General features: G+C 44.6%; 2 protein-coding genes and 1 long non-coding RNA gene across 3 annotated transcripts; all 3 read left to right on the top strand.

Moving 5' to 3' along the window:
- The first annotated feature begins 20,239 nt into the window (after nt 1-20,239).
- Nucleotides 20,240-21,255, top strand: LOC135981946 (uncharacterized). The gene is made up of 2 exons (XR_010599165.1): nt 20,240-20,354; nt 20,968-21,255. It is a non-coding gene; the product is annotated as an uncharacterized LOC135981946 (long non-coding RNA).
- A 5,728-nt stretch (nt 21,256-26,983) lies between these two features.
- Nucleotides 26,984-30,173, top strand: LOC135981945 (C-C chemokine receptor type 8-like). Its single transcript, XM_065587097.1, has 2 exons — nt 26,984-27,121; nt 29,001-30,173. Exon 2 carries the CDS (start codon nt 29,010-29,012, stop codon nt 30,054-30,056), a length of 1,047 nt encoding a protein of 348 aa, XP_065443169.1. The 5' UTR covers nt 26,984-27,121; nt 29,001-29,009; the 3' UTR covers nt 30,057-30,173.
- A 14,468-nt stretch (nt 30,174-44,641) lies between these two features.
- Nucleotides 44,642-47,657, top strand: LOC101938581 (C-C chemokine receptor type 5-like). The gene is made up of 2 exons (XM_065582449.1): nt 44,642-44,661; nt 46,844-47,657. Exons 1-2 carry the CDS (start codon nt 44,642-44,644, stop codon nt 47,655-47,657), a joined length of 834 nt encoding a protein of 277 aa, XP_065438521.1.
- The last annotated feature ends 24,432 nt before the right edge of the window (nt 47,658-72,089 follow it).

A 72,089-nucleotide genomic window follows, 5' to 3' on the forward strand; every position in this document is an offset into this window, starting at 1 on the left:
TTATAGAATCATAGATATGTAGGATTGCAAGGGACCTCAAGAGCTTTTAGTGCAGCCCCCTGCATTGAGGCAGGACCAAGTATATGTAGACCATCCCTAACAGGTGTTTGTCTAATCCATTCTTAAAAACTGTTGATGATGGGGATTCCACAACCTCTCTTGGAAGCCTGCTCCAGTGATTAAATTGGAAAGTTTTTCCTAATGTCTAATCTAAACATCTCTTGCTGCAGATTAAGTTGGTTCTTCTTGTCCTACCTTCAGTGGACATGGAGAAGAATTGATCGCTATCCTCTTTGTAAAAGACATTAATATATTTGAAGACTGTTGTCAGGTCCCCCTCAATCTTCTTTTCTCAACATTAAACATGCCCAGTTTTTTTTAACCTTTCCTCATAGGTCAGATTTTCTAAAGTTTTCATTATTTTTGCTGCTCTCCACTGGACTCTCTCCCATTTATCCACATTTCCTAAAGTGTGTCACATGAAACTGGACATAGTACTGCAGCAGAAGACTCAACAGTGCTGAGCAGAGTGGGACAATTACCTCCTGCGTCTGAGGCTGTGTGTACACTGACAGAGTTTTTTCACCGAGAGTTTCATCGCTGATGAGAAAGCACTGAAAGAAAACCACTGTTGTGCGCTTTCCATCCCAGCATTCCTTGTGCTTTCGCCTGCAGTTCACACCATTTTCAATGTCCCTTGTTTTTTACTCGCTCCGCCATATCTATCTGCAGGAATGGATCCCGTACTGCTCTCCACTGCTCTGCTGGCTCTCACTAACTCTTCACAAGTGGCAGTAGAGTTATTCCTGAAATTACAAAGGCTACGGCGGGCACAGTTGCCTGACTTCAGGTCTGCCATGGCAAGCAGCTACAACAAGAGATTGCTTGTGGTATTCATGGAGCTGCTGACCACAGTCGCTTACGGGCTGAGGAAACAAGCACTGAGTGGTAGGATTGGATCGTTATGCAGGTCTGGGATGATGAGCAGTGGCTGCAGAACTTTCGGATGCGGATAGCCACTTTCATGGAACTGTGTGCTGAACTCGCCCCAGCCCTGCAGCACAAGGACACCCGAATGAGAGCTGCCCTCTCAGTGGAGATTGCAGTGTGGAAGCTGGTGACTCCAGACTGCTACAATTGGTCGCGAACCAGTTTGGAGTGGGAAAGTCTACCATTGGGGCTACGTTAATGCAAGTGTGCTGGGTCATTAATTGCATCCTGCTGCAAAAGACCATGACTTTTGGCAACGTGCATGAGATTGTGGATGGCTTTGCAGAAATGGGTTTCCCTAACTGTGAAGGGGCAACAGATGGCAAACATATTTCAATTCTGGCACCAGACCACCTTGTGACTGAGTACATTAATCGGAAGAGGTACTTCTCCATGGTTCTGCAGGCACTTGTGGATCACTGTGGGTGTTTCATGGCCATTAACGCATGCTGGTCTGGAAAGGTGCATGATGCATGCATCTTTAGGAACACCGGCCTGTACAGGAAGCTGCAAGCAGGGATTTTCTTTCCAAACCAGAAGATCACCATAGGGGAAGTCGAAATGCCCATACTGATCCTGGGAGACCCTGCATACCCATTAATGCGGTGGTTCATGAAGCTGTACACGGGGAACCTGGACAGTAGTAAGGAATGGTTCAACAACAGACTGAGTAGATGCAGAATGACTGTTGAATGTGCCTTTGGCTGATTGAAGGCGTGCTGGCGATGTCTGGCTAGACCTGAATGATGAAAATATTCCCATGGTTATAGCTGCGTGCTGTACGCTACATAATGTTTGTGAAGGGAAGGGCAAAAAGTTCACTCAGGGTTGGACCACTGAGGCAGAAAGCCTGTCTGCTGAATTTGAGCATCCAGACACCAGGGCTATTAGAAGGGCGACGCGTGGTGCCATAAGAATCAGGGATGCCTTGAGGCAACACTTCAAAGATGAAAACCAGTAATGTTTGTTGCTATGCTTGGGACTGCAATGTTTAATAGTGTCTGCTATGCTAGGAAGCAGTTGTAATGGTTAAGGTCTGTGATTCAATGTAATGATGTAATAAAACTTCCTGTTGACTTGTTGAAGCCATAAGGCATCATTGCTTTCAAAGAAACAAATAAAGATTGCTTACAAATAAAAGAAATGCCTTTATTTAATGACAGCAACACACACACACACACACACACACACACAGATAGTGAGGTACAAGGGAGGGGCTGGGTAATGGTCATAGGTTTGTATAAGTCCAGCTTTCATTTGAAAAACTCTCATCGGGGTGGAGTGTAGAGGATAGTGAGATGTGCCAGCAAGCTCATAGGAATGTGTAGGAGGAGTTTGGGGAGGGCATGGGAACGAGTTGTGAATTTGCTGAAGGGGAGGGCAGGCACGCATATGCTCAGTCTGGAGAGTGATGAGGGACTGCAGCATGTCCATTTGGTGTTCAGGACAGTTATCAGCTGCTCCGTCACTTCCTTATGGAACGCCTCGTTCTCTTTTCTGTCCCACTTCTCACTGTCCCTCCACTCCTTCAGGTCCATCTTTTCTGCTGCCGAGTGCAGCATCACATCCTGGAGCAGATCCTCCCTGCTCCACCTCGGCCGCTTTCTAATCCTACGGAGATGCTCTGCCGGGGTGGGAGGCTGGCTTCCCAAGGTCATTTCTGTGAAGCCCCAAAGCAGCAATTAACAGAAGCGCTATTGTTAGCTAAACATAGAGCAGTGATACACTGCATTAAAAAACACCACGGGTAACACATTTATCACTTTCTTGGTGACCCTAGGCAAGCACACATGAGCCAGAAGACCCCAAGAATGGTAACTGAATGCAGGGGCAGGGGCCTTGTTTATTACAGAAAAGCAATGTGAACAGGCCACATGGCTCTTAGGGGGAGCCAACACTATTGGTGGGGCGGCCAACACTCAATAACTTTCCCAACATTTTCCACAGGTGGTGGTCACTTTGGAAGATATGTTGCTGCTGAGGGTAAGCAGGGAAGCAAGGGTGCACCTGCTACACGCTTGCGGCTTTCATCATGGTCCCTATGCTGCCCGCCTGGGTGCAGTGATGGTCCTTGCCCAAGTAATTGCAGAGTGGCATGGGAAAGTGTCTCTTAATGGGGCAAGGAACAAAGCAGCTCTGCCCAGGAACCTGTGGCAGAGGATTGCTGAGTACCTTCAGAAAAGTTTCCTAGATATCTCTGTGGAGGATTCCCTTGACAGAGTTCATCAACTCGCTGTTCCACCATACTGCCTAGCTGTGTGGGGAAATGCGCAGCACACAGAAACAAGCCAGCCTTCTACAATTCTCTACCCACAACCCACTTCAGCACTACACAAAAGCAAAGCCACTTACCAGGGGTCTCCTCTCCTGCTTCTGGCTCACCAGACAGTGACTGCTGTGACTGGCTCGACACCTCTGGAGTGGAGAAGAGCTCCTGGCTGGATGCATCATGGGGCTCCGAATCTTCTTCAGCCTCCACCTCTTCATGGATGACTTCCTCCTTGTGGCAGGTCCACTTTCCACTGGCTCCAGACCCACTGAAGTATCACGGTGGTCTTAGCAGTGGATGTGGGGTCGCCACCAAAAACAGTGTCCAAATCCTTGTAAAAACGGCAGGTCTGGGGCGCAGCACCAGAGCAACGGTTTGCCTCCCACACCTTGTGGTAGGCGTTCCTCAACTCCTTGACCTTTGCCCTGCACTGCAGCGTGTCCCGGTCATATCCCTTTTGGCACAAGCTGTGCGCAGTCTGGCCATAGGTATCGTAATTCCTATGGCTAGAGTGCAGCTGGGACTGGACAGCCTCCTCTTCCCAAATGCCGATGAGATCCAGCAGCTCAGCGTTGCTCCAAGTGGGAGATCATTTTGTACATGGAGCCACCATGGGCACCTGGGAAAATGTGATGAGACCTCTCCACGTGTCGCTAAGCAAACTGGAAGGGGAATTTTAAAATTCCTGGGGCTTTAAAGGGCTGGGCGGATAGCAGGGGTGCTGGAACAATGTGTATAGTGGAGGTGCTGAGAGCCATTGAACTGAACTGTAAACCCTGTATGTAATGGAAATCACTTCAAGCCAGGGAATGCAGCAGCACCCCCTAGTTCCAGCACCTATCGCGGACGGTTGGTCACCTGGGGGCAGGGCAGCAGAGATGGAACCGCTGACCAGAGTGGTCAGGATGGGCACTGTGGGACACCTGCCGGAGGCCAATAACAGCGCTGAAATCAACCGGAGTATCTAAACTGGCATTGCGGTGCTGAAGCCTCGGTACAAAAAAATTGTATGCCTCTCATCGGGGTGGTTTTTTTGCAGCACTGCAACTGAGGAGTTTTGGTGCAAAAAGTGGCTTTGCAGTATGTATACCTCTGTGGTTTCAGCGCAAAAACTTTTCGGTGCAAAAACTTGCCAGTGTAGACAAAGCCTTACATATGACACTTCAGTTAATACACTCCAGAATGATATCAACTTTTTACACAACTGCATCACATTGCTGAATCATGCAATTTGTGAGCCACTATAACCCCCTGATCCTTTTTCTATAGTACTGCTGACTACCCAGTTATTCCCTATTTTGTAGTTGTACATTCGATTTTGCCTTCCTAAGTGTAGTATTTTGCACGTGTCTTTATTAAATATTATTTTGTTGATTTCAGACCAATTCTCTAATTTTTCAAGGTCATTTTGTATTCTAATCCTGTCCTCCAAAGTGCTTGCAACTAGGGCTGTCAAGTGATTAAAAAAATTAATCGTGATTAACAATAATAGAATGCCATTTAAATAGTTTTGGATGTTTTCTACATTTTCAAATATATTGATTTCAATTACAACACAGAATACAAAGTGTACAGTGCTCACTTTATATTTATTTTTAATACAAATATTTGCACTGTAAAAAACAAAAGAAATAGTATTTTTCAATTCACCTAGCACAAGCACTGTAGTGCAATCTCTTTATCATGAAAGTTGAACTTACAAATGTAGAATTATGTACAAAAAACCCTGCATTCAAAAACAAAAACATGTAAAAATTTAGAGCCTACAAATCCAATCAGTCCTACTTCTTGTTCAGCCAATCGCTCAAACAAGTTTGTTTACATTTGCAGAAGATAATGCTGCCTGCTTCTTGTTTACAATCTCTCCTAAAAGTGAGAACAGATGTTCGCATGGCACTGTTGTAGCCGGTGTTGCAAGATATTTACATGCCAGATGCACTAAAGATTCATTTGTCCCTTGATGCTTCAACCACCAATCCAGAGGACATGCATCCATGCTGATGATGGGTTCTCCTCAATAACAATCCAAAGCAGTGCAGACCAACGTAAGTTCATTTTAATCATCTGAGTCAGATGCCACCAGCAGAAGGTTGATTTTCTTTTTTGGCAGTTTGCATTCTGTAGTTTCCACTCCAGAGTGTTGCTCTTTTAAGACTTCTGAAAGCATGCTGCACACGTCCCAATCAGATTTCGGAAGGCACTTCAGATTTTTAAATCTTGGGTCAAGTTCTGTAGCTATTTTTAGAAATCTCACATTGGTACCTTCTTTGCGTTTTGTCAAATCTGCAGTGAAGGTGTTCTTAAAATGAACAACATGTGCTGGGTCATCATCCAAAACTGCTATAACAATGAAATATATGGCAGAATACAGGTAAAACAGAACAGGAGACACACAATTCTCCCCCAAGGAGTTCAGTCACAAATTTAATTAACGCATTATTTTTTTAATGAGCGTCATCAGCATGGAAGTATGTCCTCTGGAACAATGGCTGAAACATGAAGAGGCATATGAATTTTTAACACATCTGGCACATAAATATCTTGTGATGCCAGCTACAACAGTGCCATGCGAACACCTGTTCTCACTTTCAGGTGACACTGTAATTAAGAAGTGGGCAGCATTAGCTCCCGTAAATGTAAACAAACTTGTTTCTCTTAGCGATTGGCTGAACAAGAAGAAGGACTGAGTGGACATGTAAGCACTAAAGTTTTACATTTTGGTTTTGAGTGCAGTTATGTAACAACAAAAAAATCTACATTTGTAAGCTGCACTTTCATGATAAAGAGATTACAGTCCAGTACTTGTATGAAGAAAAAGAAAGAAAAAAGAAAAATACTATTTCTTTTGGTTATGCTTTTTACAGTGCAAATATTTGTAATAAAAAATAACAAAGTAAGCACTATACACTTTGTATTCTGTGTTGTAATTGAAACTGACATTTGAAAATGTAGAAAAACATCCAAAAATATTTAATAAATTTCAATTGGTATTCTATTGTTTAACAATGCGATTAATCATGATCAATTTTTTAAATTGTGATTAATTTTTTTAAGTTAATCGCGTTCGTTAACTGCAATTAATTGACAGCCCTACTTGCAACCCCTCCCAGCTTGATGTCATAAGCATGCTCTCCACTCTGTTATCGAAGTCATTAATGAAAATATTGAGTCGTATCTGACCTCTGTGGGACCCCACTAGTTACATCATGTAATATGAAGAAAGGATTTCAGATGTTATTATGAATAACTAGGCTAGAAGTTTTGCAATGTACTAGTTTCTGGTAAAATTTGCATGTGGTTCTGTGACACTAAGATAATGGGTAAAGCCACTGATGTCAATGCATGTAGGATCCCTGTGTTGTTTGTTTTCTGCAGTGAATAGCTATATGTGAAGCAACATCAGGGGATCCAAACATTAACAGCCCTACCAGCTGCTTGTTTTGAATGTTCTCAACAATGTGCATTTGAGGAATACATGGGGTCCAATCATTTTCGGTGCAGTGAGCTGCTGCTCACTGGGGTAGTAGCAGTAGTGCTTAAGGGCTTGTCTAAACACCAAAGTTGTACCGCTTTAATTATATTGGTGTTGTTAAAGTGGTACAGCCCCCTTAGCATGGATGCAGTTATAGAGGTATAACTTATTCTGGTCAAAGAAAGGGAATAAAGCATCTTTATACTGATAGAACTTCATCCACACTAGGAGTTGCACTGATGTATCTATTTCTGTAGAAAAATCACAGCCCTAATTGAAATAGTTAAATAGGTACAAACACTGTGTCTAGATCTTGGCAGCTGAGAGAGCTCATCCATTGCCCTGTTAGCCATAGATAGGCAATTGGTCTTCCTCACCCAGCAATCTACAGACCACATCACCTCCCACTTCACCACATCTAGTTTAAACTTCTTGTCTTCACTTTCCACACCCTCCATAGCCAAACTTGTCTTTTATCATGGCACCCCGGCTCCTCAGCTCCAACCTCAATCCCTGTTTGTCCATCTCTCTCACAGGCATCTGCTTGTCTTCTTTCACACTGCTGCCCACACCTGGAATGTCCTCCCATTTCTGGTCCACCAAACCACTCCCCTCTTCTCATACAAATCAGCATCTCAGACCCATTTTTTTGGCAATGCTCACAAGCAGTGAGTCAATAATAATGGCTATTATTCTTTTAATTTACGTATTAACTGAACCATCAAGATGAGCACATCACTGCGCAGCAGAAACACGTATACTTACTGCTATAACTCTAGTCTTTCCTCACCTCATTCCCACTTTATGGTTTCTCATCTCAACTTCTCAAACCTCTTCTAAGATTAGAGTGTAAATTCTCAGGGACCATTTGAACTGTAAAGCACCTGGCACAGCTCTGGGTACTGTAAGAGTGAAAGTGCCTCACTTTGAGTAACCAGCTGTCATAAATACAATGCCTAGTAATGGCAGAGGTTGATTTTGTTCTTGGGTGAGACTGGCATGGCTCAATTGGAATAGCAGTCTTTGGAAACCAATGGAAGCCAAGCAACAGATCAAAGCAAACATTTCTGCTGTTATCTAGTTGATTGCTACAGTGGCAAGCTGATTCGGGGTATATTTAGCCACTTACTGGTAAACCTCATATAAAGAAAGTTGTCTAATTTTATTTTTTGTTTTAATCTCTCCCCAGTTGCTGCCAAGAAAGAGCCCGGGGATGTTCTATGGTATCCAAGTGAGAGGTGCCTTAGAAATACTATTGCTAGACAGCGTAGCTAAGAGTTTATAAGGTAATTGTCCTTGAGGTCAGAGACATACTTGAAAATATCTGCTGTCACAACCACAATTTCCTTTTTGTGAAAAAACAAATCGTCTCTAGATCACTGTATAAGAAGAAGAGGTTTAAGAGTCTTTCTGCAAAGACCATACCTTTTTGCAGCAACTGTTCTCATTTTGTGGTCAGCACTGGAGTTCAGTTACTCTAGGTGGGTGCCATTACAATTCTAGGGCCAGAATCTCAGCACATGGCTAGATCCTCAACTTGTGTAAATGGATGTAGCTCCATTAATTACAATGAGCTAAACTGACTTACAGCAGCTGAGTATCTGACCTCTAATGTTTACCTCCCTGAAAAATTGACTTTGGAATACTTTAGCCTTTGCAGTATTCCTTATAATTACAGTGGGAGTACACCAACTACCATGGTATTCTCAGCTACTGCTTGTTCTTCCCATCTCTACTTACTGGCTTGTGGATTAACACATTTTTGTCCGCTCTTGGCCTCATTAGAAACAGCATGATCAATGGGCGGCAGCATCCCTTTCTCCTGTTCTCCCATGATATTCTCTTCCTGGTGACTTCCATCTGCTCCCACAGTTTTAATTACCACCTTTATGCCAATGATTCCCAAATCTACCTCTCTACTGGAGCAGAATAACTGATTGTTTTGATTCATTGGCAATTTTGTAAAAGAAAATGAAAAGAAAATCATTTTGGGTTGAATGAAACATTTCATCCAATCTGAAACGAAATGTTTCTTGCATTTAAGGTGCTGGGGTTTGGGTTTTTTTTAAAGAAAATTGTAGGAAATTTCAAAACAAAAAGTTGTTTCAGATCAGAAAAATCAAAATGTTGTGTTTCAAAAGTGTCTAAGAAAAGTTTTGTTTTAAACCATGAACTATGGTAAAACCAAGATGAATTCACGAAACTTTTTGATGTCACCAAGCCTGCATTTTTTGCCTAAAACTGTTTCAGTCAAAAAATGTCACCCTGCTCTAGTCTCTACCCTAACCTCTAGCTCTGTCCAGTCTCACAGCTCCACTTGACTCTCTGCTATCATAAACTCTACCCTTCCAAAGCTGAATTGCTTGTTTTTCTTCCTAATCCTTCTCCTCTCCTCTTGATAACTTCACTCTCCTAGTTCCCAATGTCACATACTGTCACCTTTAATTCCTCTCTCCCTATACACAGAGGGCTAGTTTTTAAAAACACCTAAGTCCTATTTTCAAAAGGGACTTAAGACTTAGACTCCTAAGTCTTACTGAAAGCCCGTGGGACTTAGGCTTTTACATGCCAAAGCCACTTTTAAAAATGGAACTAGGATCCTAAGTCCCCAAGGCATTTTAGAAAATTGTTCCTCAGACTCTTTACATCCTGTTCCTTCCTGTGCTCTGTAACAAAACCCTATCTCTTCCTCCATATAACTAAAATTCTTATCCATGTGTGATGGGGTGTTCACCCCACACCGGAAAGGAAGGGGTTAAAAGCGGCCTAGGGAGGCTGTTCAGGGAGCAGCCAGTCGGAGAGGGGCTGCACAGACCAATCTATCAGGGCCCAGTGGGCTTACATAAAAGGAGTTGCAGGGCCAGAGACAGTCAGTTGCTGCAGGGAGCCCAAGGAGAAGGAACTGTGTTCCTAGCAAGCTGCAGGAAGGTAGCACCTTGGACAGAGCAGTTGTTGGCAGGATCTGGGGGAGCAAGAGGGAACTCCTGGGTGGTTGCTGGGATTTGCAGGCTGGAGGACCTGAGAAGAGGATGAAGAAGGTGCTAAGGCCGCAGGGATATGGTCCAGGGAATTGAAGCAGCAGTATTGGTGGAGAAGTTACGGCTATCTACAGGGTCCCTGGGCTGAACTATAGAACCGGGAGATACTTCTCCTCCCCAACCTGGAAGGGAGAAAAACATGGAAGGTGCCATGGCCAGAGGATGCTGCAGTTCCTGGGCTTAGATGGGTCTGCAGGCAGAGAAGGCAGCAGAAGAAGCACCATCGGAGAGGGCATGCTGGCTGAGAGAGCTAATCCCTGAGATGCCCAGCAGGAGGTGCTGGTCTGGTGAGTGAACTCCATCACACCATGCCTTAAACATTTTTAGATTTCTTACTGTAACTTTCTCCTCCCTGATCTCTTCACATCTCATCGCTCGACAACCCCAGTCTATCCAAAATGCAGCTGCTAGAGTCATCTTCCTCCCCGGCACTCTGCAACTATTTGAGTAGCATCCTCTCTTTTAACACAGCAGGTTCATGCTGTTATAACTATAAAGGGAAGGGTAACAGCCCTCCTGTGTACAATACTATAAAATCCCTCCTGGTCAGAGACTCCAAAATCCTTTTACCTGTAAAGGGTTAAGAACCTCAGGTAACCTGGCTGACACCTGACCCAAAGGACCAATAAGGGGACAAGATACTTTCAAATCTTGGTGGTGGGGGAAGGCTTTTGTTTGTGCTCTTTGTTTTTGGGGTTGTTCGCTCTTGGGACTAAGAGGAACCAGATATCAATCCATGCTCTCCAAATCTTTCTGAACAAGTCTCTCATATTTCAAACTTGTAAGTACAGCCAGGCAAGGTGTGTTACTTTTATCTTTGTTTTCTCAACTTGTAAATGTACCTTTTACTAGGGTGTTTACCTCTGTTTGCTGTAACTTTGAACCTAAGTTCTAGAGGGGGTTCCTCTGGGCTCTTTAAGTTTGATTACCCTGTAAAGTTATTTTCCATCCTGATTTTACAGAGAGAATTTTTACCTTTTTCTTTAATTAAAAGCCTTCTTTTTAAGAACCTGATTGATTTTTCCTTGTTCTAAAATCCAAGGGGATTGATCTGGACTCACCAGGAATTGGTGGGGGGAAAGGGAAGGGGGGGAATGATTAATTCCTCCTTGTTTTAAGATCCAAGGCGTTTTGGATCAGTGCTCACCAGGGAGTTGGTGGAAGAGTCTCTCAAGGCTACCCAGGGAAGGGAGTTAGCCCATTGGGAGTGGTGGCAGCAGACCAGATCTAAGCTGGTAGTTAAGCTTAGAAGTTTTCATGCAGGCCCCCACATCTGTACCCTAAAGTTCAGAGTGGGGAAGGAGCCTTGACATGGTGGCAGAGCCGTGGGATCATTTTAAACCAAAAGCCAGTAAGATTTTTTTTCTCCTTTCTAGCTGCTTTCTAGCAGAGCTGAAGGTAGATGCATATCTTATCTCATCCTTGCATGAAGGCAGAGGTGTTAAGTTTTTTTTAAGAAGGGTCTTTGTTAAGCGAAGGGTTCACGCAGTGAGCAAGCAGCTGGCAAAAAGAATTTACAAGCTGACTTTTTTTTTTCTTTCTACCTCTTGGGTATAGCTAGTTAAAAAGTCTCTGTTAACTAAGCCAGCCCTGAGCTGAGTGCATCCCAGTTTCAGTGAACTGCAGAGGGGTGTGGCCCAGTACAAGAAAGCAGGAAAATGACTACCAGTGAAGCAGCAAACTAGAACTGGCTAGACTGGAAGCAACAGAAAAAGAAAACGAACATAAAAGACGGCTGGAACTAAAACAATTAGAAATTAAGGCAGAGGAGGCTGCCCACAAGAGAGCTATGGAGGAGAGGGAAAGAGAGAGGAAGCATGAACTGGAATTAGCAAGGGCTAGGCAGGATACACCAGCCAACCCTAACAACCCCTCTCCAGGTACCGCTTCCCGTCCCAGAAAATTCCCCACCTACAAGGCAGGCGATGATACTGAGGCCTTCTTAGAAAATTTTGAAAGGGCCTGCCTTGGGTACAGCATCTCTACAGACCAGTACATGGTAGAGCTGAGGCCACAGCTCAGTGGACCCTTAGCAGAGGTGGCGGCTGAAATACCTAAGGAACACATGAACAGTTATGAACTTTTTAAAAACAAGGCCAGAATCAGAATGGGGCTAACACCTGAGCATGCCCTTTGGCGGTTCAGAGCCCTAAGGTGGAAACCAGACGTGTCATTTACCCAACATGCCTACCACATTGGGAAAAATTGGGATGCCTGGATATCAGGAGCAAGTGTTAAATCTACAAGAGAGTTGCCCTTCCTAATGCAAATGGAGCAGTTTTTAGAGGGTGTTCCTAAGGAAATAGAAAGGTACATCCTAGATGGGAAGCCCAAAACTGTAACCGAGGTGGGGGAGATTGGAGCCAAATGGGTGGAGGTGGCAGAAAAGAAAAAAACTAGTAGCAGTTGGAGCGAATATCAGAAGGGGCAACCCGAAACAAAACCTTACCACTGGGGACAACCCAAGGCCCCACCTACATCCCAAGAGAAACCCCAGATGTCACCAACCAACATCGCCCCGGTGATACCTTAGCAGGGCGATGTTTTAAATGTAATGAACTGGGACATATAAAGGCCCACTGCCCCAAGAACCCCAACCAATTACAGTTCATTACACCACAATCACACCAAAGATCCCTAGGCCCAGATGCCTCTCAAATACCCTCGGAGTGAAGGGAAACCTTGAGAGTGGGCGGAAAGAAGGTTATCGCGTGGAGGGACACTGGGGCACAAATGTCGACTATCCACCAATCCCTAGTGGACCCCAAACTCATCAACCCGGAGGCTCCGGTGACAATTCAACCCTTCATGTCTCACTCTGTAACCTTGCCTACAGCCAAGTTACATGTCTAGTACAAGGGCTGGTCAGGAATGTGGACTTTTGCAGTATATGACAATTATCCCATCCCCATGCTGCTGGGGGAAGACTTGGCCAACCATGTGAAGCTAGCCAAGAGGGTGGGAATGGTCACCCGCAGCCAGGCTAAGCAAGCTTTCACACCCATCCCTGTTCCTGAGCCATCCACAAGGGCCCTGTTTGTGTTACCAGAGACCCAGACAGACGCTGGTTAGGCCTCAATTGGAGTATTGTGTCCAGTTCTGGGCACCGCATTTCAAGAAAGATGTGGAGAAATTGGAGAGGGTCCAGAGAAGAGCAACAAGAATGATTAAAGGTCTTGAGAAAATGACCTATGAAGGAAGGCTGAAAGAATTGGGTTTGTTTAGTTTGGAAAAGAGAAGACTGAGAGGGGACATGATAGCGGTTTTCAGGTATCTAAAAGGGTGTCATAAGGAAGAGGGAGAAAACTTGTTCACCTTAGCCTCTAAGGATAGAACAAGAAGCAATGGGCTTAAACTGCAGCAAGGGAAGTCTACGTTGGACATTAGGAAAAAGTTCCTAACTGTCAGGGTGGTTAAACACTGGAATAAATTGCCTAGGGAGGTTGTGGAATCTCCATCTCTGGAGATATTTAAGAGTAGGTTAGATAAATGTCTATCAGGGATGGTCTAGACAGTATTTGGTCCTGCCATGAGGGCAGGGGACTGGACTTGATGACCTCTCGAGGTCCCTTCCAGTCCTAGAATTTATGAATCTATGAATCTAGGTGGTGGAACCGGATCCCCTGCCAACGACTGCAACAGCCATAGTGGATCCAATCCCAGAGACCCAGCCAAAGCCAGTCCCAGAACCAGAACTGGCAACACAACCAGCACCAGAACCATTGCCAGCACTGAGTACAGCGTTTGCAAACCCGTCTACAACTCCAATGCCAGAGGGCACCAGCGAACCTGAACTGGCAGAAACAGTAGATAACCCTACCCAAGAGGCTCAGCCAGAGCCTGAAATACCACATAGTGCACCAGTGGACAGTGGTTCACAGTCAACAGAAACAGCCCCAGTACCTGCATCGCTTCCAGAGGGACCAAGCCCAAGTCCACAGTCCAAGGAGGAACTGATGTCTCCAGCATCAAGAGAACAGTTCCAGGCTGAGCAGGAAGCAGATGACAGCCTTCAGAAAGCTTGGGCGGCAGCACGGAGCACCCCATCGCCTCTCAGCTCTTCTAACAGATCCCGGTTTGTTGTAGAACAAGGACTTTTATCAAGGAGACTCTTTCTGGTGGGCACCAGGAAGACTGGCATCCTCAAAGACAGTTGGTAGTTCCCACTAAGTATCGGGTAAAGCCCACAATCATCCCAGTGACCATTCTGGGGTGAACAGAACCAAAGACTGGTTGGGGAAGTCCTTCCACTGGGAGGGAATGGGCAAGGACGTTGCTAATTATGTCCAGTCTTGTGAGGTGTGCCAACGAGTGGGAAAGCCCCAAGACCAGGTCAAAGCCCCTCTCCAGCCACTACCAATAATTGAGGTCCCATTTCAGCGAGTAGCTGTGGATATTCTGGGTCCTTTCCCAAAGACGACACCCAGGGGAAAGCAGTACATACTGACTTTCATGGATTTTGCTACCCGATGGCCAGAAGCAGTACCCTTAAGCAACACCAGGTCTAAAAGTGTGTGCCAGGCATTAGCAGACATTTTTGCCAGGGTAGGTTGGCCCTCCGACATCCTTACAGATTTGGGAACTAATTTTCTGGCAGGGACCATGAAAAACCTGTGGGAAGCTCATGGTAGGTGAATCACTTGGTTGCCACCCCTTACCACCATCAAACCAATGGCCTGGTGGAGAGGTTTAATGGAACTTTGGGGGCCATGATACGTAAATTCGTAAATGAACACTCCAATGATTGGGACCTAGTGTTACAGCAGTTGCTTTTTGCCTACAGGGCTGTACCACATCCCAGTTTAGGGTTTTCACCATTTGTACTTGTGTATGGCCGCGAGGTTAAGGGGCCATTACAGTTGGTGAAGCAGCAATGGGAGGGGTTTACGCCTTCTCCAGGAACTAACATTCTAGACTTTGTAAGCAACCTACAAAGCACCCTCTGACACTCTTTAGCCCTTGCTAAAGAAAACCTAAAGGATGCTCAGGAAGAGCAAAAGGCCTGGTATGATAAGCATTCCAGAGAATGGTCCTTCAAAGTAGGAGACCAAGTCATGGTCTTAAAGGCGCTCCAGGTCCATAAAATGGAAGCATCATGGGAAGGACCATTCACAGTCCAGGAGCGCCTAGGAGCTGTTAACTATCTCATAGCATCCCCCACCTCCAACATAAAGCCTAAAGTATACCATGTTAATTCTCTTAAGCCCTTTTATTCCAGAGAATTAAAGGTTTCCCAGTTTACAGCCCAGAGAACAGATGACACGGAGTGGCCTGAAGGTATCTACTATGAAGGAAAAAGTAATGGTGGCGTGGAAGATGTGAACCTCTCCGCGACCCTTGGACGTCTGCAGCTACAGCAGATCAAGGAGCTGTGCACTAGCTTTGCGCCAATGTTCTCAGCCACTACAAGACGGACCGAACGGGCATACCACTCCATTAACACAGGTAATGCTCACCCAATCAGAACCCCACCTTACCGGGAGTCACCTCATGTCCAAACTGCTATAAAAAGGGAGATCCAGGGCATGCTACAGATGGGTATAATCCGCCCCTCTAACAGTGCATGGGCATCTCCAGTGGTTCTAGTTCCCAAACCAGATGGGGAAATACGCTTTTGCATGGACTACCGTAAGCTAAATGCTGTAACTCATCCTGACAACTATCCAATGCCACGCACAGATGAGCTATTGGAGAAATTGGGACATGCCCAATTCATCTCTACCTTAGACTTAACCAAGGGGTACTGGCAAGTACCACTAGATGAACCCGCCAAGGAAAGGTCAGCCTTCGTCACCCAGGCAGGGGTGTATGAATTCAATGTACTCCCTTTCGGGCTGTGAAATGCACCCGCCACCTTCCAAAGACTTACAGATGGTTTCCTAGCAGGATTGGGAGAATCTGCAGTTGCCTACCTCGATGATGTGGCTATTTTTTCTGATTCATGGGCAGAACACCTGGAGCACCTGGAAAAAGTCTTCGAGCACATCAGGCAGGCAGGACTAACTGTTAAGGCTAAAAAGTGTCAAACAGGCCAAAACAGAGTGACTTACCTGGGGCACCACACTACAGCCAAATCGTGCCCCACTGACAGACCTAACCAGACAGAAACAGCCAAATGCAGTTCAGTGGACTGATGAGTGTCAAAAGGCCTTTAACCAGCTTAAGGTGACACTCATGTCTGACCTTGTGCTAAGGGCCCCAGACTTTGACAAACCATTCCTAGTAACCACAGATGCGTCCGAGTGGGGTGTGGGAGCAGTTTTAATGCAGGAAGGACCGGATCAAGAATTCCATCCTGTTGTGTTTCTCAGCAAGAAACTGTCTGAGAGGGAAAGCCACTGGTCAATCAGCGAAAGGGAATGCTACGCCATTGTGTACGCGCTGGAAAAGCTACGCCCATATGTTTGGGGATGGCATTTCCAACTACAAACAGACCATGCTGCGCTACTGTGGAAGCAGAGAAAGAACTGACAGGAAGGGGATGCAATGCATAACAGTTCGTTAGCAAGAGTTAGGCTAACTGTAACCCTAATAATGCGAGATTTGTAGAAGCGAGGAACGTGTGAGGCAAGTGGGAAAGAACTGTGTGAGAAGTTGTTGCGACCTTGTGTAGATAATGTGTAGTTAATATGGAATGTAGACTAAGAGTCTACATTAGTGAGCAAAACAAGATATCAGAATGACCTATGTATAAACAAAATGCAGCTGTTGCTCATTATTGTCTGTAACAAAAGGTATAAATGCTTGCTGTAATTGTTTACCTGTTGAGAGACCTGCTTAGCTCTCTCCCTCTATGCAATTGATAGAGAGAAAATAAAGCATCTGATTTGCTGTACCCAAACAAAAAGTGAGAACTCTGTTATTCTCCGACAATTTGGGGGCTCGTCCGGGATGGCAACGCCCGCAGAGGTACCGGCAGCTGCTACGGATCGTTCCCCTTCGAACCCCATGGCACCACAATAGAGGTAGGAAACCTTTTGAAATCTCTATTGGGGTGTCGGAGGAGGACTGTCCGTGGGGCCATCTGTCCCTGTTGGGCTCACACCATCCGAACTTATTAACTGTGCAGCAAGGTCAGATGCTGAGCGGCGTAGGGGAATTGTTTGCCGCCCCCTGTATGCATATGCGAGGTGCATAGGTATGCACCGGTGTTGAGGGGTTGTTACCGCCTCAAGTGATGCATCAAGGTACTTGGGAATAGTACCTGGAATAAGGCCTTGGTGTGTGTGTGTGTGTGTGTGCGCGCACACCACTGTGAATTGAGTGTTACCGGAAGACGCCCAGAGTACTCTGCGAAGTCTTTTGGCTCGTGACCAGAACTACTCTAACGCAAGCCCGGTAACTAGAGGATCTTTTAGGAGATCCGACCCACGGTGGGCTAACTCGGCCTGGCATCGTCCGGCGAGGAGGCTACTTGGGTCTAGGAGTGTGTGAACCCATCTTCCCTCCCCTTTTCCTCTCCGTGTGAGCCACTGACAGTCTGATCATCTCACTAGATGCAACAGAGTAAGCGGCGCCGTCTCTCTGAAACTAGCCGACGCTCTTTGCTGAAGGGAGGTGTAGGAGGGTCGTGGCTATCCTCGTTAGTCTCTCCTGTGTGAATACCCTGTAGGGAGAGATCCTTAGTTTATGTGCCGCTAGCGCGGACAGGGCATCCTCCTCCCTGTGTGTGTGATTGGAAAATGGGTGGGGGACAGTCTAAGCATTCCCTCTCACCCCCTAAGGGTACCCCAGCTTATTTCATGTACGTACATTATGGTCCGACAACCTGCAGGTATTTAGAGAATTAGAATCATTACACGCTTGAAAATTCATCTAAACAATGCCCACTAGAAGGTACCTTCAATCTAGATAAGATCATACATCTCAGGGGAGCTTTTAATCACCAAAAAGCCTCCGAGACACAATGGGAGCAATTTGTCTATTGAGGAAAGGAACGGGTTAATTTGACATTCAGCTTGGTCCAGAGATAAAGAGAAAGTTAATCTGCATTCAAGGTCAAGAATCAATGTAGACCAGGTTAAGTACAAAGAAAAACTGCTTTTGGCCCCAGCTGGCTGTGAAAAAATATAGACATAGTCAAACCAAAGGCAATACAAGTTACAGTGCTGAGATTACATTTGCAAAGCTTAACTGTCCAGTGAGATCCAACAGTCTGCCTTTGCGACCCTGGAGCCGGCCTGGTTTGGGGACGCTGAAGAAGCAACAGGCAGCCGGCCTGGACTGGAATCACTGAAAAGACGCCCCAGGAGACCTCAGGGTGTAAAAGAACTGCCCTCCCAAGAGAGGAAGCAAGTTGGAGATTGTACAGCACCTTCTCTGAATGTTATACACAGTTGTGGCCAGTCTGGACGTACGTATGTGAGTATGAAAGTGTGCCTACTCTCAGCCGCAGTAAGTCTGAGACCGGAGAGGGGTTTAGCATTCCTCTCTCCACCCTGGTTGACTGGGAAGGGTGTCAGGTGGATCTACCCCAGTCGTAGCAAGACTGGGCAACAGAGAAGTTGGAGAAAAGGGAAGAGTTGTATACTTGATAACTAGAATTGAGCAATTAAGAGCATAGATCATGAACCAGACAGCAGCTCAACCCTATGCCCAGGGCAAGTTGCAAGCCTTGAGACAGGACTTCCAGGCAGAAAAGGAAGCACTGGCTAAGCAAGTACCGGTCCTTCAGGGACTTGTCAGAATTTAACCATTTGTGTTTGCATATGCTGTAACAGCAGTGTGTTTGCCACAAGAGAAAATTGAATAGTTAAACGCCAATGGGCCATGCATTTTGCCCAAGTGGCAAGCCTCATGAGGGAGGACTCGGGTAGCCATGTGAGTAAGAATGTTTAAAGGAAGAGACCAGGAAGAGTGGGGGCTAGTTGAGAAGCCCACCCTCCTAGCTAAATTGGTAGTAAAAAAGCCTGTGCCCATGGAAGGGACGGTTCAGCGAGAAAAGCAGGATCGGGCCCAAGCGGGCAGGCAATAGATAGAGAGATTGGAGAACAGGTTGGAAACTTTGAGGGCATAGTGGAAGGAAAGGAGTAAGTAATTATAAGCATGGGGATTTCAAATCCCCAGGATAAGAATTGGAATGGTAAAATGTGTGTAAGACAGAGTCTTTGTACCAAGGTGCAAGGCTCTCCTTTCTTCTGCAGAATAAAGCAACTCTTCCTTATCCCTGTCTGGCTGTTATTGGCTCTCAGCGAGGTGGACCCGATATTTCGGTCACAGTTACTGGCGACTCCGGTTAATGAATTTCTGTCTTATACATTTGGGCGTTAGGTGTGTGGACGGAACTGAGCCTCTCATTCATAATTCCTCAGAGTGGAAGCCATCGCGTGCGATGAAGCTCTGAGGTCGAATTGGGATCCTTCTGTCCCGTCCCCTGTAGCGGTCAGTATTAGTAGAAATTCCTGTAATAAGATCCTATTAGGCCATAATTCCCTCTGATCTTTGTGTAATTCTCTGTTAGAGTGTCAGCAGGCAGATGGGTGGGTCTCTGGTAAAACCCTCTAAGGATAGCCCTTTGAATTATATGTAAATGGCCTTTACCCGGTGTTCAGAAAAGAATGTCGAAGAGACGCTTGTTGCAGCTTTGCACCCAGGATTGGCCAGCCCTGGGCACTGATTGGCCCGAATCCGGATCTTTTGACATTCCGACTTACTTAACTCCCTTGCGCCCGGTACTGGAAAACCAGGCACCAGGACAAATAGATTATTGGTTTTTGTGGGATCTGTGTTTTATAAGTTTGAGATGAATTGGTATTGTTTAAAATTGCAAAAACCGAGATTACTTTTGCCAGACACAGGAAACTAGTGTTGTTTAATATGGTATTTAGGATTTAATCCTTAAGGTGACTTAATGCTTTACAAGATTTAAAATGTTTTAACTAAAGACCAAAGGTTGTGGCTGCAGCAGGGTAGTCAAAGCCAGGAGAATAAAAGATTTGAATTTGGTTTTGGGTAACAAAATAGCAGATAAAAGATCTGGTAAAGAGAGAGGTCAAGCTGTCACTTTACTAGGGGTGCATGGAGATTTTGTAAGCACAAAAGAAACAGTTACACCTTGTGTAGAAATTGATATGGCTAGTGTTGTGGAAATTGAATTGTGGATAGGATGTGCATTTTCCCCAGAACATGTGCAGTGTATATTGTAGCAGCGGTAAAAGAAATGCAAACCTACCAAAATAGGTTGTGTTGTCTTTTTCAGATCACTGTGTGTTTGAAAGCAGAAATTAGAAGTAAAAGGCAATCAAAAGTCTGGGAAAGTTAATTTTGTCCCTTTTTAAGTAAGAATCTTTAAGCTGTGGATAGCTTTAGATCTGGAAGCAAGCCAGAAAGCATCTATATTAATGCAATTTTCTAACTAATAAGGTAGAAGCCACTGAAACCTGGGCTGCCTATGAAACAAATACAAGGAAATATGGGATAATTCCTCTGTTTTGTTTAAAATCAACAAGAGTATGTGTATATAAAGGAAATATTTTAAGCAATGACTGACTACCCAGAAGGGGTAGACTTCTGTTCTTTTGTCTTTCAGATCATCAGAGAAAACGGATGCCAGCTGAACAGCATTCAATGTACCATGCATTTACTGGTACAATAGGAATTATTTTTGTGTTCAATGTCCTGTCTTGTGGTGTTTGTCTTGTGGCCAGAATTGTTGTGTTTAATATTTCCATAAGACAGTCTATTTCAAAATTAAATAAAAGGGTTAAATAAAAAAAAGCAGATACTTATTTTATTCAACTTGGAATACAAAGTGTTTGGATAAATCAGGAAAATGTGATATACTAAAGTCTAATACATTTGCTTAAGTAAGAAAAAGAAACTTCATTGGCCAGATTTTTTTTTAATTGAAAAATTGTTGTTAAAATTTGCATACCAACAGTCTTTGGAAGCAAGGACATGGAAGGTTAACCCACTCCCATATTGCCTATGGGATCCTTCTGGCTACCTCAGATTTCTAGCCAGAGGGCTGGGGAGGGAGGAAAGCTATTGGACACCAGAGGTTGTACCGAGTGGACTCCTCAAAAGTGGGTGTGCTTGTCCTGGTTTGTTGCTCCAAAGCTCTGTATAGAAGTTATTTACTGGAAGGGTGTATATGGCATACATTGAATAATAAGACTAATGTACTGTATAATGGCAATGTGTATGTGTTCATTGTTGGGAAAAGGTGTATGAGTGAAAAGTGAAAGTTTCCTTTGTAGGTTAAAAGAAGCCAAGAAGGGAAAAAGGAAAAAGAACAGAAGGAGTTAACTGGAAAAATAGCTAGCAAGCTCAGTCCAAAGATAAGACACTAGCCCAATCCAAGGACACTGCCCACAGCTAAGACTTGGCTGACAGCCAAGAAAAGGGGGGCCTGAATGTGCCCAAGCAACTATGAGATCTGCAAAACACTGCCAGGCATTAATGAAATGTGTTAGGTTTCTTTTCTCACAGATAAAAGAAGTGCTACCCAAAGACCCTAGCAGCCCTGCCATTCATTGAAACAAGGAGACTGAGTCTACGTAAAGTCCATCATCGAAAGACTGCTTTGGCTCCACACTGGAAAGGCCCTTTCCAAGTCCTGTTAACCACCAACATGGCTGTGAAGAGCCAAGGACTACTTGCCTGGACCCATGCTTCTCACTGTAGAAAGACCCCTCCACCTTGGGAGAACTCTCCGACTGATGATAAGCCTATTTCTCCTTCTAGTACTGCTGTGCCTTTTGGACAGCAGGAAAAAGAAGAAAAAAAAAAAGACAAGGTGAAGTGCTAGTAACCTCTCCCTTGTCCACTGACAGACCTACTGTGCCTTTGGATTTTTCTAGAAGAAGCAAAACCATTACAGGGTGATGTGCTAGTAACCTCTCCCCTGTATGATGCTAAACCACACTGTTTCAGGAAAAGAGAAGAAGGAACACTTGCTTCATTGAAACCACAAAGTCCAGGGATTCCTGACTACAAGAGACATTAAGAACTGACCCTGGTGAAGAAACAAAGAATTATACACTGGCAGGAAGAAACTTGTGGGACCCATGCTTGGGAACGTGGTATTGATTGGATTTTGGGGTTTATTCTACAGGCTGCGCCCTGTGTTTTGGATAAGTCCTTCAGCATGTATTGCCCTCCTTAACTGGATTTTAAATTATAAGTACCAAAGGCACCTTGTTGCCATTGCCCCTGCCATCTCCTCCATTACACTATTACCCCTGTAACACATCCAAATACAGACAATGTCATATATTTGATAAAACCAATGACTAAGGCCTTCACACTTTAGTGATTTATTTAAATATTGTTTAAAAAAATATTTTTAAGGTTCAGGATATCCCATATAAGTGAACAATTGAATGGATCAGTGGAGATAAAAGTATATGATATCACTACCAGTGAACCCTAAGAATCTGTAATTGCAATTGATGGGTTCTATAGCGAATGTTCCTGAAATTTGCACTGTGTTAAATGAGAGAGGCCCTTATTGTTATTTGGTCACCCAATTAGTGAACAATTAAACGAATATCCAGAGTTTGTTTTGCCACTGGAAATTTTACCTGCATAGAAATTATTCCAGTGACTAATAATGTGACCTGTACCTTATTGCAATACACCCCTTCTTATGCCATTAATATCAATGCCTCCCGGAAGTACTAAAGGTGTTCAACCAACAGATGTGGTATAGTACTACACCAAAGAGAGATGTATTAGGATATCAATCGACTGTGATTAACACTACACTAGGGACTGTTAAATTTTCATTGCCCTTATCCAGTTTCCAAATTACCTCTACATACCCAAATTGCTCACAGGGGGCTGCCATTAGATTAGCACAACAGAGGGCTTGGGTTATTTCTTCTAGGAAGAGAGACTTGACCGGATCCCTGTGGGATGGGGCCAATAGTGCAGCAGCAGTATGGAATATTTTTAAAAACCAAGAACATGATGAGAAATTGGGGCAACTAGAGAAGGCTATTGGCCTTGTTTCTGGAGCACAACTAACCCAGGTACAGGCTGGAGTTGGTGAGTTACATGTTATTTCCGCCCTTAGAAATTGCTGACAGAGATGGTATTGAATATCACTGAGGCTGGGAAGGCATTGCAATGGGATCTAGCATGTTCAGAAATTCAGGATTTCCTGAATGACCAGCTAATGGCCATTCGGAATGATCTAGAGCATCAGGCTTGGCCCACTGCCCTTACAGACACATCAGGAGTACCATCTGATCTGTGGCCATGGAGACATACTTGGAGACTTTCTGGGTGGAAGTGCAGACGTTCTCAGTGCTCCTTCCAAGCATTTGGACCGGTTGGGGGGGGGTGGGCTCCCACATACCGAATCCTGCCGGATCCATGGAGAGGATGCATGTGGGCAATTCACCGAGACATCTGGGAAATTAGACCTCCTGGTATACCCAATCGATTTTTAGTCAGTGCTCCTGGGATTACATCTGACATTTGGATGGGGTTAGGGAGTCAATGGACGTTAGAACCCCCACAGCTTCAGTGTATCCGTAAACTGAAGCCAGGAGCAGTTGTTACTCTTCATGACTACTTTTGCTGGGAAGGTAGGGGACAAGGAACTACCCTGACAGGACACTTACTTTTTCAAGCTAATGATAGCTGTGTGTATGTTAAAGCCACCACATTGCAAGACATATATTTTAATCTCATTACCACTGCAGGCAATCGTATTATTTACTGGCCTGCAAATAGAATTTTGCAAGTAGTCCTTAGGTTCCAGATACCCTTTAATTGGACTAGTTTAGTACCTGATCGATTTCAAAATTTGCTTTCACTGTTACCAGAGGTTCAGAAAATCTCTGAAATACAAGGGCAAATTCACATGCTTCAATATATATATATATCAAGTTGAAAAGTAAGCCTTTCATACAGCTTATAGAGTGTCCACCTTATGTACTAAGTATGATGTATTGTGTTTTATGACTAAGACTGTACAACAACCCCATCATATTATCGCTATGGGAATGTTATTGCTTGTGTTGTTGTTAGGAGTATGTTATTGTTGTTATAAAGAACATAATAATAGTAATACCTTTCATGTCCATGCTCATCATGCATTGCATTACATCCAATCAAAACCCCTAAGGTTGAAGCATCTGATGTAGAATCTGAATTCCAAGACTTAATGCAAATAGAGATTTGAAAATGTTTGTTGTACTAGTAGTACAAAATGGGGGGTTGTGGAAGCAGAGAAAGAACTGACAGGAAGGGGATGCAATGCATGACAGTTCGTTAGCAAGAGTTAGGCTAACTGTAACCCTAATAATGCGAAATTTGTAGAAGCGAGGAATGTGTGAGGCAAGTGGGAAAGAACTGTGTGAGAAGTTGTTGCGACCTTGTGTAGATAATGTGTAGATAATATGGAATGTAGACTAAGAGTCTACATTAGTGAGCAAAACAAGATATCAGAATGACCTATGTATAAACAAAATGCAGCTGTTGCTCATTATTGTCTGTAACAAAAGGTATAAAGGCTTGCTGTAATTGTTTACCTGTTGAGAGACCTGCTTAGCTCTCTCCCTCTATGCAATTGATAGAGAGAAAATAAAGCATCTGATTTGCTGTACCCAAACAAAAAGTGAGAACTCTGTTATTCTCCGACACTACAGTGGCTTCATACCGCCAATGGGAATAACAAAAAACTTCTTTGGTGGAGTTTAGCTCTCCAAGATTTTGATTTTGAAATACAACACATTTCAGGAGCTTCTAACAAAGTGGCTGATGCACTCTCCCGTGAAAGTTTCCCAAAATCAACTGGTTAACAATTGTTCTTGGAATGTGGGACATATTGTTAGTTTTTATATAATCAGTAGTATGTCTAAAGGTGCATGTGTCTTATTAACTCTGTTTTCTCCTAGAGCTCCAGGAAGAAATCACAGCCGGTGTGGAACCGACTGTCCAACACTATCTGTGATTTGGGGGGCATGTCATAACTATAAAGGGAAGGGTAACAGCCCTCCTGTGTACAATATTATAAAATCCCTCCTGGCCAGAGACTCCAAAATCCTTTTACCTGTAAAGGGTTAAGAAGCTCAGGTAACCTGGCTGACACCTGACCCAAAGGACCAATAAGGGGACAAGATACTTTCAAATCTTGGTGGGGGGAAGGCATTTGTTTGTGCTCTTTGTTTTGGGGGTTGTTCGCTCTTGGGACTAAGAGGGACCAGATATCAATCCATGCTCTCCAAATCTTTCTGAACAAGTCTCTCATATTTCAAACTTGTAAGTACAGCCAGGCAAGGCGTGTTACTTTTATCTTTGTTTTCTCAACTTGTAAATGTACCTTTTGCTAGGGTGTTTACCTCTGTTTGCTGTAACTTTGAACCTAAGTTCTAGAGGGGGTTCCTCTGGGCTCTTTAAGTTTGATTACCCTGTAAAATTATTTTCCATCCTGATTTTACAGAGATAATTTTTACCTTTTTCTTTAATTAAAAGCCTTCTTTTTAAGAACCTGATTGATTTTTCCATGTTCTAAAATCCAAGGGGATTGATCTGGACTCACCAGGAATTGGTGGGGGGGAAAGGGAAGGGAGGGGAATGATTAATTCCTCCTTGTTTTAAGATCCAAGGGGTTTTGGATCAGTGCTCACCAGGGAGTTGGTGGAAGTGTCTCTCAAGGCTACCCAGGGAAGAGAGTTAGCCCATTGGGAATGGTAGCAGCAGACCAGATCTAAGCTGGTAGTTAAGCTTAGAAGTTTTCATGCAGGCCCCCACATCTGTATCCTAAAGTTCAGAGTGGGGAAAGAGCCTTGATACATGCTTTTTGTCCTGATCTTCCAGTCCTGCATAATTTCACCCCAAATTATACCTCTGCCCTCATTTGTTCACACTCTCCCTCGTATTTCCTCTGCTTACCCCCATCACCTCTTTCCACTAGTCCTTTATCATCTTCTTTGCCCACCTTCAGCTTTATGCCTTATTTCACACTGCCACCTAGAAACAACTAACCTCCTCTGTCTTATTTTAAATACCCTTTCTCTCTTTCTTCAGACCCAGTTCTTCCATTAATTCTTTCTACTCTTATCTCCTACCAGCCTCCAGCCTACCTCATCTGTACCCTGTGGGTTCTGGTTTTTAGTTTTGGTGATGGTGGTTGTTGTCTGTGTTAGATTATAAGATCTTGGGAAGGGGATCCTACTGAAACTAGAATGGCCCAGTAGATAGCACCATGCACTGTGAAATAGGCAACTGGGTTTCTGCTCCTGGCTCTGCCATTGACATATGGTGTGACCTTTAGCAAATCACTTCACTTCTGTGCCTGTTTTCACTTTGTCCATCTTACCTGTTTAGATTGTAGGCTATTTGGGACAGTTTTCCGGAATGTGTTTGTGCAGCACATACCAGCGACCTCCTCTGGGGCCTCTGGATGTTACCATCATACAAATTAATACTACTTCTTCTGGCTCTACCTCTCACTTGCCCACTTAGGCAAGACATTTCACCTCTGTGCTCACAGTAAAATAGAGAGAACGATACTTACCCACCTTTGAGATCTCTGGATGAACAGAGTGTGTTTATTTGGTTTGTAAAGTCCCATACATCTTTACAGCACTATATAAAGCAATCATAATTTGAAGCCAATCCTGATTCCAGTCAGACCAGTATTTTGTCCCAAACCACATGGACTGAATGCACCAAGATGTACTCAAACAAATAAGCAAATCTCTCAGCTTTAAATAAAACTGAGTTTTCAAAAGTGGTTGAAGAGATGTGTAGGTGATTTTCATTTCTCATTGAAACAAGTTTGTACATCACAAATAGACAGGTGCGTAAAAACAGTACTTGGCTAGATCTAGCATGTCGGCTGATATCAGTTACAAGATAGAAACCAAATATATTTTTTGGAAATTACATGCCAGGTCTTCAGCTGCTCTAAATTAGTGTAATTCCATTGACTTCACCAGAGCTACACCAATTTACATCTGCAGTACATTAGCACTACTCGTCCCTGGCATAGGTTTTAAGGGGTCTTAGTTTCTATTATGGAGGTGGCCACAGTGGCTTGGTTTTTTGCTAAAGGCAAGAGTCAATTGCGCAACCCTTGCACACACTGGAGAGCACCTCCTCACATGCATAGACCTATTCACTTCAAAGAGTGTGAGGTTGATACCTTCTCACAGAAACTATTTATAAAACCTTTCATGTCTACCTTTTCCTGTTTACTCGTCTATCTTATACTATCTCTGGAACTAACAGGTTTGCCTCCATACTTATTCTGTAGCTGTTGGGAGTCTATATATCACAAACGCTCATCAGTCTCCACCACCAAGGGAAAAGACCATTTGGACACATCTGTGATCAAGGGAGGAAGACGACACAGTAGAACAGATACCAAACCAAGTCCTGCCTCCTTAGTCAAAGGTAAAATCCATCTATATTAAATATACTGTCACCTTAACTGTAGTTAACTAACTATAGTTGACAAGGGGGAGGCACACCTTGAGAGATACTTGTCTCTAGATCATCTAGACAGCAATGCTTTTTCTACTTGATTGTTAGGCCAACTGAGGTGGAGAAGGGAGAAGAGATCCTCCATCTAAAACAGTGAATTTTCGAAGTCATAAAGATGAGATGAGGGTATCAGCAGCATAACAATAGCCTAAACTTCAGAGATGCTGAGCACCTGCATCTCCTATTCATTTCAGTAAAATTGCTCTTGGATTATATGGGTGTAAATGAGATCATATTCAGATGAATTATATGTATATATTATTTCACATGGCATATTTATTCTACATAAGTCTATTGCTTTATAAATATTAAACAATTATAGAATGATACGTTAATTATGTTGGAATTATAGCAGAGACTAAGATTAGACAACATAGAAGACCAGTGCATTTGTCATTTTTTATTATTTCTAACTAAAGATCTTCGCATGAAAATAGATCTTTATTTTTTGGAAAGAGATTCTCTGTACATAACATGCTGATTGACTGTTATGGGATGCCACATGAAAGGTTTAGTATTTGGCTGAGGAATGACGGCATCAGAGGGACTAGATAGTAAATTACAGTCCTGATTTCCCGTCCCCTCCCTCCGGACCTGGCACAAAGGGGACTCTCCCTTACCAGATCTTCCCACTTTGGTGCAGCCCCATTCCAATGGTGAAAGAGCTTGTGCAGAGGTAGAGGGAATTTGCCAGGTTAATAGGGACAACCCCCACTTCCCCAACAGGACAGTGTAGGTTTCTGTAAGAAAATCCTCATGGAGATCTGCTTCCTCTGAGTCCCCTCCTAAATATTCCCCACCCACCCACTCAAAAGTGGATGATCTATGTCAAAAATAATAATGATGCCTAGCTCTTCTTATCCACGTATTTCAAAGTTCTGGATGAACCTTCAAGCAACAAAGAATCTGTTTTTCAAGATTATGGCAAGAAAAATGCAAATGTTTTACGAATTAGAAAAAAAGTTCTTACTAAATTGATTGCTTTTCATAGTTTTTCCTGATGTGTCAGGTCCTCCTTAAAGGGAAGGTGTACAGCACATTCTGCAAATCCAACACCTTTAAGTTGTCTCAAGTTGAAGTACCCAAAAACTGATCACCAAAAATTACTAGTCACTTTTGAAAATCCTGGCAATAATATTGTTAAATTGTACTCACTGGAATGCGTCATACATTACGGAGAGAGAAACCACCAAAATTGGTTTTGATTTTCAAAACTAAAAAACTGAGCTAAGACAAAAGACTGCAGCTCAGCTTGGGTAAAAATTGTTAGGTAGAGATATAATGCCAACAGGTGGTTTGTCCAATCAAAATTCTGACTTTTATGAGGCTATATATCTTCTCAGAAAAATGCTCTTTATTATAATACATGGAGACCTGGATTCTGCTATGCTTAGGGCTGGCTTCCACACAATGTTTGTACCAGTATAACTGTGTCACTTAGTGGTGCATTTTTTTAAACCAATAGAGTTATTCTGATCTAACCCCTAGGGCTGTGTTGCAGTGATAGTGTAAAGGTGCATATTCTACTGATATAGCATATTTTCCTTCTTGTATGGGAGTAAGCTCATAACTGCATTAATACTGAGGGCGGGGGAGGTTCGCACTGCTTTATCTAACCAGTTTACTTAAAATGGTATAATTGTGTTTCGACAAGCCTTTACACTGATCAGTACCTTATTCCTCAAGCAGACACATTGATTTCATTCAGCATGAGTAACAATGGCAAAATGCAGTCTTCTGCAACCCTTCTATACCCATAATCAATTAATTATCTCTTTTTTGTGCACAGGTCTTCAAGATGACTCTTACAAGCCCTTTCCCAAACACCACAGAATATAACTATGTGTATGATGAAGGTACCTCTCCTTGCAGTGAAGGCAATGGTTTCAGCAGGTTTAAATCACTGTTTCTTCCAATAGTTTACTGCCTGGTGTTTGTCTTCTGCCTAGTAGGAAATGCCTTGGTCATATGTGTACTCTTGACCAGGAAGAAAGTCACCACCATGACCGATGTGTGCTTGCTCAACCTTGCAATCTCTGACCTGCTCTTTGTTGTCCCCCTCCCATTTCAAGCTCACTATGCTTCAGAAGAATGGATTTTCGGAAATGCAGTGTGTAAAATGATGGCTGGCATTTATTACATAGGCTTTTACAGTAGCATTTTCTTTATAACCCTCATGAGCATAGACAGGTACATAGCAGTCGTTCATGCTGTCTATGCTATGAGAGTTCGGACAGCCACTTGTGGCATAATGATAAGCTTACTCCTGTGGACGACGGCTGGTCTGGCTGCCATACCAAATATGGCGTTTAACCAAGAAGTGGATATTGAACAGTCTCGCGAGTGTGTCCCCAAATATCCTCCAGGCCAAGAGACCTGGCGATTTTTCATTCAGTTTGAAGTCAACATCTTGGGCCTTTTGATCCCGCTCAGCATCCTCATTTACTGCTACTCCCACATCCTGAAAAATCTGCAGAGCTGCAAAAACCGGAACAAGATCAAAGCCATCAAGCTGATTTTCATCATCGTGGTCGTCTTTTTCTTTTTCTGGGCTCCCTTCAACATTGTGCTTTTTCTAGACTCTCTGCAGAACTTGGAAATCATCAACGACTGTGAGACGAGCCAAAGGCTTGCGCTGGCCCTGCAGCTGACCGAATCAATCTCCTTCATCCACTGCTGCCTGAACCCCGTGATCTATGCTTTTGCTGGCGAGATGTTTAAAGCTCACCTTAAAAAAATGTTCCAAAGCTGCAGTCGTCGCATTTCTAGTAGCAATTCAGCCAATCATTCTCACTCCTTGCCCACTCAAGTATTAGGCTATTCTGATAGTGACAGAGTTCTGTAAGCTTTCCCGCTCCCTGCCCAGACATACATTCTAACTGCGTTCATTTAAATACAGCGATTGCCCTATAAATCGTACTAGCATTGACTTAGCCCAGTGTCCTACCTCCACTGTTTATTTTTTAGGGACAGAAGAAAGTTGGTCCTGGATTTTGACTTCTACTTCTTCAAAACTTGCAGAAATTCCTCCAAACACATGGAGTGAAAAAAATCCATCTACCCACATACAGAGATCCTATCTAGAAACCCACACATGAGCAGAACATGCCATCACCAACATGATCTGACACCTTTGTGGACAATGGAAGCCTGCAGTGAATGAAGAGGACATAGAATCGCAAGACTCTTAATGTAAATATTTCCATAATACTATGCATTGCACATGCTCAGTGTCTCTTCTTCCTCATAGTATTTTTCTGTATTAAATGTGTATTTTTCTTGAATAAAGCAAAATGGCATCTTTGTATAACTGGCTTCCTGACAGTTTCCATAGTTTAAAAATCTGTGGGAGGTTTACGCAGACAAGCATTAAAACAGAAACTGGGCTGGAGGGAGGGGACATCTATTGAGTTCTGACTTATTTAAAATGTGTATGATGGCTTCTTTTAAAGTTTCCTAGCAAAACATTCCCTCCTGATTAGCTGCTTTCTTTCTTGATGATAATTATTCAGTGTAGTCACTGTATAATTTTCAGAGACTATAGTTTATATATATATATATATATATATATATATATATATATATATATATATATATATATATATATATAGGTATTTAGCTTAGAAGTCAAATGAATCATTGCACATTTCACTGGCTGGCTGTGCACACGGATCAGCTACAGTTTTCAGTATATGGCCTGACTCACCCTTCAGTTACTCCAGTTTGACACAGATGTAACTCTCAGTTTCAATGCCATTATGACTGCATAACACTGAAGACAGACAAGAGTGAATCACATTCTTGTATGGAAACCTCTGAGGGCAGAATTTTTTCTTATATGTTAGTTTGGTGCATAACCTTTCTAAAATGTAGAATGCTCTGCTGCACTGTGCTATTGGCCAAATCCAACACCCACTGAAGTCAGGGGGAGTCTTCTCCATGACTTTGATGGGCCCTGGATTAGACCTTATGACTCCTGTATGTCCCCCCACACCCTGGCAATATATGTTATGATCATTCCTGAAGACAAACTAAATTGATGTACGATGCACTGGAATCTTTCATCAAAATAAGACCTCTCAAATTCCCTTCTAGGCAAGTCTTTTCTCAAAACCCCAATAGTGATTCATGGAAATAAAATTACATTTATGTTCATTTAAGGTTGCTGTAAGCAAATTTTTAAACAGCAACAAAATGTCTTAAAATCTAGAAAATATACAGGTGAGGAATTGTCAAATAAGACTGTCAAGAAATATTCCAATCTTTTTCAGCAACTCTACTTTCCATTTTTAAAATATCATTACAATTACTGTAATGTTACCAATTAATGACCTGAAATATATTTCTAACTTTAATTCTGTCTTCTTGTTGTTATTTCTCATGTCTCTACAAAGAGCAGAAATATACTGTGATTTATTTACAGTACTTCCATTTCTCCAAAGACTTTATGTAGTTACAAATTGTGAAGCACTCCATTTACATATTTGTATTTTCCACTCTATTCTCCATGTTTAGTCAGAGTTAAAGTTGGAAATATATACTGTATATGCTCCTCAGCTGGACTACATCTCTCATGATACACCACAATCATACGACTCCCATGATGTATGGCCTCCCTCACTAAGAAGCGAGACTGTGGTATTTCATAAAAGATGTGGTCCAAATCGAGATTCCAAGCTAAAGAGGCAGCCGAACTACACCACCTATGAGGCACCATAGCAGCATTTCAGAATCAAACATTTTAGGTTTTGAACAAACTATTATGGTTTCAAATTTTTCTTCAAAAACTTGAAGTTTTCTGTGAAAAGTTGTGATAAAAATTAATTTTTCTTCACTTTTGTGAAAGTTTTCTTATGGGTGAAAAAAAATCAATACATTTTCTGACCAGCTGTTCTGGAAACACTTCCCCGGAGGGTAACACAAGTATTTATTAATCGGCTGTACAGTACTGGGGATCCAGTATCTGGGTTTCTCTCTCTGGCTCTGGGAGAGGGATGTGGTTTGCAATTGTTAGAGATAAACAAAACAGGCTTAGTCACAATGATAGGCAGTGTGGTGCAGTGGCTAAGACAAGGCTTTGTCACAGTAGAAAGCTGGGTTCTGGGCCTACAGTGACCTTGTAATAAGCTCTTTCTTCCAAAAATAGGTGTGGTGGAGGTTGACTAGAAGATGTTCTGTAACTATTTTCTAGATAAGTGTTCATAGCCTTACTCAAAAATAAGGGTAGTGAATTGCATAGGAATTTAAAACAGCACTTATAGGTGAGATTTAAATGGCCAGTCTTTTCTCTCATCGCTCAGAGATCTTTCTTCTGAACAACAGAGGTATTTGATAAGAGTCTCTCTCATATTTATATCTTCCCTGGGTGTAGAGAGTGACAATGTTCTCGTTGCAGCACATTTTTCTTTATACCATCAATTTGAAATTGGGCAGCTTCAGATTGGCAAACAAGTTTGCTGTTATCACTTTAAAAAGTACCTTCCTTTAAAAGCTATGCACTTACCTAAAAAAAGAATTCTAGGAATCTCTGTTATGGGAACAATGATACATTGCACCGACCACCAGAGTTGACAAGACATGCAGAAAAATATACTGCATTCTCTTGTTCATATGCACTTTTAGCAGTGGTCAATGGCAGAGGTGGGACTTAAACTCAGAACTCTGAATTTCCAGCCCTCTATGATAACCAGTAGATCACATTCTCATAGAGATACTGCAGCCACCAGCCAGATACATTTAGCATATGAAAAGGAATTCAAACTGTCAGCTCCAAAAGAAAAAAGTCATTTCTATCTGGTACATTAAAAGAAATAGTTCCAGTAGCTCATACAACGAGCTGAACCGATCAGGGCAGAAATGTTGCCCTCTACCCTCTTAGCTTTAGAAATTTCTCTAGGCCTCCCCAAGTGTTTTTCCAAAACATTTTTCCTGCTTTGTTGTTTTAATTCTTCCTGGAACAGCCAGCATTAACTTGGTTGGCCGTTGCACCTCTCAGGATACATTTATATTTCTCTTCTCTCCGCTTTTCATTTTTGTACATTTCCGTTTCTGTTTCTTGATATTTCTGTGCTTCACTTGGTGCTCAGAGTCTGACTGTCTTTGTTTCAGATTTAGCTACAGTAAGGAGCATACGGGCCTTTAAGAAAAGAGAGGTGTTTCATTAACAGACAATGAAAATGCAAACATACCAGTTGTGAAGGATTGCTGACCCCTTTGAGCAGTGGAGGGAAAGGGAACAAAAGATGATTGGCCCCACATCGGCCTCTTTTTTGTGAAATGCCCCCTCTCCAGTGTTCACAGAAAGAGTCCTTTCCTTGGACATGGAGCCAAGATTTTCAGGAGAGAAAAGAGGTGTGACAGAGTGGAATCCCACTCCTGTCTCTTTTCAAGTTGCAAAGAGCTCAGTGACCTTTTTCTAGTAGAACACCTCATGTGATGTATTTATAGTGTTACTTTCCACCACTTTTATAGACTGCACAGCTCCTGAGGCACTCACACAAGCAAGAAACACCTCCCACTCTTTTCCTCCCCTTTTGTGCTTTCTTCCTGTAGAGCAGTTTTTAAACTAAGGACCAGGGCTGTTCCTAGGCAGGTGCAGGGCCCAGGACATAGGAGAGGAGCTCCCCCCTGGCTCTGCCTAGGCCCTGCCCCCACTCCTCCCAGACCCCATCCCCACCCTACCTCTTCCCACCCCCGCCCCACCCCTTCCCCACCCAGTTATATAGTTGATATAATAGGCATCACAGAAAGCTGGTGGAATGAGGATAATCAATGGGACACAGTAATACAGGGTACAAAATATATCTGAAGGACAGAAAAGGTCCAGCTAGAGGGGGAGTGGCACTATATGGGAAAGAAAGCATAGAATCAAATGAAGTAAAAATCTTAAATGAACCAAACTATATCATAGAATCTCTATGGAGAGCAATTCCATGCTTCAATAATAGGAATATAGCAGTAGGGATATACTACTGGCCACCTGACCAGGATGGTGATAGTGACTGAAATGCTCAGGGAGATTAGAGAGGCTATAAAAATAAAAAACTCAGTAATAATGGGGGATTTCAACTCTCCCCATATTGACTGGCTACATGTCACCTCAGGACGGGATGCATAACGCAAGAACCAGGGGTCACCAAATGAAATTCTTGACACCTTAAATGACTGCTTCTTGGAGCAGCTGGTCCTGGAACCCACAAAAGGAGGTGCAATTCTTGATTTAGTTCTAAGTGGAGCATAGGATCTGGTCCAAGAGGTGAATATAGCTGAACCGCTTGGTAATAGTGACCATAATATAATTAAAATTTAATATCTCTGTGGTGGGGGAAACATCACAGCAGCCCACCATGGAATCATTTAATTTCAGAAAGGGGAACTACACAAAAATGAGGAAGTTAGTTAAACAGAAATTAAAAGGTACAGCGCCAAAAGTGAAATCCCTGCAAGTTGCATGGAAACTTTTTAGACACCATAATAGAGACTCAACTTAAATGTATACCCCAAATTAAAACACATAGTAAGAGAACCAAAAAGTGCCACCCTGGGGAAATAACAAAGTAAAAAAGCAGAGAGAGACAAAAAGGCATCCTTTAAAAAGTGGAAGTTAAATCCTAGTGACAAAAATAGAAAGGAGCATAAACTCCAGCAAGTGAAGTGTAAAAATATAATTAGGAAGGCCCAAAAAAGCATTTGAAGAACAGCTAGCCAAAGACTTGAAAAATAATAGCAAAAAAAAAAAAAGTACATCAGAAGCAGGAAGTCTTCTAAACAACCAGTGGGGCCACTGGACAATAAAAATGCCAAAGGAGCACTCAAGGATGATAAGGCCATTGTAGAGAATCTAAATGAATTCTTTGCATCAGTCTTCACGGCTAAGGATGTGAAGGAGCTAAGTTCCCACTAAGCTGTATGGCCATGCAGCACGCTATCAAGGGCTGCGTAGGTGGGGAGAGGAACTGCCGCAGCTGGGGAGAGGCGCCTCTCCCCGGTCCCAGCCCCGGAGCTGACCCAGCAGGGAGAGGTGTTCTCCCCCAGCTCTGGGCTGCTGCGGTGAGAGAGGGCTGGGGGGAGTCCTCTCTCCCCAATACAGCCCTGGGGCAGCCTGAACCCCAAACCCTCATCCCCAGCCCCACCCCCAGCCAGAGCCCTCCCCCCCACACACACCCAACCCTCTGCCCCAGCCCTGAGCCCCCTCCCACACTCCGAACCCCTCAACCCCACACCCGCCTCACATCACCTCTATATTGGTGCACATAACAAAATTAATTCTGCACATGGATGTAAAAAATTAGAGGGAACATTGTGAGGGAAATTCCCAAACCTGAGCCATTCTTTTGGGTGACAAATCTCAGGAACTGGCCCAAATTGAGGTGTCATTAGAGGAGGTTTTGGAACAAATTGATAAACTAAACAGTAATAAGTCTCCAGGGCCTGATGATATTCACCCAAGAATTCTGAAGGAACTCAAATGTGAAATTGCGGAACTACTAACTGTGGTTTGTAACTTATCATTTAAATCAGCTTCTGTACCAAATGACTAGAGGATAGCAATTTTTAAAAAGGGCTCTAGAGGTGATCCCGGCAATTACAGGCCAATAAGCCCGATGTCAGTACCGGGCAAACTGATTGAAACTAGAGGAAAGAACAGAATTGTCAGACACATAGCTGAACATAACTTGTTGGGGAAGAGTCAACATGTTTTTTACGAGGGAAATCATGTCTCACCAATCTACTAGAATTCTTTGAGGGGGGTCAACAAGCATGTGGACCAAGGGGATCCAGTGAATATAGTGTACTTAGATTTTCAGAAAGCCTTTGACAGGTTCTCTCCCCCAGGCTCTTAAGCAAAGTAAGCCTCATGGATCAGTAACTGGTTAAAAGATGGGAAACAAAGGGTAGGAATAAATGGTCAGTTTTCAGAATGAAAAGGGGTAAATAGTGGTGTCCCCCAGGGGTCTGTACTGAGACCAGTATTATTCAACATATTCATAAATGATCTGGAAAAAGGGGTAAACAGTGAGGTGGCAAATTTGCAGATGATACAAAACCATTCAAGATAGTAACGTCCAAAGCAGACTCCGAAGAGTTACAAAGGGATCTCACAAAATTGGGTGATTGAGCAACAGAACGGCAGATGAAATTCAGTGTTGATAAATGCAAAGTAATGCACATTGGAAAACATAATCCCAAGTATACATATAAAATGATGGGGTCTAAATTAGCTGTTACCACTCAAGAAAGATCTTGGAGTCATTTGGATAGCTCTCTGAAAACATCCACTTAGTGTGCAGCGTCAGTCAAAAAAAGCTAACAATGTTGGGAATCATTAAGAAAGGGATAAATAATAAGACAGAAAATATCATATTGCCTCTATATAAAACCATGGTACACCCACATCTTGAATACTGCATGCAGATGTGGTCACCCCATCTCATAAAGATATAATGGCACTGGAAAAGATTCAGAAAAGGGAAACAAAAATGATAAGTGGTATGAAACAGCTTCTGTATGAGGGGAGATTAATAAAATTGGGACTTTTCAGCTTGGAAAAGAGACGTCCAAGGGAGGGATATGATAGGTCTATAAAATCATGACTGGTGTGGAGAAAGTAAATAAGGAAGTGCTATTTACTCCTTCTCATAACACAAGAACCAGGGGTCACCAAATGAAATTAATAGGCAGCAGGTTTAAAACAAAAGGAAGTATTTCTTCACACAACACACAGTGAACCTGTGGAATTCTTTGCCAGAGGATGCTGTGAAGGCCAAGAATATAACAGGGTTAAAAAAACGAACTAGATAAATTCATGAAGGATAGGTCCATCAATGGCTATTAGCCAGGGTGGGCAGGGATGGTGTCCCTAGCCTCTGTTTGCCAGAAGCTGGGAATGGGTGACAGGGGATGGCTCACTTGATGATTACCTCTTCTGTTCATTCCCTCTGGGGCACCTGGCATTGGCCACTGTCAGAAGACAGGGTACTGGGCTAGATAGACCTTTGGTCTGACCCAGTATGGCCGTTCTTATGCCTTTTGTACCCTCTGTGCTAATGAGTTAATTAGCCTTTTAACTCTCTCCAGCCCATCCTAGTCTATCAACTGGGCACAATTCCCATATTCAGGTGTGCTCCAGGGCAGCTAACTGGAGTTGCAGTGGTCAGAGTGCTGTGTTGTGCAGCACTGTGTCACAAATGGGTTTGGGTGCTTCCGTTCTGTCATGTCCAAAAGCAAGGGGCTGAATTTTCAGAAAGAAGGCGCACAGCACTTGCTGAAGTCATGCCCCTTTACAGATGTGTCAGATTGGCATTTTCCCCCTCCCCCACCAAATCCCTCCCCCCACACTAGTCATGTTTGAAAATCTTGACTTAGAGAAATAGAGCCAGAGCCTCCAGTTACAAATCAGCCTCAGAGCCAGCCTAACCCGCCACATGAAGATTCCCCCTGCATAGGGTGACCCTCAAGTGGGGTGGTGCTGCCATTAGCCATAGCAACTCCCATGCCAACCCCTTCCCAGCTGCTTGTGCAGGGGATTACATGCAGAATACAGCTCCACACAGGCCCCGAGACTCTAATTCACTCCAGGAACCAGCCTCGTAGCCAGGCAGCCCCAGGACTGGGGCGTTTAGGAGGGGTTGAGGCAATCCCCCACCTCCTGCTTAGCTATAGCTTAGCATCTGGCTGGGATCTCCAATGGATTCACACACACACACACACACACACTTTTCTTTGTTCCCTTTATAAAAATGTTTCTGTCCCTGGTCTGACTGCAAAAAGGGAGAATACAAGCAGCCTTTCCCCCTCCCTTGCACTGACCACCAGAATGGACAGGACATGCAATGGGAAATATGCTGCACCCTCCCAGACGTGCACATTCAGCAGAGCTGTCAGCAGCACTGTGCCTCCTCATTAACCGCACAACTTGAGTCTTAATGTTATAGGCAAGTAGGATTTTTTTTAATTGTTTTTTGCTTCTTTGTTTAATGCTATTGCTGATCGTAGCTGACAAGTGCAGGAGCTAGGAAGATCCTAAAAGAGCTGAAAAGATTTTGCCCTCACTGCACTCAGACATCTAGAATTGCCAATACCCTTCCAACGTTTTCCACAAGCATAAAATTCACCTTAGAACAAAACAAGAGGAGGCTCAAAGGCCACTTCATGATTTTGAAATGCCCATGACACAAGAAAGCGTGTCAAAGAATTTTGCAATACACCTTATCATTAGATTTGATGTTATTACAGAATTGCTGGTATCAATTAAATTTCACTGGCTGAGATGTTGACATTTCTCCTAACACATCATTTTCTGCCAGCTCGATTTCGAAGGCACTTGAGGATACTGGACTAAAATTAAAGCGAAATGTAGGTTAAAAGAAACCCAACTATATTTCTTAGAGCATGTGATTTATGAAGAGGAGCGAGAGCAGATCCAGCAATACTCAATCCCTACAGTAGTATCAGAAAATGCAATTCTTCAGTATGATGGAGTTTTGGAACAAATTCATACCCAACTTATCCTCAAAAAGCCAAGTTCTTTATGAACATCTTCAGACTAGTTTGTGAGGGGCTAAGAAACCACAAGATTGTGCTTTTTGAGGATCTAAAGAAGGTATTCATCACATCACCAGTACTGGTGTCTTATGCTTCCAAGTCAAAAGCAGTGCCAACCGCTATCGTCGCAATGGGGCGCTACTCCTGGTAGCAGAAATGATTGGAAGCCAAAGCCACATTGTCCCAGACAGCTTTCAGACACTAAGACCAAGTATGCCTAAGTAGTTAGAATGTGGCAAGTGTATAGATGTACATGAGGCCCACAAGGTCTGAAGAAGGACTCTGTATAAGTGTAGCGGGGTGGTCACCCGCTCCTCCCCTGAAGGGTTTAAAACAGCCCAGGAGAGGGCCGTGGCTGGGGGCAAGCAGCTCCTAGGCTGATTGGGGAAGTAGGCACAGCTGCGGCCATGCCCCAAACAGACCTCAGCTAGCCCTTATAAAAGGGCTGTGAGCCAGAGGCTGAGAGAGAGAGTCTCCTCTAACTGTGGAGGGAGATGGGCCTGGCTGCTGGGGAGTGTACCAGGGTACCTGAGGTGGAGCAGGGCTGGGGAAAGGCGAGAGGAGCTGGGGAGCTCCTGCTTGGCAACTCCCCAGGCTGCTGGCCTTCTGCAAGGCCAAATAGGTACTCGGGTTGCAGGGGGCAGCCCAAGGATAGGTGGAGGTAGCAGGTCCAACACCCCGTCCTTGCCTGTGATGAGTGACTTGCACACTGCAGACTGCCCCAGTGAACAGGGGCTAGATGGTGACTGGCAGTAGCCTTATACTGAGGCGAGGTGGGGATAGTGGGTGGGGGTTCCCCTGGGAGGGGAGACCCAGAGACTGTGGGGGTACTGCCAAGGGGCAGCCCCCACGAGAAAGGGGCACCGGGGTCTGGGAGGGACATGGGGGCCAGTGAGATGTGGGACACTGGCCTGCAGAGGGCACTCCAAGGCTGGAGAGCTAATTCCCATACTGGACCAGCAGGAGGTGCCGCAGGGGTGAGTCACGCACTGTTACAATAAGCTTGAAAGGGGTCTCTTTCACCAACTGAAGTTGGTCCAATAAAAGATATTACCTTATCCATCTTGCTCTCTAATGAGGCCACAAGACATTTGCAGGTTCTTGATGATGTCAAGGACAGACTACAAGTCACTCATACCATTTAGAGAGTCAAGATCCAGGTGCCAGAGATTTCTCATGATTGAGCATTAAAGCATATGAACCAGAAAAGTCCCTAGTGGTGGTCTCCAAAGAGTCCCTCAGATTCTCTAGACACTCAGGATCATATGGAAGCACACCTAGCTGCCTGACAGGGTATACTGCCTGTCCAGGGCCTGGGCCAACAAGCCTAGGGTTTGGGGCTGGGAGGAAAGGGTTAATGATCAGGGACCAGAACTAGAGCCCATTAGCCTCCCAGAAAACCAGGAAGAGGTGATCAGTTGTTGGCTCTCCAACCACTTCTAGCAGCCAAAAAGCCACACAGTGGAATCCAGCTGCCAGTAGAGGATCCTCCTGAACCATTGAGCCTTTCTGTTTAACTCAAAGGCTCAAAATCCACTTGCCTCATCTCAATAGAGGGAGAGTTTTGGGACTGAGTCTGAGTAAACCCTGAAGAGGATTTTTTCCTCCCTGACTTGTCAGGGTTTCTCCTGTTTTGAAGGACTGCTTGCCCACAGTACTATTTTGAGAGGTTGGCCAGGCTCACCACAAAAGTGAAAACTGATTAAAATAGCCACTAGTGCTGATCCACAACTGCTAACTGTATCCGAATGTATAAGACATGATTAGCCCAGTTTTCCTGTAGCTCCACAACCCTTTACAGTGTGACATAGAGAAAAGGACGCCTGGTGTCGGAGGGATGCTGAGAGTGAGCCTGAATGGCTGTGTGGTGAACCAGCACAGGGCAGAACCTAGAACACAAAGTGGAACCATGAGTCTCAGGATGTGACGAGAAGGGATGTGTCTCTGTGGTAGTTGCTGATTAGTTTTAAACTTATAGAAATTTTACTTTTCCCTAATGTAACCCTTCTGCACGGGAGAGTTGACAGCAACAAGGGTCGAGTTCAGTACGTAGAGGTTCCCTTTCAACAATACAATGCAAAACCGGCTTGAGCCCCCACTCAGTGACCTGGGAAAATTACACAAACACCCCTAGGTGCCTCAAAGAGGCAATACTTCCCCTCTCACAAGCACAGAGTCTAGATGTAGCAAAAATCTTTAATAACAGGAGGTAAACAACTCAGCATTCAATTGGGAAAACACCACAACTAGGGTTCATAAACACAAACCATGAACCAGAAGACCCACCCCCCCAGAAGATTGGGCTGTGTCCTTTCCCTTTGGTTCTTGAGTCCAGCAACCCAAAAGTCACCCAACCCACAGTTTCTGTCCTTGGTCAGTGCAGCCCCAGAGTTCAGAAGTTCATCTGCAGAGTTTACCTCCCAGTCTGGGTGGAAGGGGGGAGGTATGGGGGCACCTAACATGCTCTGCTGCTTGGGTCAACAGTTGATTGCCACGCCTCTCTGTGGGGTTCTGCTGCAGTCTTCACCATCAGCCATGCCTCTCCACCAGCCGTCCTGCTGGCCGCTCACCCATATGTCTTCAGCCGCCCCTCCCCCTCCCACCGACACAGCGCTCAGTGATTTCAGCTGTTAGTAGGAGAGCCTCAGTGCTGGTGCACTCAGAACCACTAGCCCAAACTAGCTCTAATGCTTAGACCTAGGTATCAGTGATTTCAGCTCTGCAGCATGTAATAAGACTTCTAATGGAGTCAAAATTAGCTCTATTAGACAGTGGAGAGAGTGTTACAACCCAATTGCCCCCTTCCTCAGGGGGTTTCCTGGGGAGGCAGATTAACATTGTATGTTGCTAACGCCGGTGCAGGCATTGCAAGGTATTTTGGGAAGGGTTAAAGGTGTGAATGTGGAGCGAAAGGTTTTTTTGCAAGTTGCAAGAGGCCGAAGAGGGAGGGAGAAGAGAATGAGTTAACTCAACGGCTCAGCTCAGTCCGAAGATAAGACGCTGCTCCAGTCCAAGGTCATTGCACTCGAACAGACTCCATGCAGCCAAGAAGCCTGCAGCCATATCTGTATCTTACCCAACCCCAGCCAACTGTGAGAAAAGAGAAGCAAGCCGAACAAAACTGCAGGGAATTGCAAAAACCAGTAAGACAATGAAGACCAGCGAGGGGGAAAACAACAGTTTCGTGTCCCTGAAGCCGGTGTGTTTTGAAAAAGCCACAAAAACCCGCTTTAAACTGGTACAAAAAACACTGGGGATAGAAGTCCCTGGACAAAACGCCCCCAAAAGAATCCAGGGCTTAAAGCCCTCCCAAAAGCTAAAGCAAGGCAAAAATCAACAGCAGACCCTGGACAGCCTGTGCACAAAACAGAACACTTTATTATAATACAGTAACTCTAGCCTCAATCCCCAATTGTATCCTGTTCCATGAGGATTTGGGGACTGGAAACTGTCTGTAGAGCTTCAATCCCAGGGCTGAATGGAGCCAGCAGTCTCAGGGCTGTTCAGAACTCTGACTGCTGGCCCTGGTCCTTAACAAAATGTCTACACTGCAGGTGGGAACGAGCTTCCCAGCCCAGGTAGATGGACTCATGCTACTGGGGCTTGAGTTACTGGGCTAAAAACAGCAATGTGGACATTCCAGCTCAGGCTGGAGCTCAGGCTCTGAAATCTAGAGAGCTGGGCGGGCTTGAGAACCCGAGCTTCTGCCCCAGACAGAATGCCCATAGTGTTATTTTTAGCCCACTAGTTTCAGCCCCATTAGTGCAAGTCTGTCTACCCACCCTGAAAGACTCGCTCCCAGCTGCAATGTAGACATACCTTGAGGGACCATCCAGCAGCTGAATTTTAACGACGTTCTCTTTTTTTTTTTTAAAGAGAGCTTTAAGTATAAACTTGTTACCGTACAAAACTTTCAAACTTTGTTTACAATAAACCTCGTTAATACAAAGCATTTGGACCTCAGAAATACTGTTTAACCTTAAAATGGTGCAATTCTCTAAAGCAGACCATTGTTTCTTCATCCAAATGTCCCTCATTTTCTCTCTCTTTTCTGCACTATGTGGTACATAAGCCATAAGGGCCTGCTGGGCCTCTGCACAAGGCTAAATTTCACCAAAGAACACACAAGCTGACAGAAGAGGAGCCAGCATGCACGAGGAGAGGTTAAGCCTGCCAACTCAGCAGTTCCAAAGGGGATCCCAACCAGCATGGTAGTCATTGACACCTGATTCTGCCACACTGAAGTCAATGGGATTTCTACCACTGATTTCAAAAGGAGCAGAACAGTCTACTCAAAAATCAGGCCTCATATCATCATCATGTTCCTATTACGCCTCTGGCATTTAGGGCAGAGACAAAGCTCCTCCACTCCTGTCTGTTTCTGGCAAGTCTTTCAATGGTTCTGCAGCTGTGCCCGAGGTTTTTCAGGTCATCTTCCACTGCTCTTCGCCATGTTGTTTTTGGGCGGCCTTGTTTTCACTTGCCTTCAGGTGTCCATCTTATTGCTACTCTGGTGATGGACCAGCCTATGGCACATTTTGTCCCACTGAGTAGATGGGGGCTTGCTGTCAATGCTGGTCCACATACCATTTATAGTCTGCATTTGCTATTTCTAAATCATCCTTCACTTTTTCCTGGGCCTGATGAGTCTGCTGTATTAGGTCTGAGGCAGCCGGGTCGAGAGAGGATGTGGGTAATTGTGGGTGGAATCACAGGTGGTACCCATAGTTGGCAAAAACGGGACTTTGACCCTTAGACGCATAGTCTATGTTGTTGTATGCAAATTCCTCATTAGGGAGAAGTAAAGACTAATCGTCCTGGTGATTATTGAGGGAGCATCGCAGATACTACTTGATGATTTGGTTGGCCCTTTCCATTTGACTGTTGGACTGGGGATGGTAAGCAGAGGAAAGACATGTGTGGACCCCCAGCAGGTGCAGAACCGGGCCATGAACTAAGAACTCTGATCAGAGGTGATGTGCTCCAGAAGGCTGTGGAGATGGACTACATGGCTATTCCATAGCTGAGCTGTCTCTTCAGCAGAGAGGAGGCCTGTGCAAGGGATGAAGTGGGTGTCTTGCTCTCTGGAGTGGTTCATGACCAAGACAGACTGCCACAAGCAGGGCAGACACCCCAAACTGGTGGTATGTTCTACAGTTAGATTTCAGTAGTAACAAATGTGAACTCCTAGATCACTGTAACAGTCTTGCCATGGAGTCACAGACAGTCCCTTGGGGCTCTCCAGCCTATCTTGCCACCCAGGCAAGCTGGACTTAGTGATAAGTGGTCACTTACAACATAAAAAAAATTAAAAACACAAAATATTCTGGTTGCTTCCAGTCCCAAGAGACCAGTCACTAACCCCAGATCAATTTGTACCTTAGATCTCACACCACAGACACACCTGTAGCCAATCCTGTAATAAACTAACTAAAGGTTTATTAACTAGAAGAAAGTAGTGAGAGTTATTTATAGGTTAAAGCAAGTTACATACACAAATGAATTTCAGTCTGATCCAAAAGGTGACAGAGATGTAGTAATCTGTCAGCATTAAATGTCTTTTAGGGCTTAACACAGACAGGCCCTAGGGATCGCTGCTTTTTGTTTCTTAGCTCCAGCCTCTGTAAGAGTCCAGACAGCAGAGAGATGACAAATCTTCATGTTAGCTATTTTTATTTCCCTCTTCCAGCATTAAAACCAATGTAATGAGGCCTTCTGCACATACTTCTCCATGGGTGGATGGGGCAATTGTCCTATGATGACCCATTTAATTTTAATAGTCCTCCTGGATGGGCAAGGACTAGGGACTTAGATCCCATCTAAGATCACAAGTTCCGAGCAGGGATGTTTACTATTATAAAACAAACTTATATTTTACCTTCTGCAATGGAATACAGATATTACAAGTAAGATTGATGCATGCAGCAACTTACAAGTATTTCATAGAATAGAAACCAGTGGTTCTCAACCTATTTACCATTGTGGGCCTCATGGGCAACATCCAATACTACCTGTATGGCCCTGAGGATGTCACATGAGCTGCAGCTGTGTGCTGATTGGGCCACAGGTTGAGAACCACTGGAACACTAAACACATCCTTACAAGTCTAGCAACTATCTTGAACAATATTAACATAGGTGAACTGATCTGGTTTCCAGCTATGAATTTGTCAGTGCTGAGATGATGCCTACAGACCTGGCAAGATCAGGCACCTGGTTTACCAGCATCACAGTGGGCCATTTTGGAAAAGTGGACCATCACCAATCAAAACTGTTATAAATTTTTTGGACTCTGGTAATTCTACAATAAGGTCTACAGCGATGGCTGCCCAAGAGCTGGAGAAGGCCACAGGGCTTGTGGCATGGGGTTTTGGTGTGGCACAAACATCATAGGAGGCAATGAATGACTGTATGAAGAATGAGGGGGGATTTGATAGCAGCCTTCAACTACCTGAAGGGGGGTTCCAAAGAGGATGGAGCTCGGCTGTTCTCAGTGGTGGCAGATGACAGAATAAGGAGCAATGGTCTCAAGTTGCAGTGGGGGAAGTCCAGGTTGGATATTAGGAAACACTATTTCACTAGGAGGGTGGTGAAGCACTGGAATGCGTTACCTAGGGAGGTGGTGGAGTCTCTTTCCTTGGAGGTTTTTAAGGCCCGGCTTGAAAAAGCCCTGGCTGGGATGATTTAGTTGGGAATTGGTCCTGCTTTGAGCCGGGGGTTGGACTAGATGACCTCTTGAGGTCCCTTCCAACCCTGATATTCTATTCTATGATTCTATTGTTGGGTGCATTGAGGGCCACCAAAAGGAGCAGGATATTAGTTATTAGGTCTTGAAGAGCCCCAAGTGTTCTGCTAGGGGAAAATCATGGCATAGTTGTAGGACTGCAACTCTTGTGGGTCCTGTGGTAACAGATGCATTCTCTTACGTACATGATCCCTTCCCAGGAGTCATGCAGTTGCTTGTTGATAATAGCTTTTTCGTCAGGCAGATTTCCTGAAGCAGAGGCAATGGGTATTAAACTTAGTATATCTGGTGATGAGCTGCACTGAGAAAGTTACAAGATTGGAGAATGGAAGTTGGGTCCTGTCTGGGGCCTGGTGGATTAGTATCAAGGGACAGGGCATCTACCTTGCCATTTTGTGATCCAGGGTGGTATGTGATAATGAAATCCAATCGTGAGAAAAACAGGTCCCACCAAAGCTGCCGTTGGATTAAGTCCTCCAGCCCCTAATAATTTTTGTTGCCCTCCACTGGACTCTTTCCAATTTTTCCACAAGTTGTGGAGGGCCAGCCCAGAGGATCAGTGGAGAATGGATCACACCAAATTCTGATGTAACTCAGGGACCCTGAAGCACAGCCTCTGAGGAGTTGTTTCCTGCATTACTGGACCAAATGACAACCATCAGTAGTCTATAAGGAGTGGCCTTCTGTTGCAGGGAAATGTGCAGGATCCAGGATGCTGCTGTGCATAAGAAGTAGTCAGCTGTGCCCAAGTCAAGGAGGGCCGGTAGGATGGGAATTTGCTGGGATGTGCCAGGTATGTGCAACTGGATTGGCACCTGCAACTGGGGAGCCCTCTGGCAGGGCTCTGGGCATGTTCCAGTCAAGACCAAAGTATGGGGAAGGCTCTTACAATAGTGTTACCTGCTCCTGCAATAGCTGGTTCTCCTAGGTCAGCTGAACAACGTGGGCCTACAGGGCTTGGTTGTCTGCCTGAAGGTGAGCAGTCCACTCAAACATGTCCGGTGTGCCCCCGGCAAGAAAGTTAATACTGGAGGAACTGTACAGAACTCACCCTGTTAACTCTCTAGATTCTTTGCTAGTGTTATCTGTGGTATTTTTCATATCTTGATATCAGCAGTTGTTATACTGTTTACAGCAAAAGATATTCTAAGCTGAAACTCAACATACACAGTACATTTTAATGTCTTTCACAACCATATGATTACACAGTATAGTGTGTATATCCTGTCTTTCACACTAACATACAATATCCTGTAAATAACCATCCGTTTCTTCATCCTCAGGCTAGTAAAAGATCAACAGTTTTTCAGTGAAGGAGATATGGAGATACTGACAACAACATAGAAGTAGTCATGATGATGCAACACCATGTACAAATGATGTCAAACAATTTGCATCCCTGTTTCTGCCACCTCTTTACTCCTTGGTTCTGATATTTGGCCTGGTGAGCAATGTGCTAGTTGTGCTGATCCTGATAAAATACAAGAAGTTGAGAAGCATGACTGACATCTATCTGCTGAATCTGGCAAATTCCGATTTACTCTTTATTCTTTCCCTGCCATTTTGGGCTTACTATGCAGCACACGAGTGGGATTTTGGAAATGCAATGTGTAAAATTCTTTCAGGGGTGTATTATGCTGGCTTCTACAGTGGAGACTTTTACAAAATACTTTTGACAATAGACAGATATCTGGCAATTGTCCATACAATGTTTACTATAAAAGTTAGGACAGTTACCTATGACATCCTCACAAGTGTAGTCATTTGGGGTGTTGCAATATTAGCCTCTCTTCCAGGTTTAATATTTTACACTGTTCAAAAGGAAGGTGTTTATTGGACCTGCAGCTCTCATAATCCGTCAGGCCATGAAAGAAAATGGAAGCAATTCCTGATTTTAAAGATGAACATCCTGGGACTTGTCATTCCACTGGTCATTATGATCTTCTGCTATGCCAAGATTATAAAGACATTCCTGAGATGTAGGAAGGCGAAAAAACATAAGGCAGTCGGGCTTATTTTTATCATAATGAAGTGTTATAGTGAAATGTCTATTTCAGTTAAACTGCGTTCTCTATTTCCATTTTTATTGTGCTGTGAATCCTTGTGCTATGATTATTATGCTTCTTTATCTTTGCGTGTTCCTACAAGTTGTTTATAAAATCATTGTTTGAAAAGCTACATATGTTGCATGTTTCTCATTGTCTTTGAGGAAAAGGGGCTTTAGCTCTGATCTCTGGGAAAGGGCAGGGATTGCTCCTTACACGGACACCAAGGGAACGCACATAACCACAAAGGGGGTGGAGAGGAAGTGGAGTCATGGACCAGAACCCTCCCCCACACCAGCCCACAGAGAAATGAAACCTACTGGTATGGCGTTGCTGTGCTATGCTAAAAGATGTTGCAGCTGGTGCTGACCCTGTGCACCAAGAAGCTTGAGGAGGAATTTGGCACTTTGACTTTGAAAACACTTTTTTTTCATATTTTCCGGAGAAAATATCAGTTTTGGTAGTTTTTAAAAATCAGGTTGGGTGAAAGTGAGTGAGGAACTATTATATAGCGCTGGGGAACAGGCTGGATTCTTCCACAAGCCAGCTTTGGCCACCGTATGATCTCTTGGTGCTGCTTAGGAGGTATAAAGTGACTTTAGCCAACCAGAGAATCTAGCCCTTAAAGTTTTATATCTAGAAAGTACTAAGCATTTACAATTTAACACGGAGAAGTGTCTGTTGTTCTACATCCCTCTCCATGCTCCACTCCTTGCCCCCACAATTTCCCTGCCAGCCCTAGATGCCTCCCTAGGCCTTCTCTACAGTACACAATTTTGTCAGCAAAAGGCAGCTTTTTCCAACAAAACAGAGGAGATGTACACACAAAAAAGCTACTTTTGGTGGCAAAACTCTGCTGTTTTGCCAACAAAAAAAAATCTTTACAAGCGGCAAAGAGCTTTTTGCAACGAAGTTAAAGTGACAAAGCGCTGGTGTAGATGCTGCCGTTCATTATGCCGACATAACTGGCCTCCCCAGTATCCCACAATGCCCGCTGTGACCGCTCTGCTCACACTTTTGAACTTGACTGCCCTGCACCTAGCTGCAGACATGCGCCCCTCCCTTTCAAAGCTCCAGGAAGTTGTGACAGCTGAGTTTGCTCCTCAACTCCAGCAGCAAAGAGCAAATCATTAACGTGTAATTCTTCTGTTCTCCCCTGCACTAGGAACACAGCGACAGGCAGACTGCTGCTGCGAGGATGCGGGGGGAACTGCTGTGCTGTGCCATGGCGGCTGCTGTGCTGTGCTGCTTTTCCTTTGACATTCCTCAGCATGGAGAGCTCACAGAGCTGTTGAGGATGCCATTCCCGGCAGCTGAGGAGGCTGTAGGAGAACTCAGAGGGAATTACAGAACCATATTCTACTGGGTTCCAGGGAGGTGGGGGGGCTCAAGCCCACCCACGACTAAAGGACCCTCCCCCAGTCTATGAGGAGTATCCACAGAGCCCAGAAACTCAAGTAATTATGGGGGACAACGGAAAAAAATAACAGGGACTGGTGTGAAGGTCAAAGGGTCAAAAATAGGGAACCTAAAGGGAACACCGAGCAGAGAACCCTGGACAATGCCTACTGCTCCTCAAAGGTATCAAGGGAGCCAGCGGATGCCGCCCAGAGGAACTCTGCCCGGATGCGTGAACTGAGGGAGGATCGGAAATAGGCCCCACAGTCACAGAGAATCCCCTCAGCCAACATCCTCTCCCTGGTGTTATAGAGGGCCACCCTGTCCATGGCTAGGAGGAAGTTGACGAGGAGGTCCTGATCACAGAACCATAGGCAGGCAAGCAGAGGGGACTGCTGTTGTGGGGAGGTGGTGGGGAGAGACTGCTGTACCATGCAGAGCCAGGTCTGATGTGGGGGGGGGGGTGCCCCCTGCCTCACGATAGGTTGGTCAGGCTGCTGTCTGAACTTAAAGAGACAGCATGCCAACACACTCACTCTACCCACAACACACACACTTCCCCTACACACACATTGTTCCTGCGTAGAGAAGGCCTTAGTCTACTGCAACCTGCTTCCATGAATCCCAGTCCTCCACCCCTTCATCCCTTCTCCATATCCTGCCAATCCTCATATATCCCCACTTAAATCCCTGCTCCCTGTCTCCTTCTCCAGGTGCAGCATGGGCAGTTAATTGGCCCACTTAGCCAGCTTAACATTTCCAGCCCTGTGTGGTGTGGACACCCCATCACATACCCTTTTGGTGTTAATTGGAGCTCTCTCCAATTTAGCAAGTCTACTCCTTTTATAGCCAATTAATATTAATATTAAACCTATCCATTACCATATTCACATTTCCACCATCTCTTTTTTGGCTCTTTATGTACATATCATTTAAATTAACAGCTGCAGCCAATGTCCTTCCCATGCTATCAATACTAATATCATTTTAATTTAGATTCAAAATTCTCAGAAACTCTCATTAAAAGCTCTGCTAAAACCAGTTACGCTCCAACCTTGCCACAACATAACCCTGGGTCATGTCCTTACTAACTTCAATTTTCCCGTCTTACTGTCTCCAACTTATCTTTTTACTCATGCTAACAAAGTCAATTTCCCATATTCCTCTATTCTTAACCTAACTTAAACAAAACCTAATTTCTACTTATTTCTTAACCTAACATGCTCTGTAGGGCACACCTACCAGACCTCATCCAAATCACCAGCCATGTGACCAATACAGCTGAAATCAAAGAACCCTGACACCTGTTAAAGTTGGGCCTCCAATTGTTTTATCTGCTCATACATTGGAAAGTGGAAGCCTTGTGTTTGGACTCTGGAAAGGAAAACTTTAGGGTTCATTTTTGTTCTGTGAGCTGTTCTCGCTGCTGATGAGGGAAGCTCCACCTTCTGATACGTCACTGTTGTCTTGTAGTTTTGCAATATTTATTCTGCTGTGAGGAGGTTCTGACTAAAGCCCCTTTTGGGATCATTTCAAACACAGAGTGCTCATTGAGCAATGATCTGTGATGGCATAACTGCAATTCTGAGTCCCTCTTGCTTGAAGGCTCCCTAAATGCACAATTTAGGCAATATCAGCTAGGCATACCAGCACCCAGTCACTTGAATGGCTAAAAGATGTCACCTCCAGTTCCCTCATAGGTGAAAGCTGATATTCAAGAGGCTCAAAGGCTTGTGTCAAAGCAGCCCATACATCCAGCTCCAGAAATCTAAAAAAATATTGTCAAAGCTACATGCTCAGGCCTATGAATATACTGCAGTAAGCATGGCCTTGCTATGCAGAGCACTGTCTGCTTTGCTCAGAAGCATGTGTGCTTCCAAATTGGTCTGGGGCAATGGGAGTGGTGAAGAATCCAGATGCCTCTCCCTTTTAAGTGGGAGCCCAATATGTTCTGAGCATGCTCAGGCAGGTCTCCCCACCCCTTCACTGAAATCAGAAATGAACAGTTTGAAATTTTAATTTTCCCCTATAGCAAACACTTATTTTGGCCAGAAATGATTCTGAAGAGCGAAGGCTTTGCTAACCCTTCATATGTCTTGTAGGCTGTGACAGGGTGCGCTCACCACTCGGGTACCTCCTGCTGTCTTGGGAATTAGCTCTGCATGCCACTGTCACTCCTGCTCTAGGACCTACATCTCTCCAAAGACTGTGATGTCCTCCTCAGTGACACAGCCCTCCGGCCATGCTACACACTGTGCACCCCCCTTCCAGGGGATCTGCAGTCCGCTGTTCAGCCACTTCACTTAGTGGCTACTGCAGCAAATTGTCTGGCCACTTCGTCATAGCCTCTGCATCCTCTTTGCTCTTGCCCCAGCAGCCATCCAGGGCTATGTCTACACTACGGGGGGGGGGGGGGGAGGAGGGGATCGATTTCAGATACGCAAATTCAGCTACAGGAATAGCATAGCTGAATTCGACGTATCTGATCCGACTTACCCCGCTGTGAGGACGGCGGCAAATTGACCGCCGCGGCTCCCCCGTCAACAGTGCTTACTCCTACCTGGGCTGGTGGAGTATGCGCATCGATTCGGGGATTGATTATCGCGTCCTGACGAGACGTGATAAATTGATCGACGAAAGATCGATTTCTACCCGCTGATCTGGGTGGGTAGTGAAGACAAGCCCCAGGAGATGTCTCTCACTACCCCAGGCCCTGTGAGCAGCAATGCTCTGTCCAGGGTGCTGGAAGTTCTCTCAGGCCTCCAAAGACATAATCCTTCCTCTTTGGGCTCCCATCAGAGAACTGCCCTCCTCTGCCCTGCAGCTCCCTTTTTATATGGGTCTATTTGGCCCTGTTTGGTTGCTCCCTTCAGCCCTTCTCTGATTGGCTGCATCCTGTGCAGCCTCCCTAGGGCTCCATTAACCCCTTAGAGCCCAGTGTGGGGCAGGCACCTCATCACAGAAGCGTTTAATGGCCTGGTGGGCCAGGCCAGTTTGTTTACCTGCCGCGTCTGCAGGTTCAGCCTATCGCGGCTTCCACTGGCTAATGGGGGTGGTGGGAAGTGGCACCAGCACATCCCTCGGCCTGCGCCGCTTCCCGCCGCCCCCATTGGCCTGGGACGGCAAACCGCGGCCAGTGGGAGCCGTGATCGGCCGAACCTGTGGACACGGCAGGTAAACAAACTGGTCTGGCCCGCCAAAGTGCTTACCCTAGTGGGCCGCGGGTCAAAGGTTGCCAATCCTTGGCCTAGTGTTTAAGAAACAGCACTGTTTCTAATCCAAAGGTCTGCAGGAAGGGTGGAGCTAGAATTTTCTGGGAGGGATTCTCCCCTCCGCTATGGATCCTGTACACCACTATGCATCTGAAGAAGTGGGTTTTTTACTCACAAAAGCTTATGCCCAAATAAATTTGTTAGTCTTTAAGGTGCCACTGGACTCCTCATTGTTGTTTTTTACACCACTATAGTGGCACACAGAGACCATAAAGGCCCCTTAGCTGACCAGGAGAGAATTCCAGCATCACTGGCATGGTGAGGTCAGGGTGAGTAGTGGGAGGGGGCATGTCAGAGCAGGATTATAGCACACACTCCTCTGTCATAGATAGCACCAGGAAGTCTGCTGTAGATTACAGTAGCTCACAAGGCCCCAGGACAGTCCCAAATCCCAAGGTTGTAAAGGTGGCTTAAAGTCACCCTTGTCCCCCATCTTCCTGGGTTATGCCTCTGTGGGCAGTACCTTCTGGAGGCATAGTGCATATCTCAGTCTCTATGGAAAATAGATGGGACTTTCTCAGTGTTATACTCAGAGACTCAGAGATTTTATGGCCAGAAAGGACCATTGTGATTCTCTAGTCTGACCTCCTGCACATCAAGGCCACAGAACCTCACCTATCTCCTCCTGTAATAGACCCCTAACATGTGGCTGAGTTACTGAAGTCCTCAAATCATGATTGAAAGACTCCAGGTTACAGACAATCCACCATTTACTTTATGTTGTACCAGCAAGTGACCTGTGCCTCATGCTAGAGAGGAAGGTGAAACCCCCCACCTGGGTCTCTGCCAATCTGACCTGTAAGGAAATTTCTTTTTGATCACACATATGGCAATCAGTTGGATCCTGAGCATGTCAGCAAGACTCACCACTCAGACACCTGGGAAAGAATTCTCTGTAGTAACTCAGAGCCCTTCCCATCTAGTGTACCATCACCGGCAGTTGGGGTATTTGCTACTAGCAGTTGCAGATTGCCTAGAGTGGCATGTGGCCCATCTCATCATACCATCCAGTCCATAAATTTATCAAGCTCAGTCTTAAAACAAGTTAGGTTTTTTCCCCCCACTGCTCCCATTGGAAGGCTGTTCCAGAATTTCACTCCTCTGATGGTTAGAAACCTTTATCTAATTTCAAGCCTAAACTTGTTGATGACCACTTTATTGCCATTTGTTCTTGTGTCATCATTGATGCTTAACTTAAATAATTCCTCTCCCTCCCTGGTATTTATCCCTCTGATGTATTTATAGAGAGCAATCATATCTCCCCTCAGCCTTCATTTGGTTAGGCTAAACAAGCCAAGCTCTAAAAGTCTCCTCACATAAGGTTTTCCACACCTCTGATTATCCTAGTATCCCTTCTCTGCACCTGTTCTAGTTTGAATTGATCTTTATTAAACATGGGAGACCAGAATGGCACACAATGTTCCAGATGAGGTTTCACCAGTGCCTTGTGTAATGGCAATAACACTTCCCTATCTCTACTGGAAATACCTCGCCTGATGCATGCTAGGATTGCATTAACCTTGTTTCACAGCAACATCACATTGCGGCTCATAGTCATCTTATGATCAACCAATACACCCAGGTCTTTCCCCTCCACTGTCGCTTCCAACAGACACGTCCCCAACTTATAGCAAAAATTCATGTTGCTAGTCCCTAAGTGCATGACCTTGCACTTTGCACTTTTGAATTTCATCCCATTTCTATTACTCCAGTTTTCAAGGTCCTTCATATCTTATATGATATTCTGGTCCTCCTCCATATTAGCTCTACTTCCCAACATGGTTTCATCCACAAACGTTATTAGCACACTCCCACTTTTTGTGCCAAGGTCATTAATGAAAATGTTAAATAAGATTGGTCCCAAGACCTATCCCTGAGGAACTCAACTAGTAACCTCCCTCCAGCCTGACAGTTCACCTTTCAGAATGACCCATTGTAGTCTCCCCTTTAATCAGATTCTTATCCACCTTTCAGTTCTCACATTAATCCCCATCTTCTCCAATTTCACTAATTATTTCCCATGTGGAACTGTATCAAATGCCTTACCGAAAATTCAGGTAGATTAGATCTACTGCATTTGCTTTGTCTAAAAATATCAGTTATCTTCTCAAAGAAAGAGATCAAGTTGGTCTGGCCTGATCTACATTTTCTAAAACCATGTTGTATTTTATCCCAATTACCATTTACCTTTATGTCCTTAAGTGCTTTTTCTTTCAAAATGTGTTCCAAGATCATGCATACAACTGAGTTCAAACTAACGGGCCTCTAGTTTCCTGGGTCACGTTTTCCCCCTTTCTTAAAAATAGGTACTATATTAACAATTCTCCATTCATAGGGTATGACCTCTGAGTTTACAGATTCATTAAAAATGCTTGCTATTGGGCTTGCAATTTCATGTACCAGTTCCTTTAATATTCTTGGATGGAGATTATTCAGGTCCCCTGATTTGCTCCCATTAAGATGTTTGAGTTTGATTTCCATTTCAGATGTGGTAATTTTAGCTTTCATATCCTTGTTCCCATTAGCCACTCTGCAACTACCCCTAAGTTCCCCATTACCCTTTTTAAGAATTGAGGCAAATTATTTGTTTAGGTGCTGGGCCATGCCTAGATTATCTTTAATCTGCACCCCATCCTCAGGGTTTAACAGTCCCATTTCTTCTTTTCTTGTTTTATGTTTATTTATGTGGTTATAGAACCTTTCACTATTGTTTTACTTCTCTTTGCAAGGTCCAACTCTGCTTGGCTTTTGGCAGTTCTCACTTTTTCCCCACATTTTGTGACCTCCAAGAGGTAGCTTTCCTTCTTGATCCAGCCCACCTTCCATTCCTTATAGGCTTTCTGCTTTCTCTTAATAACTTGTCTGAGATGCTTGCTCATCAAGCTTGATCTGCAAATTTTTGACCATTGCAGGCTTCAGATAGCTTCTGCTACTTTAACTTAAAGTAATTCCAAGCCTCCTCCACATTCACATCCTAGAGTTGTTCAGTCCAGCTCACTTCCCAAACTAATTCCCTTAATTTTTTAAAGTTTGCCCTTTTGAAATCAATGGAATAGATGCAGACCTATTTTTGTCTATCCTTCCATTTAGTTTAAACTGAATTAGCTCATGATCACCTGAACCAAGTCTGTCCTCTACAATCAGTTCTTCTATGAGGTCCTCGGTACTTACCAATACTAAACCTAAAATGGCATCTTCTCTTGTTGGTTCAGTGGCTTTTTTTTTTAAATGGAGATATCCTATCTCCTAGAACTGGAAGGGACCTTGAAAAGTCATTGAGTCCAGCCCCCTGCCTTCACTAGCAGGACCAAGTACTGTTTTTGCCCCAGACTCCTAAGTAGCCCCCTCAAGAGCTGAACTCTTAACCCTGGATTTAGCAGACTAATGCTCAAACCACTGAACTATCCTTCCCCCCCGTGAAAAAGTCTGTCAGCTATCACATCTAGGAATATCTGGGCCCTACCATTATTAGTAGCACTTGCCTCTAATATATATCTGGGGAATTAAAGTCTCCCATAATCACACAATTCACAGTAGTATTTATTTCATTAAAAATATTAAAGAGGTGTCGATCCATATACAAAATTGGATCTTCGGGATCTGTAGCAGACCCTAAGCACTATCCCAGCAGAGCCTCTCTTACCTTTCTTCCCCAAAGTGATTTTGGCCCAAATTCTGTTTTATCCATTTCATCAGTTCTAATTTCTTTTCAGTCTAACTCACCATTTATAATGCTACTCCACCAGTGTTCCCTCTAATTTTTCCTGCGCATGTTCGGAATGAATTTTGTTATATGCATCAATATGGAGGTGATGTGTGACACACCTCCATATTGGTGCACATAACAAAATTCATGTGGCAGGGTTGGGGCCGAGGTGTTTGGAGTGTGGGAAGGGGCTCAGGGCTAGGGTAGAGGATGGGGGTTTAGGGGGTGAGAACTCCAGTTGGGGGCACAGGCTCTGGGGTGGGGCTGAGGATGAGGGGCTCAGGGCTGGGGCAGAGGGTTGGAGTGTGGGGAGGTGCAAGTTCTGGGATGGGGTCTGGGATGAGGGGTTTGGGTTGCAGGCTGCCCTGGGGCTACAGTGAGGAGAGAAGACCCCCCCCCCAGCTCTCTCTCCCCACAGCAGCACCTGAGCTGGGTGGGAGAGATGCCTCTCCCCCAGCCATGGCAGGTCCGGGGCTGGGAGAGAGGCATCTCTCCCACTGAAGTCCTGAGAGCCTGTGTGACACTTACTAGGCTACTGCATGGCCATGCAGTTTAGCAGGAACTTAGTACTCCACCACCTTTATTTCTGTCTCTCCAGAAAATACATACCCTTCAATACTTGTACTCTAGTCATGACTATTATTCCACCATGTTTCTGTTATCCCTATAATATCTGGTTTCACTTCCTGTACCAGTAGTTCTAGTTCTTCCATTTTGTTACCCATTTTGTTACCTCTCTGCATTGCTATACAGATATCGGCATTCACCCACGAAAGCTTATGCTCCAATACATCTGTTAGTCTTAAAGGTGCCACAGGACTCTCTGTTGCTTTTTAGATATCTTAGTTGTTTCTGCTCAGCTTTGCCCAGATTCCTCTCCTGTTTAGGTACAGTCTTTCTACTGCCAGTATCACCTACGTCAGGGGTTCTCAACCTTTTTCTTGCTGAGGCCACTCTCAACATGCTATAAAAACTCCAGGGGCCAGCGGGGGTGGAGGGAGGAAAACTTGGGGCTCCGGGGGGACCCTTGGGCATAGGCATAGTTTTGCTTCTATTTGGGGGGAGGGCAAGGGCTGGCAGGGCTCAACCTAGCTCCACACAGGGGTCCAGAGAGGGAGCACCTCCTCCACCCTTGAGTCACTCACGAGGCCACCCAGCCTGTCTGGGCTGTGAGGGGACACAACCAAAAAATATAACTCAAAGGGCGGACTCAGTTCAAAAAGTTTGAAAACTCCTCAGGGTGCAGGCAGGGGGTAGCTAGGAGCTGTGTGCAGGCAGGGAGTAGCTAGCAGGGCAGGCTCTGGCTTTTTTGCCACCCCAGGCCGGAGCGCCGGGAGGAGGGCAGCGAGCCCGGCCGGGGCCCCGCTCTCCCCAGCCAGCCGGAGTGCTGGAAGGAGGGTGGAGAGCCCGGCCGCGGCCCCGCTCTCCCCAGCCGGCCGGAGCACCGCGGGGAGGGCGGCCCCCCTCTTCCCGGCTGGCTGGAGCGCCGGGGGGAGGATGGCGAGCCCGGCCGCGGCCACGCTCTCCCCGACCGGCCCGCTCTTCCCGGGTGAGCGCCGCCCCCCTCCAGGTGCTGCCCCAAGCACATGCTTGGAGGGCTGGTGCCTGGAGCCAGCCCTGGTAGCTAGGAGCTGTGAATGGGCTGTGGGGTGCTCCCAGTGAGGCTCCTAGCTTCAGCGGGGGGGAGAGGGGTGCTGGGGCTCCCAGCTTCAGCCTCCTGCTGCTCCTGGTTTGCGGGGGGAAGGTTTGCTGGCTTCAGCCCTGCACCGTTCCCGGCTTCAGAGGTTGTCGCCTTCAGCACCACACTGCTCCTGGCTGGGGAGCTCCCTTCTCCAAGGTCTGAAGCTTTGGTTAGATTGAAGCCTAAACCATCTAGTCACCCACCATGTGCACAGACCAGGCCAGAAACTGCAACAATACCCAGCAAAACTGGCTGGTACACATGGAAAGTGCATGGGAAAATGTGCAATAAGAACATAATTCATGCTTTACCCCCACCAAAAAGTACCCTGAAGATTTCCCCATTCATGGCTCTGCAGTTTCAGAAGGTGAGATCTTAATACTAGAGCTCTACTTATGCTTCCCTCACAAAATATACCCTCTGAATCTCCACCATATGAAGATTACTTGATCCAGAGAATGGGAACTGTCACCTATGCATTCTCACAAAAGACCTATCTCCAAACACAAAACAGGCTGAGAGACATTCCTCAGAGATTATCATCCCTACTAAACAGGGTCTTCACATAATGAAATTTAAGATTTTAAGATGAGAGAAAGGTCCCTGCCCCAACCCCAAGTGCTTGACTTTTTTAAATAAGTTCTGCGTCTGGTTCTGTTCAATATCTTCAATTATTTAGATAATGGCAAGGGAGCACACTTATAAAGTTTGTGGATGATACCAAGCTGGGAGGGGTTGCAAGTGCTTTGGACAATAGGATTAAAATTCAAAATGATCTGGACAAAATGGAGAAATGGTCTGAAGTAAATAGGATGAAATTCAGTAAGAACAAATGCAAAGTACTCCACTTAGGAAGGAAGAAGCAGTTTCACACATGCAAAATGGGAAATGACTGCCTAGAAGGGAGTACTGCGGAAAGGGGTCATAGTGATCACAAGCTAAATATGAGTCAACAGTGTAACACTGTTGCAAAACAAGCAAACAGCATTTGGGGATGTATTAGCAGGGGTGTTGCAAGCAAGACACAAGAAGTAATTCTTCCGCTCTACTCTACACTGATTAGGGCTCAACTGGAGTATTGTGTCCAGTTCTGGGAGCCACATTTCAGAAAAGATGTGGACAAATTGGAGAGAGAGTCCAGAGAAGAGCAATACAAATGATTAAAGGTCTAGAAGACATGAGTTATGAGGGAAGATTGAGAACAAAATGGGTTTATTTAGTCTGGAGAAGAGAAGACTGAGGGGGGACATAATAGTTTTCAAGTTCATAAAAGGTTGTTACAAGAAGGAGGGAGGGAAATTGTTCTCATTTATCTCTGAGGATAGGACAAGAAGCAATGGGCTTAAATCGCAGCAAGGGCGGTTTAGGTTGGACATTAGGAAAAACTTCCTAACTGCCAGGGTAGTTAAGCACTGGAATAAATTGCCCAGGGCAGGAGTCACAAGTTGTATGGGCCCATGGTGCCCACGCTCCAGCAAATTCATGGCCCAGTGCCCCATCTCCACCAACGTTCAGGGCCGAGTCTCTCCCCCGGCCCCGCACGCCTACCCCAGAGCATCCCCTGGCCCCCGCCTGCCGCCCCCATGCGCCTCCCCCGAGTGTCCCTGCCTGTCCTGGGCGGTGAGCAGCTGCCCCCTGCAGCTCCTCACTGCGCTCCACTCCTTTGCTGGCCGCGGTGGCAGCCAGCTACAAGGAAGAGGTGCCAGGGGCAGGCTGAGGTGGCAGCTGCGCCTGCGGAGGGAGGGGGCGCATGGCAGCACCCCCCCCCCCCGCAGGCGACTCCATTGGGTGGGGGCTTATCCTGGCTGGACCTCCTGAGCAGCAGCCTGGGGGAGCTTGGGTGAGTGTCGTGCTGAGGTGACCGGGAAGGACTCCCCTCCCCCAGAGCTCACTGCTGTCTGCTCTCTGGCCCCCGCCCCAGCCCTGGGGCAGCCTGCCTGTTGCACCCCAAACTCCTCAGCCTTCTGTCCCAACCCAGAACCCACACCCAGCACCCAACCCCCCTCCCAGAGCCTACACCCAAACACCCTCTCACACCCAGCACCCCAACCCCCCTCCTCTACCCCTTCCTGCACCCCAACCTCCTGTCCCAGCCCAGAGCCTGCACCCAGCACCCAAACTCCCTCTCAGAGCCCGCACCCCTCCCAGACCCAAACTATCCCAGAGCCCACACCCCTCCCGCACCCAAACTCTCTCCCAGAGCCTGCACACCCCATCCACTTCTGCGCCCCAACCTCCTGCCCCAGCCAGAGCCTGCATCCAGCACCCAAACTCCATCCCAGAGCCTGCATGCCTCCCACACCCAAATTTCCTCCCAGTGTCTGCATCCCAAACCCCTCCTGCACCCAAATTCCATCCTAGAGCCTTAGGCAGGTGGAGGCGGGGGCGGGACTTGGACCCGTTCTGGGCACCACCAAAAATTATACAAACCTGCCACCCCAGCCTTGGAGGTTGTGGAATCTCCATCATTGGAGATTTTTAAGAGCAGGTTAGAAAAACATCTGTCTTGGATGGTCTAGATAATAATAAGTTCTGCCATGAGTGAAGGGAACTGGACTAGACGACCTCTTGTGGTCCCTTCCAGTTCTAGGATTCTATGCTTCTAACCAAGAATGGATTTCCTATCTACCATTTCCTTCCTGTGCCAGTCTGGACTGTCAGGGCTATCTGAGCACAAGTAACAGGGGCCAGGGGTCATTTGTACTGTAAATTCATCATTCAGTGTCCTACTGTCACTGGTTATTCTTTAGACAGGGAGGAAAGTTGTCCTAGATTTTGATTCCTACTCCTTCAAAAATTGCAGCAATTTCTCCAACTGCATGGTCTGGAAAGATCCATCTACCCACAGGCAGAGATCATATCTAGAAACCCACACATGAGCAGAACATTCCATCACCAACATGATCGACAGGCTTCCATTATTCACAAAGTTGTCAGTGAATGAGGAGGACATAGAATTGCAGGACTCTTACATATAAATATTTTCAAAATACTATGTATTGTATATGCTCAGTGCCTCTTCATATTGCTGTTTTAAGCATGTATTTTTCTTGAATAAAGCAAAATGGCATGCTGCTATAGTCTGGCTTCCTGACAGTTTCCATAGTTTAAAAATCAGGGACAGGTTAGGTGTACAAGCATTAAAACACAAACTGGGCTGGTCATCTGTTGAGTTCTGCCATAATTTAAAATATGTGTGTGATGGCTTTTATAAAAAGTTTCCTAGCAAACTTTCCGTAGAACTGATTAAAATAGCCACTAGTGCTGATTCACAACTACCAGCTGGATCCAAATGTATAAGACACGATTAGACCTAGAGCTAGATAGTAGCTCCACAGCCCTTTACAGGTATCAGGGGGTAGCAGTGTTAGTCCATATCCACAAAAACAACAAGGAGTCCGATGGCACCTTAAAGACTAACAGATTTATTTGGGCATAAGCTTTCGTGGGTAAAAAACCCACTTCTTCAGATGCCCTTTCCAGGGTGACATATAGAAGGTGGAGGGGACAGGAATGCCAGGGTTGAGCCTGAATGGCAGTGTGGAGGCCCAGCACAGGGCAGAACCTAGAACAAAAAGTGGAACCATGAGTCTTTAGATGTGAAAAGAATGGACGCATCCCTCTGGTAGCCACTGGCTAGTTTTAGATTTTCCCCTAAACTCACAAGTTGAAAAATTAAATAACTTCTCTCATATAGGCATTTCAGGACAAATGGCCAACACAATTTTCCAGACTAAACCATAAGCTTTTGAGATACAGTATGATTTCTGACATTGTTCGCAGGCCCCCGCATCCCCAAAGGAATACAGAGGCTAAGAATTTAAATAAAATAAAGAAAGAAATAAAGACTTCAAGTTAGCTCTGCTGAACAACAGGGAAACTCCTATGCCAGCCCCTATTGCTGGCTATTTCTGTTCACCTCATTTCTCTGTAAAATTATTACACCATTGTCATTTTGTTTACTCACCAGTGCAGTTAAGTAATTTGTTCAGCATTGAATCTGAGTGGACATTTTAGTAATCTGTGCATCTGAGTAACAGTTGTGAAGCAATCCTCCAAACCTATTTGTTTCCTCAGAACCACAGCAGAAAAACAGTATCAAACCTAAGTCATAAGAACATAGGAACAGCTATACTGGGTCAGAACAATGATGCATCTAGTCCAGTATCCTGTCTGCTGACAGTGGCCAGTGCCAGATGCTTCAAAGGGAATGTACAGAACAGGGCAATTTCAAGTTAAATTGTCGTCCACTCCCAGCTTCTGGCAGTTGGAGATTTAGGGTCACCAGGAGCATGGGGTTGTGTCCCTGTCCATCTTGGCTAATAGCTATTGATGAACCTATCCTCCATGAACTTATCTAATTCTCTTTTGAACCCAGTTATACTTTTGGCCTTAATAACATCCCACGGCAGTAAGTTCCACAGGTTGACTGTGCCTTGTGTGAAGAAGTACGGTTATGTGAAGGGGTAAATAACATTTCCTTATTCACTTTCTCACAGCATTCATGATTTTATAGATGTTTATCATATCTCCCCTTAGTCGTCTCTTTTCCAAACTGAACAGTCCCAGTCTTATTAATCTCTCCTTGTAGGGAAGCTGCTCCATACCCCTAATAATTTTTGTTGCCTTCCTTTTCTGATTCTAATGTACCTTTTTTGAGATAGGGTGACCACAACTGCATGCAGTATTCAAGGTGTGAGTGTACCATGGATTTATATATCGGCCTTATGATTCCTAACGTTGTTAGCTTTTTTTTTTTTTAAGTCTGCTGCACATTGAGCAGATATTTTCAGAGAACTATCCATGATCACTCCAAGAGTTTTCTTGAGTAGTAACAGCTAACTTAGATGCCATTATTTTTGTGTATAGTTGGGATTATTTTTTCCAGTGTGCATTACTTTTCACTTATCAACATTGAGTTTAATCTACCTTTTTGTTGCCCAGTCACCCAGTTTTGTGAGATCCCTTTGTAACTCTTTGCAGTCAGCTTTGGACTTAACTATCTTGAGTAATTTTGTATCATCTGCCAATTTTACCACCTCACTGTTTCCAGATCATTTACGAATATGTTGAACAACACAGGTGCCAGTACAGATCATTGGGGGAAACCTCATTATTTACCTCTCTCCACTGTGAAAACTGACCATTTATTCCTACCCTTTGTTTCCTGTCTTTTAATGACTTACTCGTCCATGATTGGACCTTTCCTCACATCCTTGTCTGCTTAGTTTGCTTAAAAGCCTTTGGTGAAGGACCTTGTCAAAGGCTTTCTGAAAGTCCAACTACACTATATTGACTGGATCATGCTTGTGCATGTGCTTGTTGTCCCCCCTAAAAGAATTCTAATAGATTGGTGAAGCATGATTTCCCTTTACAAAAGCCATGTCGACTCTTCCCCCAACATATCATATTTATCCAGTGTCTGATAATTCTGTTCTTTATTATAGTTTCAACCAATTTGCCTGGAACTAAAGTTAGGCTGACCAGCCTGTAATTGCCAGAATCGCCTCTGGAGCCTTCTTAAAAAAATCAGCATTACATTATCTACCTTCCAGTCATCTGGTACAGAGGCTGAGTTAAACAATAGGTTACATACAGTTAGTTGTTCTACAATGTTCATGTTTGTCACACAGAGCCAGATCCAAAAAGGAATGTGAGTGGCTAAATACCTTTGAGTATCTGGGCCACACTCTTTGGGCTCCCTTCTTGCCTCAAAACAAAGCTTCTTAACATGAGGTCCCCCACTGCCTGCATTCTGTAGAGTACCAATCTGCTACCTTGGGTTAACTTTGCAGAACTGGCCCAGAAATCTGGAGGTCAGTTTTCCTATATTTAACTCTCTCAAGCCTCATAGCAGCTTTGGGTTTCCTTCAGGTGATCCAGCAGCAACTGCTGCTTCTCCTTTTCCCCAGTTGGATGTCAAAGCCCCTATGAGTGTAGCAAGCTGTGCTCCCACCTTGTCTCTGCATTCTATGCACTGCTCCAGGTCCTCTATTGCTGCCATTACAACACTGTTCTTCAAGTTGATTAAAATATAGCTAGAGGCACCCATTCTATGTGCCTCCAGGTGCCTATCATATAAATTAAACCACAATATAATACAACACAGGAAAACTACCCGCGAATATGATCACCTCAGCCCATTCCCTCCTCAGACTGAGGGAAAAAATGGAAGTATGCTTTGCTCTTAGCTCCAGGATCTGTTTCTCCAGCTCTTGCTTTTCCTGATCAGAACTCTCAATTAGTGTACTAAAGTATTACTGACCCAGCGCTTTCACTTTCAACTACTCCCTTTTTTCCTTCTCTTGTAGTGTTTCCCCTGTGAGGGCTAGAACTTCCTTGGTCACACAGGACTGTTTCTCTACTCCCAGAAGCCCCTAGGATCTGACTTCCCTTCTTTTATAAATACTACGGGTTTCTAAGGGTAGGTCTACACTGCATTGTAAACTCCAGTTCTGTGGAACCCACTCTTGTGGACTCTGTTTCCAAGTCTGCACTTGAGTATCCATATGGCATTGTAAATCTGGGTTTGAAATTGCTGGACCAAGTCTCACAGCCATGTTAACATGCCTGTACTGCACTACAAAGACCTTCTGACTTGAGTCTGTAGCTTGAGTTGCATCCACCTTACATAATGGCAGGGCCTGTTGTGTTAATTTAGATGGGATACATGGGCCAAAGGTGTTAACATAACCCAGTCACTGTTCAACGTTAAACAAGGTCCAAGGTTTGGTACACAGAGACTTTAGCCTGCTTAGTAGCATGGCAAACACACTAAAAAATTCTTGCCCAGACACTAGAAATTTAATGATCGAAACACACAAAAGGAAAAGAATCAAAACAAGGTAAAGAGCATTGAAACTGATACTGATTTACTTATCTTAATCAAAATCTATCAAAGTCCCTTTTTGGAGACAGTGAATATCGGTTAAAGTCCCTTATTCAATCAAACATTCCGTTAGGGGCAGGGGGGAGGTTAGTTCTGTTGTTCAGTTCTGAGTTGGGAATGATAGTCACTTTCCTGCTTTAGGCAAAACAGACAGAGAAGGGAGAGAAGAAATAGGATAGTAACGATCGTGGGAATTCAGCTTTTGTTGATGACTTCAGGTTACAGGGTGACTGCTCAGTCATGGAGAGATGCTTTGGGCTGGCAAGTCAGCCCTAACAGCTGCTGCTCTGGACCCCATCTCAACACCCTTGTCAGAGACATCATCCGGTTGACCTGGTCAGATCCTTCTCAGGCTGGGCAGAGCTAGATGGACCATCTCATCTCACTGTGCTGGTGCCAAGCAGTACAGTCGATTTCAGGATAAGGTGAAAAGCTGACCGGGAAAGATAGAACAGGAGGAAGATAGGGGGGCAGAAAGGAGCACCGATGGAGAGGAAGACAGAGCAGGATCCCACATGTATCATTGGTGCAGTGATGATGGTCAAGGGTCCCCACTGGAGTAACAAGGTCTAGTGTCATGGCAAGAATCTTTCTGCTTCAACTGTGGTGATGGCATGGCCATCACCTCTCTTGGGTGGAGACCCATGTCTCTTTCCCTCCTGACCATAGTATTTCCAGGTTGCTTACACCATGAATTCCCCAGCAAGGCAGACTGCCTAAGTAGGCCTTCTTGACCTTCCTTTCTCAGAGGCTATAAAAAGTGTAATTGCCCACAGTTAAATTAACTTCTGCTCTTCCTGTGCAAGCACATTTATTCTTAAGGTGAAAGCATTGCAAGGAAAACATATTAAAACAATAAAAGAACCTACATGCATGCTAGTAAGTTTATCAGAGATCACCCCAATTCCAACAGAGGCTTTGGCAGATAAGGAGTCCTTCAAACCCCACAAAGGGGTGTTTCTGTGGTTACAAGTTCATAACTGCCATGGCTCAGAACAAGAACACCTGTGAATCTGAGAGTCACTTCTTTATACAGTTTGGGTCTTTGATCTGTCCTCATGTAACAGGTGACCAGCAGACAAAAGGTCCTCTCTTCAGGGAGAGCCTTTAGAAAGCTGAGTTCCTGCATTTAGGGTTTACATTTGCATACACCTCACTCTAGAGATTTTCTGGGAAATCCACTTAACTTTTAAAGTTCACATTGTTTCAACTAGTCCTGTGACAGGGCAAAGCAGCCCCTCACTGGCGCAGCAGGGGTTAATCCTTCCTTCCTGGTAGAGGAAGCCCCGCCCCGGAAGCCCTGCTGGGCATGCTCCAACTGGAGGCTAGGTATAAAAGCCTGCAAAGCTGCTCAGTTGGGGCTGACCACCGGAGGAGAAGGACGCACACAGCCAGATCCCGAGGAGGGACAGCCCATGTTCCAGGCTCCAGGAGCCAGCCTAGCCGGCCCGAACCCTGCATCTCAGACGGTGTATCCGCCAGAGGGGAACGGACCGGAACCCACGTCTCCGGAGGAGACCGTGACATTGAGGGTAGGAAGTGACCCAGGGGAACTTTAGGGACAAGCCGCATTAGAGCAACACTGACGTTCGGCATGCTGCGGCCGGATCCCCGCCGAGCCAACGGCAAGGGGAACCCCGCCATAGGAGAGCCCTGGGTTGGGACCCGGTGGAGAGGGAGGGCCCAGGTCACCCTACACCTCTGGCTGTTGGGCCACACTACCCTGCTACGGAGGGGAGTTATATGGACTCTGGTCATTGGGCCACACTACCCCGCTACTGAGGGTACAACATTTTGTTAATTACCCTATACACCTCTACCCTGATATAACGTGACCTGATATAACACGAATTCTGATATAACGTGGTAAAGCAGTGCTCTGGGGGGGTGGGGCTGTGCACTCCGGCAGATCAAAGCAAATTCGATATAACACGGTTTCACCTATAATGCGGTAAGATTTTTTGGCTCCCGAGGACAACGTTATATCGAGGTAGAGCTGTATATGTTTTCAAAATTATATAAAATATTTCAAATTACTCACTTTACAAGTTAGCAAGTTTCCTGACTGATTGTGCCTGCTACACCAGAGTTTTTTAGATTCAGATCCCCAAAGATGTTTAGGCACCTGACTCTCATTGACATTAATGGGAGTTAGATGCCTAAATACTTTTGAGAATTGGGGCCTTAGTGTTTAATCATATTTTATTATAATAAAGCAACTCTTGATTTGCTACCCGATTGTACCCAGTATCATGAGGCATAATTGAGAGCAGGAAGCTGTTTATAGATCTTCCATTCTGGGGCTGAATGAGGCGGCAGTCTTAGGGATACTCAAAATTATCCCTGGATGGCTATGGCCCCCTAAAGGACTACCCAACAGTGGACTTTTAACACAAAGTTCACTTTTTAAAACAAGTTAAAGTAAGAACTTGTTACAATGCAAAACTTAAAAACTTTGTTTTACAATAAAGCTCCTTCAAACAAACCAATCTTCACCTCAGAAATAATGTTTAACCTTAAAATGGTGCGGTGCTCTAATGCAAACCATCCCATTGTTTCTTCATCCAGTTATGTCTCTTATTTTCTGTCTAATACGCACTACCTTACACAAATGGAATAAAATGTCAAGCCTGGACCTAATTAGCTCTATTGCTTGTGGAACCGAGATACAAAACTTTCTATGGTTTTCAATTTTCTAACATGTCTAAATTCTTAATGTTGCCTGTTTATAACTTTCATTAGGAGCCTGAAGATCTCTGAGGGTTGCTGAAGCTTGGTGAATCTTAGATGCCTTTCAGATCTGGAGTCCTTCCACCAGCAGGTCATAGGCTCCCTTCCTTCCTTTTAGTTGTCTTCTAGGGGTGATGGCCCTAGATGGCCTAGTAGCCTTCTGTCCCCATCTCTAGTGTCTTTAGAGGGCAACTGGTTGGCCCACTTGTGACAGATTTCTGTTACCAATCTGCCTGAGGCGTCAGGTGATCAGGCTGAGGCTGCGGGATCATTAGGGGAGGAGATGAAGGAGCACACCAAGTGACTAAGTTTTAAAGCTTTATTAATAAAATAACAGCTCTGAGTGCTGGGTGCTCCCCACGTCACTCAAAGGAAGGAAGAAAGCATTAGTGCCCGTGCCCTAATCCACTTTCATACTCACACACGCACAACCCAATGCTGGCCAAGCCTGGGTGTAATGTAAGAAGAAGAGGGGGAAGGGTGGACAAAAGTTCTGTCCTGTGCACAGGCCGTCCAGGGTCCGCTGTTGATCTCCAATTTGCTTCAGCTCTCAGGAGGGTTTTAAGTCCTGAGGTCTTTTGGGGGTTTCATTCAGGGACCTCTGTCTCCCATGTTCTTTGTTCCAGTCCAAACTGGCCTTCTGTGGCTTCTTCAGCTTTCCCAAAACACACCGGCTTCAGGGACGCGAAACTGTTGTTTTCCCCCTCGCTGGCTTTCACTGTCGCACTAGTTTTCACAGCCCCTGCAGTTCTGTTCAGCTGAATCCTTCTTTCTCATGGCTGGTCGGGGTTGGAATCCAGGCCCCTGGCTTTTTTGGCAGGCAGCCAAGAGTTGGTTGTGTGCCATGCCTTGGGCTGGAGTCAGCATCTTATCTTTGGACCTAGCTGGAGCGTTGAGTTAACCCATTCCCTTCTCCCTTCCTCCCTCTACGACCTCTCGTAGCCTGCAAAGGAATCTTTCACTCTACACTCACACCTTCAACCCTTTCCGAAATCCTTTCCAGTGCATCTCAAAGCATTAGCAATATACAATGCTGGTGCTTACCCAGGGGACCCGGGGGTGTGTGTGCAATTTTATTGTGACACATTCTCCCTCCTAGATTATCTGTGATTGTCAGCTGGCCTGCTCCTTCATCCTGAACCTTAGAATAGGTAGTAATTACAGTTCCATCTACCACATGCATCTGCTCCTGCCTTTCCAGGACATGGTTGACCTCTACTTGAATAGCTCTTTACCTAGCACTGAGAAATGCTAGAATGTACCTAAGTATTTGAGACTCCCTCATCTCATTATGAGAAACTGCCGAATAATGGATTGTGAGGGGCGGGGACAGACTTACGTGGCAGCTCCCTCAATGAATTGGGTTGAGTGAGTGGCTAGCTGGCATTCAGATACCACAGTGATGAGTCCAGTGTGGGTATTTAACAAAACATCTCAAAGGCTAGGAAATGGGCCCCCTAAAAACAATGGAAAGAAGAGGAGTTAAAAGCCAGCAGGTCTCTTCACCCAGAAGACAACTGAAGTTCAGAATATGGAAGAGGAAGAATACATCTGTTGGGATAGACTTGTGGGAAAAATGGTCAGCGTGAGATAAGTTTGTTTGTTGGTTTGTTTGATAATATACCTGACAAACCATGCCAATGTTTGCTTTGGCTTTAAGGTTTCAAGTGAACCCAAGTGCATCTCAACCAAATTCGTTGTGAGGTTTCCGTAAGTTCTGGGGTCTAGTTAAAGATAGAGCTGCTGCATTTCCTTTGGTTTAGGTGGCTCTTCATTTGAAGCTTTCATCTCTCATATGTGGTTTTCTTTGCCAAACTCTAGATAATCACTTCAAAGAAAAACTGCAAACATAACTGGTTTGCATGCTACACTTTACATTATTTTTTCCACTAAATTAGACTGTTCAATCTATGAGTAAAAATACTGGGCATACTTGAACAAAATGGTTGTAATAGAAATAGCTTATCCACATCTGATCAACTAACTCATTCATTTAGGGTAAAATGACTTGCTCTTGGACAAAGCACCCTGGATTAGATAGATGTCTCACAACCCAAGTACAGAACAGAGTTGAAAACATTACCATGCAGCAATATTTATTAATCATAGTACTTGAGATTCATAGATTCCAAGGCCCGAAGGGACCACTGTGATCATTTAGTCTGTCCTCCTTTATAACACAGGTCTTAGAACCTCACCTAAATAATTCCTAAAGCAGATCTTTTAGAAAAACATCCAATTTTGATTTTAAAATGGTCAGTGATTGAGAATCCACCATGACCCTTGGTAAGTTGTTCCAATGGTTAATTACTCTCATTGTTAAAAAAGTCTATGCCTTCTTTCCAGTCTGAATTTGTCTAACTTCAACTTCGAGCCATTGGATTGTGTTATGCCTTTATCTGCTAGATCAAAGAGCCAATTATAAAATATTTGTTCCTCGTGTAGGTACTTATAGACTGTAATCAAGTCACCCCTTAACCTTCTCTTTTTTAAGCTAAATAGATTGAGTTCCTTGAGTGTGTCACGCTAAGGCAGGGTTTCTAATTCTTTAATCATTCTCCTGGCTCTTCTCTGAAACCCCTCCAATTTATCAACATCCTTCTTGAATTGTGGTCACCAGAACAGGACACAGTATTTCAGCAGCAGTCACACCAGTGCCAAATACAGAGATAAAATAACCTCTCTACTCCTTCTCGAGATTCCCCTGTTTATGCACCCCAGGATCATATTAGCTCTTTTGGCGACAGCACAGATTGGGAGCTCAGGTTCATCTGATTATCCACCACGATCCCCAGATCTATTTCAGAGTCACTGCTTCCCATGATAATCACCCATGCTGTAAGCATGACCTGCATTCTTTGTTCCTAGATGTATACATTCACATTTAGTTGTGTTGCAATGCATATTGTTTGCTTGTGCCCAGTTTACAAAGAGATCCAAATCTCTCTGAATCAGTGACCTATCCTCTTCATTACCTACCACTTCCCCAACTCATGTCATCTGCAGACTTTATCAGTAATAATTTTATGTCTTTTTCCAGGTCACTGATAAAAATGTTAAATAATATAGGACCAAGAACTAAGCCCTGTGGGACCCCACTGGAAACACACCAGCTTGACGATTTCCCATTTACAGATCTCAAAATGTAACTATCAGTTAGCCAGTTTTTATTCCATTTAATGTGTGCCATGTTCATTTTATATCATTCTAATTTTTTAAATCAAAATATCATGCAGTACCAAGGCAAATGCCTTACAGAAGTCTAAGTATATCATGTCAAGAGTATTACCTTTATCAACCAAACTTGTAATCTCATCAAAAAAAGATATTAAGTTAGCTTGATAGGATATATTTTCCATAAACTCATTTTCATTTGCATTAATTACAATAACCTCCTTTAATTCTTTATTAATCATGTCCCCTATAAGCCACTCTATTATCTTGCCCAGGATCGATGTCAGGCTCACAGGCCTATAATTACCTGGTTCATCCCATTTACTCTTTTTAAAAACTGGCACAACATTAGATTTTCTTCTAGTCTTTTGAAACTTCCCCAATGACCTAAGACTTATTGAAAATCTACATTAATAGTCCAGCAAGCACCTGAGTCAGCTTTCTTAAAACTCTTGGATGCAAGATATCTGCATAAAATGTCTAACTTTACTAGCTTCTGTTTAACATTCTTCAGGGATACTAGTGGAATGGAAAGAATGTCATCATCATCTGATGGACTATAGCATCTGTTTTTTCCACAGATACAGAATGGACATTTTTGAACACTTTTCTGCATTATTATTGATAATTCTACCATGTCCATCTAGTACTGGGCCAATACCACTGTCAGGATTCTTTTTGTTCCTAATATATTTTAAAAACTCCTTCTTATTATCATTAACTCTGTTGGTCACAGAGTCCCTTTGTTTCTCTTAGGAACTGTACAAAATTAATAACTTCTTATTTATATTCATTGCTATCAACTTCTCCTTTCTTCCATTTGTGGTATATTATTTTTTTATTTTTATAGCTGCTTTCACTTCCCCTCTAAACCAGTTTTTTTTTTTAAACCAGCACAGCCTTCTTCCTTAAATGTGGGATTATGGCTTTTGGGGGATCTAGTAAGGTGTCCTTAAATGATTCCCCATATCATTCACATTTTTGTTATTAAATTTTTCCTCCCAGCTGATTTGCCTGTCTTGCTTCAGACCCTGCGAGCGAGAGATCCCAGACTCCGGCTTCTGACCCCGCCTGCCTCTTGACACCTGACTCTTTGTTTATCCTCTGGCCTGATTTGGACTCTGACTGTCTGGTACCTGATTTGGCCTGACTCCTGACTCCCATTCTAATCACTAGGTCTGACTGCCCATTGCCCGGTTGTGAAAGTTTGCTCAGACCACCTTTTGACACCCACCCACCAATTCCATCCAACTCCTTCACAGATGATGGAGGGGGTAGGCCGCTTCCAACCAGCAGCCCCCTGAGGGACTAGGATCAAGTCATCTGCCTACAGGCAGAGAACTTTGCATTACACACCTACTTTGCATTACACACCTATTACGCTACGCAGTGTGTGCTGGAAGCACAGCACCTGTGCAAGCAAGTAGCCCAGTTGCAGGATCAGATGTTACAGCTCACTGCTGAAGCAGCGAGCAACTTGCATGCTCGCAGGGAGAAGGGGTGACACTATGTGCCCAAATAGACCATGAATGATTGGAAACAAACCCCCATGGTGCCTCTGCCTGAGTGATTCTATGGGGATTGTGGGAAATTCCTGGGTTTCCTGAATCAATGCAGGCTGCTCTTCTGTTCCACCCTTGCACATATCCCACAGACAAGATTAAGGTGGGGCTAGTAGTCATCTTGCTCTCTGGT

The sequence above is a fragment of the Chrysemys picta genome, chromosome 2, assembly GCF_011386835.1.
Source record: "Chrysemys picta bellii isolate R12L10 chromosome 2, ASM1138683v2, whole genome shotgun sequence".
Taxonomy (NCBI): Eukaryota; Metazoa; Chordata; order Testudines; family Emydidae; genus Chrysemys; species Chrysemys picta.

Bases quoted from the DNA above. Each gene is read 5' to 3' on its own strand.
- LOC135981945 (XM_065587097.1), top strand. From the start codon at position 29,010: ATGACTCTTACAAGCCCTTTCCCAAACACCACAGAATATAACTATGTG.
- LOC101938581 (XM_065582449.1), top strand. From the start codon at position 44,642: ATGGAATACAGATATTACAA. The intron at 44,662-46,843 runs GTAAGATTGATG...ACAACAACATAG, and splicing joins ATGGAATACAGATATTACAA to AAGTAGTCATGATGATGCAA.